We start from the raw sequence: 71,450 nt of genomic DNA on the forward strand, positions 1-71,450 counted from the left end.
TATGCTCTAATAAATTTGTTAGTCTCTAAGGTGCCACAAGTACTCCTGTTCTTCTTTTTGCTTATTATACATGTATCTTTCCAGTTTTTTTGGCTTGCAGGGGTCATTTAGTTTCAGAAAAATCTTAGCTAACTGTGAAACTTGTCTTCCAAGAACCTGCATAAGTGAGAACACAAAACAAATCTGTGTGGCTTTCTGAGCAAAGCTCCTCTAAGTCATTAGTCAAAGAAAACGAGTAACAAGAAGCCATTCCAGGGCTATGGACCACCGCAAAGAGGCTTGCAGTGAGAGTCTCTGTTCCCCTTTCATAGGTCTGCTCCCATAGAGCTATGCTAATATGAGAAGGGGACACCTTGTGTATGGGGGGAAAAATAAAAAAACATGTAAGTGAGATGTCAACAGACAAAAACACCTTTGTTCAGACTACCCTGTGAAATGCCGTGTGTAGTTTGGACTGATTGTTGCAATGAATACATTTTCCACTAGATGGCTCTCAACATTAAAGATTGTTTTCAGTGTCACCTTTAAATATAAAAATCATGTCATGGATTTGAATATCACTTAGTGGCTTAGCTTTTATCTCTACTCTGAAAATGCGCCCCTAAAAGTTCTGTTTTGCTGTTAATTATTGTACTAAGAGCTGTTGGCAGGCTTATAGATATAAGTGACTTACAGATGCTCTTGATAAAACCGGTACACATAATAAAAGCTAGTTCTGGAACATGTACTAAATAAAGTGCTTCTGAACTTATTGCAATGTTGGCTCTTCTTGCTAGCCAACAAGATGGCTTCTGATCTATTGGAGAGCTGTTTTAACAGGTCTTTTTAAGTCTAAACTAGAATGATCAGGTTGCCTATTGCTAGGTTAACATATTCTCTGAGAACAAATGTAATGAATTGGTTAATAGTCCAGAGCTGTGTTTGCTGTATGTGCTGCTAGGAAATAGGCCTTGAGCATGCAGGCATTATCAAAGAAGTTCTGGCAAAGCAATTATATGAAGTTAACACCTGAAGTGCTAAAAAAGCAGAAAGCAAAGAAAGCCCCTAAGGGTTCCACTGTGATAGAGAAAGGACCCCACAACACTTTCTCTTTATTTGCAAGAATGTTTGCAATTGTTCTCATTTCTGTTGGATTGGCACAGGGAACATGAGCTCCAGCACTTTCTCATCAGAGTAAGAAACTGCTGGATTGTTGATGGAAAAGGCTGCTCTAGTACATGAATTTTGAAATCAGCAAGATTGTTTGGAGAAGTAGATACCAAAAATTGTAAAATTAGCCCCCAGTGCTAGAGGGTACTGACAATTCTTATGGTATTGCCTCTAGAATCCTGAGCCAGATCATGTGACGGGGGCCAGGAAATAGATTATTTCTAACAAGTCCTTCTATGCATGTCACACCCTTATTACAAGTATCAAGTTGTAAAGAGACTGAAATGGAAATAAGGATGGTTTTGTGGTTAAAGCCCTGGCTTGGGACTCAGAGGTGGGTTCAATTCCCAGCTCTGACGCCGACTTTCTCTGTGACTATAGACAAGTCACTTAATCTTTCTCTGCCTCAGTTCCCTAGCTGCAAAATGGGGATGACATTTCCTGTCTGTCTTGTCCCTGATACAGGTTATTTAGATTATAACCTGTATGTTGTGGGCACATCAGGGTCCCGCTTGTTGTGGGGCCACTAGGCATAAATGTGATACAAACAATAAGTAGCAAAGGAAGAGGGAAGCGAAGAGATGGGAGGTGTTTGTGTATCCAGATCCAAACAAGCCAATGGTGCCTTTTTTTAATCAGAATAAATCACCAAGTAAAGTAAAAATAAAAATGAATCCAGTTAGCACGTGCCCATGTCTGTGAGCTGCTTTCAGCAACACTGTACTTGGGCTCAGTCTCCATCTGTCACCAGCTACAATTTCACCAACTGACAAGAAACACAGTAAATGACTGACATAAGCTGCACTGGTGTAGGCAGGCCCTGGTTTATGGCAGAGCAGATCATCAAAGTAGTTACACCTGGGCGGACTTATTTTGCCAAGAAATTTTCTGTATTTCCTTGGCTACTATGGGAACATTTGCATTTGAATAAGTTTCTTCCCTCACAAACCTAGCCTCCACTTCTGCTGTTTCTGCAGTGAAATCAAAATCTCCTGGTTGACAGTACCTATGGGGCAGTGGCACAGATGCTACGTTCAGAGGCCAATGGGACGAGGGGTTTTGTGATTGGAAAAATCCCATTTCTAAACACACAAGCAGTGGATAACTCGCCAGGAAAATATTGGGAAGAAATAGCAGTTACTGTATGTTTGTGGGCAAATATGGGATATTCTAAAGATTCCTACAGTGTGGAATCTTTCTTGATGTTAATGTAGGTTGTGATTCTTAGCACACTCTGTCCATTAATCTTTTGCACCATCTGTGCTGCCGTACCTAGCACCTGCTTCAGCAGCATGAGGTCAGGTCATTGTCAGCCCATGGGTGTAGATCATTTGGAGCATCAACAGGGCTTCAGATTGTTGTGCAGGGACCATGGCAATCCTCAGGCACAGTGCTGTGAGCTAGAAATTAGCATGTTGGCTGTAGCAGTGAAATGCATTCCGTAACTTGATGGCACTCTGCCTGTATCTCACCCATATTGTGAAGTTCAGAGCACATGTTCAGAGCACACTGAACTGATTTGATAACAATCCATCATGAAAGGGCTTGACAAGAAGAGTCTGCACAGTCGGAATCATTCTTGTGCTTTCAGTGATGCATCCCCTGGTTTTGTTTCCTCCTTGTTGCCGCTGAGCCTTAAAGAGACACTACTATATAACCGTAATGGTGTCTCAGAGCGATGGGACTGTTCCCTCCCAGTCGTAGTGCCTGGATATTGGATATAAGACTGGGGCTAAGCATTGATGGTACTCCGTCGGCAAGTGTGAAGTGGTACTTCCCCATTCCCTAGTCACCATGCCCACAGCTCCCAAGGGAGCCAGTCTTGCTCACACAGGGGGCCTTCTGCATCCTGTTAACCTTCAAGGGTCTGCATGTAAAAACCCCCACTCCACACTACAAACCATTGAAGAGGATCAGCAAGATGCTATCTGAAGCCAGCACCACTCCTTCACTGGATGGAGGTATCACTGTGGAGTTCTTCCCTTATCTCTGGGCAATCACTCAGGTGCTGCCTTCGCAGAACACTATGACCCCGTTATCTTAGAGAGTGAGAAACTGGGTCTGGAAGTGGAACCTCATAACCAGCCTTCCCTCCCCTTTGAAAAAGGAAAACTCACATCATTTGTCTCTTTAATCAGTCTCTATTTTCCTGCCCTTAGGTCAGCCTCCCCCTGACAACTCTGAGCCACTGCATTGCCTCTTCTGGTGGCAGCACTTTCTGTCTCTGACAGACCTGGTGCTGGGTTGGATTCTTCTCTCCTATTCTACAGTATTTTTTTCCCTCCATTTCCTCCGCTCACTTTCTCTCTCCTCTCCCCATTTTTCTCTGCTCCCCAGACCCGATCTACCGTAGTAGCTGAGCATCTCACAATCAATGGATTTTATCCTCTCAACACCCCTGCAAGGAAGGCATGGAGACACAGGGTAGATTAAGTGAGTTGCCCAAGGTCAGCCAAGAAGTCTGTGTCTGAGTCAGGAGCCTCAGTCAGGTGTCCTGGCCATTAAACCACCACTACTACTCAACCTTTCCTTCTACACATTAATCCTACCCTTTCTCGCCCAGGCTATTTCATCCATCTTCCAGTCACCCATCCTGCTCATCAAGCCTTCATCCTGCTGGGAAATCCCATCCCTGACAACCCCAACCTTTGCAGCACATCTTGTCTTGCATTACATGAGAGACAAATGCTAGGACAGGATCCTCCTTCTGCCTGGAGCCTTTCTGTAACAATCCTATGCTTCCCTTCCAGCAGATGCTGGAGATTACCCCCACCGTGTGTAAGGCAGGGCTGAGATGGAATAGCTCAGGTGCTAGCCATCTACATAATGAAAGGGCCTGTGAGGAAAAGGGCTATAATGGCATAGCTGTATGCATACACCAGCCTAGCTTGAGTTCTCGCTGGGAGGAAAGAGCATTATCAACTAGTGATTAGAGCAGTAGACAGGAACCTCCTGTTCCCATCGCTGTCACTGACTCACTGTGTGATCTTGGAAAAGCATTCAACCATATAAAATGGGTGATAATCTTACAGTATGGACAAATTGGTGTTATCATCTCTACAAAGCATGTTGTCAGGGCCAGGCCGCAGGCAGCCTGTGTGCACTGGTTAGCTACTAAGTTGCAGTCAGGAGACGAGTAGCAGGGACTGAGTTGGGCAGGGTCAGGATACCAGGAAATCAGGGTCATGCACCAGCTTGCAGGTGGCAAGCAAATAGCAGAGTCAGAGTCGTGCCAGCTCAGGATACCAGGAATTCAGGTTCAGGCATCAAGTTGCAAGCAGCAGGCAAACAGCAGAGTTGGAGCCAAGTCAGGTCAGGATACCAGGAAGTCAGTCAGGCACCAGGTTATAGACACCAAGCAAACAGCAAAACTGGGGACAAACCAGGATCAGAAACCAGAGTCTAGAGTCTACAGTGAAGCAAGGTCTGGAGCAGATGCAAGGAGGCAATCTGCACTGTGGCTCAGACCACTCCCGATGATGGCTTCCTGGTTTATATGCCAGAATAAGCCAATCAGTGCGCTGTAGGGGGCTTCCACTCAGATCCCATGGGGCAGTACTTCCTGCAGTGCCTACCTTCACAGGCTCCCCCGGCAGAAACTCAACTTAAACTTCTAGTGGCAAGGCAGAAGCATCATAATCCCAGGTTCTAGTCCCACAGTTCTAGTGTATGTAGGATTTATACAGGTGCCTCCTATTAGCACTAACATGGGATTGATTGATTTTTGCAGTGCCATTAGAAACCTAAAAACATAAATATTTCTTTATACAAATTAAGCTGCTTTAGAAAAGAGAGCTAATATTTTAAAAGTTGGCATTATTTACCCAAGCCATTCCCGGCTGTTGCATAAATACCTCATTATAGGAGGCAAGAGGGAAGGAAAGATTATTAAACCCAAGGGGAAAAAAATCCAGAATGACTTCTCATAAGGCACTGTAACTGCTTGTGTAAAAAAAAAAATGACCACATAAATCTGGTTGTTTTCGTATACCCCCAGAAGTATCTAAAGCCTGACTCATAAAAAAACATTGCTGGTTGAATCATGTAGGTCATTTCACCCTGAAGGAAGCACAAAGATAGGAGAGGAAACCAGGTTTGCTTTTCATTGTGTGGCACAGGAAATGAAGTTGTTTACATGGCTGCAGCTCCGAGCAGTGACCCTGCAGTAGGAGAGTAAGCTCTGTTTGGAACCAAATGTGTTCCTTTTTCCCCCTCAAGTTATGATTATTTCACTGACCCTATTGTTTCTTCCTTTATATAAATCTTTTTGAAAGGCTTCAAAATATTCTGCTTCGTTCTACTACCCTGATATCCCATTTAACCTTGAATATTGCACCTGCAGAGTCAAATCTTCCATGAGACCTACCTTCACTTTCTGACTCACAATAACATGTTCTATTATGGCCCCGTGGCATTTGGAATTGAAAAATTATTCAGAGGCTTAGCTCTCAATCATCCCCTCTTCCTTATCCTGTCTCCTATTTCATTTTGGAGCCTCATCAAAACATCTTCAAGCCAGTCCTCCCCACCTTTTCTCTTTCTTTGTTCCAATTGACCTTTTAAAATCATTGCAACCTGGACCCACTTTTCACGCCTCTTTCTTTGCTACCTTGTTTTTAGCAACAACTGTACGTGGTTTCTGGACTTTGTACAGCTGCAGGAACAACTTGTGGGCCACCGTAGATTTAAGATCTTCTCACCACAGAATGACCAATGAGATACTGAACAACTTTCAGTACCTCTGGGTGCAACAGGAGACAGAGCTAGCTAAAAGGTGGAGATCATTGGCAATACTCCAATTCTTATTGTTCTTGGTAGTACAGTAACACCTAGAGACCTCAACTGAGATTGGGACCCTATTAAACATAGCAAGAGACAGTCCAGCCCCCAAAGAGCATACAGCCCTGCTGCCCTCAACCTTGTCACAAGCAAAATCCTCTCTCAAGCTACCAGGAACTTTGCCTCAGTGAGTACTGAGTTAAACCTAGAGGGCAGGTCCCAAAGTTCTTCCATGGGAAATCTCATACAGTTGAAAACAAATTTGGAACCTAGCAGAAGTGTAGTTCTGTTCAGGTTAATTCTTTGTCTCAGCATTCTAATGGAACTGGCATTTAATTGCTGTTTGAGTCCTCCATTTTCCTCTCTCAACCTTGCAAGGGGCTGAGAGCCTTCAGTTGGACCAGATTCTGCAACTCCAGTGACTTCACAGGGACTGGTCACCATAGAAAGACTCTGCCCCTTGATTTCAATGGGAATGGACACTGCTGCGCATGTTTTACCCAGTACCTCAAAGGACTGGGCCCAGACTAAGCACAAAAGCTCAAGGCATTGCTTTGTGTTTAATGTTCCATTCAATCCTACAGTCAGCTTCCCTTTCCCCAGACTCTTGGAACCAAGGACTCTCTGGCAGCCCTGACATAGTTCTGATTGACTTCCCTTCCTCAGGGGAAAGGTAGCCAGTCAGAGGAAGATTTACCCCTAAATTCCCCCACTGACCTATTTGAAGCTCTGGAAACTTTAGTGGGGGGAGGGGGGTCAGCATTGGTAGGTTTCCTGCAAGGTGGCAACATAACCACCCTTGACATACATCTTGCTCAAAGAGGCAACCACCCCAACACTCCTGTACAATAGTCATCTCACAATGTCCCCCCAAAACTAACCTGCCTCTCTGGCCCTTATAACATTGTTACTTGTACAGCAGTAGTTCCTAGAGGCCATGGCACCATTGCACTAGGCATTGTACAAACACATTAAAGAGAAGGGCCCCGCCCCCAAAAGCTTGCAATCTAAGCATGTAACCACTGAGCACGTGACTTCCCTGATTCACACCACTGGATTATGATGTTAGTCCAGTTTGTTCCTTCATTCTGCACGTAGAATATGTTTTGATACATGGCAGTGTGGATGTTTTGAATCAGAAGCTGTCATGATAATTCTCAGGGTACCCAGGTCTGTGAGTCACTTTGTTAGCCTCCAGCCTCTGCCTTGAGGGAGACTTGCTTGTGCTTAACTGCGTGTCAGGTCCCTGATGCCACCAGCCTATTAGCCACTCACGCATTCTCCTTTGCTTTCTGCCAGCCCTTACTGTGCCTTACAGGTTAACAGTTGGTGCATCCCAGCTCCCAAGCCCTTTTGAAGCATTCCCCTGTAGTGTCCAGCATCTTCTCCACTGAACACTCATGGAAATACCAGGTATGCTGTCCCCAGGGGAACAGTATACCCACCAGCTTGTAGGATTCAACTCAGGATCAGTGCTTGGCTTAATACCCCAGCACTGAGATATATTTATAGTGAAAACAACCATCAGTTTGTAATCAAAGATTCAAGGGATAGCGAGTGAGGAAAATGGAAACAGGTTACATATAAAAACAAAATTGTAGTATGCTTTCTAGAGACTAAACTTAACAGGTTAGCCTCCTGTAAAGAAGTTTTATCTCACCCCAGGTGTCCTCTGGAGCATTTCAACCAAGGTCAGTTGAGATCACATTTTCATGAACATAAACATACTGTCCACTTACTTCCTAAATGCAGGATAACGGGTATCTTTGTTGCCATCCACTATATCCCCAAAATTCATCGTATTCAGATAGTAAAACCCCCCATGTGATGGGCTGTACCCCCGGGGTGAAGCCTAGAAGCAGTTGGAACCACTGTGCCCCTTAACTATTTAGCTGGGTTGGGCTACTAAGCAAGTCGTTTTTAAATGAGGTGAAACTTGGAGTTACGCAAGACAAATCAGACTGCTGAAAGGGGTACAGTAGACTGAAAAGGTTGGGAGCCACTGCCTTACATGACACATTTTGCACAAGATGCATCATAATTATATCATAATTATATCATAATCATACCACTATGATGAATATGGGGCAGCGTGTCAGACCCCCATCCCCCTGGCCACTTGTTTTTCCTGTGTCGTCCTCCTTCCCTGTTGATTTCACATCCTTCTGCTAACATTGTATGTAAATGTTCCTCTATTGTGTTGCTTAACTGCTTAATGCACAAGTGAATAAACATCTTTTGTCTGACAGAAAACCTGTTTCTCCACCTCTGCTGTGACACAGAACCTAAGAATATATTTTCAATATACATATATAACTCCTACATAGTATCTATATGCATACATTTCACAATGATATTAACAACCAGTGTGATACTGGCTTTCATTTTAAGACCTCATATAACATTCTTTGGTGAACTAGAATCTGCATACCAGAATCAGGACATTCTTGCAACCCCCTTGCCAGTTGGCATTGAGGGGTTCTTGAGTCACAGAAGCCTTGAATTCAAACTAGTGTAGTGCAGTGTTAATTTGTAGGCCATGAACCAAAATACACTGGAACTGTGATGCATTCATTGCATCACAGTTGAGAAACTGGTTGAACAGGTGTGAAAGAGAGTGCTTATTTGTCTTGTTCACTCGAATTAGTTAGTCCCCTGCCCCAGGAACAGCTTAATCTATCTTGTGTTTGAAGCCCTATTGTGCTAGGCACTGTACGATCTCAAATGGGACCTGTAAGCACTACTGTATTATAAAGAATAATAATGGATAGCTCTTTGCAATCTATGTAGCAGTATCTTGCTATATGGAAACAGCATATAAATATACTGCACTGTCTCCAGTACTTGATTTATAGTATTAGTTATTGCTCATCATACACTTTGTTTTGCACAGGCCTCCTGAATTCAACCCTATTGATTAGCTCCTGACTTGAAAGTGCAAGCATGGAGATGCAAAACCACAGTTCGCCTTGGCTTTCTACTGGAGATTCACCAATAAATAAAGTAATTAATGGTGCATGCAATTCAATACAGATTGTAAAATAGGAGCCAGAAGGGGAAGAATCTTTAATACTGGTTGTTCTGAACAAGGTAGAGACATAAGAAGTGCTTCTGCATAACATAAATTTACCAGAAAGTAACACAAATGAATCAATAACTAGAACATTGAGGCCAGGATTGCAGGAAATGGAGAGAATCATTCAGGTTGCACCACAAAATATTGAGCATTCAATCACAAGTAGTACCTATGGTATTTTGGGACACCATGTCAGACACAATGGCAAGGCAGCCTCCCAAATTCATTATCTTCTATAGGAACAGTCTTCAGTGCCACTGTGTCCTTGATCTGTCAGTCCAAATACTGTAATAACATCTAAGCTTAAGGAAATCCACTGATGATCAATGAGGCTCAGGTGCCACCTAAGGTATCTGCAGACCTGTATGTCAAGGCACACAAGGTTTTAAAAACCCAGCAGTCACACACTGGGCAATTGCAGGACTCCTGTTAAAACTTGAGTTATGTGACTTGGGCTAAGACCTGAGTCTGATAGTGCTGAATCCATCTGCACTGTTCAAGTTATTTGCCGTTTCCCGATTTTTCAAAATTTAGGCCTTGTCTAAACACACAAGTTGTGCCCTTTTAGCTATATTGGTTTAGTTAAAGCAGTACAGCCTGTCACAGATGAGGCAACTGTACTTGTATTCCCCCTCTATGGTCCACCGAGGGCACCCACTGTCAGGCTTCCAGTTCCCCAGCCATTACCTATCTTGGGTGGAGACCTGTGTCTCTCCCCTTCCTGACCAGGATTTTTCCAGGTTGCTCCGTTCCATGCTTCTACTGTGAGTTCCCCAGCAGGTCAAAGTGCCTACGTAGGCCTGCTTTGCTTTTTCTCCTCAGAGCCTATAAACCGTGTAATTGCCCACAGTTAAATTACCACACAGCTCTTTCTAAGCAAGCACATTTATTTTTAAGGTAAAAGCATGCTAGAGAACACAGATCAAGAACAAGGACCTACTCAAAGGCTAATAAGTTTACAGGAGATCATCCCAACCCCAACAAGGGCTCTGGCAAGTGAACAGTCCTTCAGACCCCACACAGGGATTTTCTGTGGTTCAAAGTTCGTAAAGATGAGCCTGGGAGCTTAAATTCATAACTTTGCTAGACATTAAAAATCTTGCTCTTAAAGACACTGGATTCATGGCTTATTGCAACCATCTGAAACCCACTAACCCTCCTTTTTTTGTCCTATGACTTCAGAGTTGCTAAGGGGCCACTTCACCTGAAATGGTCCCTTAGAATACATGTTAACTACTTATGCTAAACAATCTGTTCCACCTTGCGTTTAGCTGTAACACTCTAAGTACTTTTCCCAGATCTGAAGAAGAGCTCTGTTTAGCTCAAAAGCTTGTTTCTCTCAACAACAGAAGTTGGTCCAACAAAGAATATTCCCTCACCCACTTTGTCTTCCCTGCTCTGACAGTATATGCTGAGGCAGTGGGGGGGCTTCCACCAGATTTAGGCCAATAGAGCTCACTTCCACAAGAGGAACTCTGTTTGCTCTTTACAGCTGGACTCTAGCCACTTTGCATCACCTGATGGGTGCATCTAGCCCATAACATATACAGCTTTTTACCCTGGGGAGAGGAACAGGTCCTCCACACGGATGCCCGTCTTCAAGGGTCAGGTGAAAAAACAGCTAGGCTCAGAAGGCCAGAACTGTGCATTTACAAAGGGAATGGGTCTTAGATTCCTGGATGCCAAGTAATAAGATTAGAGAGAGAAGTTAGTACAAGGGAATATCTTTTACTGGACCAACTTCTGTTGGTAAAATGGACAAGCTTTCGAGCTTACACAGAGCTCTTCAGGTCTCTGTATAAGCTCAAAAGCTTGTCTCTCTCACCAACAGAAGTTGGTAGAATAAAAGATATTACTTCCCCCGCCTTGTCTCTCTAATATCCTGGGATCAACACAGTACAACACTGCATGCAAGTCATAATATTATGATGTTATTCCCTAAGATATAACGTTTTTAATGTGATATGTACCATCACCCTGTGACATACTCGGCTGATAAAGTCAGCCCTGTAAATGCCCACATAGGGCTGTGTGCATGTGCAACAGCTCAACTATTTTCAAAATTGTGTGTTTTTTCCATCAGCTAAAAATGTGCAGCTGAGATGACAATGAGCTACTTTGTTTGGTCGCATTTAATCCAAACCAGCTGGTGGAAAATGCTCTTGTGATTTAACATTCCTGGGATTTCAGATTAATGGATAGTCTCTTGTTGCTGTGTAAAGAGCTGTGAGACAGAATTTGCTGCCATAATGAACGAGATTTTAGTTGGTTGTGATTCCAGTTGGTCTGAATTACAACCCTTCTTCTGCTCTATTCTCAATGATGGTATAAATCCTACAAGTCTGGGTGTTCTGAATACTAAATTTGCTTATGTCTTTTATGAGGTTAATTATATTACTCATTAACAGATGGAGAGTCTGAACTTGAATTCATTTAAGTAACTGCAACACTGATCACACATTCTTCGGTGCATGCAGGATTGAGCCAGTAAAGAATGATGACGACCTGCTTTCATTACCATCAACCACAGCAACAAAGATCCCCTTTATAACTAATGATTACTTACTCTTTTCCCCACACCCTTTGTCCTGTAAGGTGCAGCACGTGAGGATACCCTGACACATTGCCCAATGCATGCCATCTATCAATGTGCTAGGAAAAGCAAAACTTGTATAGGTTTGGATAAGTCACAGTGGGATTCAGACATTGTTTGCCATGTAAATTATTTTGCCTTGTGTCACCTGACATGCCCTAACAGAACGTGTATATTGCACAGCAAGAGTTTTTTCAGTTAAGATTCTGCATCATCTTCCAAGGGTGATACAATTACATGTAACTGTTCATGCTGTCTGCAAAGCGTCTAGCAAACTGCTGGTGCTATATGAATAATGAATATTATAATGCTTTGCTAAATGTGCATTTGCCTTCTTCCTGCTTTTGTTGAGCCACTTCACTGAATCTTTAACAAGCGGGGGGAAATCATCATTTGAAACTGTAGTTCTAAAATCAATAAACAGTTTGCTGTATAAGATGGCAAATGAGGTTCTGGTATATCTGCCAAGATTTCCAAAAATAATTGCCCAAATTTAAGCTAAGTTTATTAGACACCTAAACAAGTAACCAGATTTCCAAAAATGCTGAGCAACTAGCAATTTTCACTGGCTACTTATCTCGGTACCTAAATGTGGATTAAAAACCCTACATTTGGGTACCCATTTTTCTAAATATTGCCCAGGGTCATTTCATATTCACAATTAATTATGTCTTGTCTTTACCCTTTAATCTTCTCACACACAGGGCACTGAGTCCAATGCGTCTGGTTGCCCCTGCCCACCACTGACACAGTGGGGTATAATGAATCACCAGGAAATTGGAGATTTTAAGAGAAGCCAGGCACTGTGCTTCTCCCGTCTTGTACCTTGTGCAGTCACTTATGCCAGTGCAAAGCAGGTGTATTATATCGTTCTGATTTAGTATCATTTGCTCCTACTTTTGCATAGGTGTAAATAACTGCATGGCAGTGGTGAGTCAGGCCACTAGTCCAAATAAAGCATACCAACAGCCCTAATAAATAGCGCATATCAGCCAGTAACATGTACCCACTAATATACATAATACTGGGGAGGCTTTTTTTTCTCTCCCCACCTATTTTAATCCCTCTTCCCCCCCTTAACTTTCCTTCCCAGAGTTGTCTCATCCAGCCACCTGTATCCTCTCTGTTCTTCCCAGTTCTCCTCCCAAAATGGAAAGTTGAGACTGTGTATTTAAGGCCACCAGACTCCACCTCTTTTCCTGCATGCTCTGCGGTTTGCTCAAGCTGAGAGACAACCAGACCTTCACTTCCTACACCCTGTCAAAGTGGCAAGACACCCTGAAGTCCCTCTCATACTGGTCTGAACTGGGAAGCCATTCTGCTCTATGGTGCAGGAACTGTCTCTTTGTTCTGTGTTTGTACAGAGCCTAGCACAATGGGATCCTGCCCCATGCCTGGGGCTCCTAGGCACTGCCACAATTCATTGTCAGGGAACAAGGCAAGCTGCCATATTGAGACCCATTGTTCAGTCTCCTCCTAAAGTTGGGAGCCCTCCAAACACTGGTGTGAAAAGGAGACTGACTCGCCTTTCTCTGAGCCTGGGTCCTAGTGAGATAAGATTTTTAACAAGTACACTCTTTTCTTTCTGACATTTTCCTTCCCCAGTGACATCTTGCTCTGTCATAACAATACATGGTTTTTTTTATGACAGCTTAATGCCACTCAAGGCATCTAAATATAAAATACAGTGCGTACATGCACGCGCGCACACACACACACACACACACACAATTTTCCCTTAGGAGATGAAGAACTTCTATGCCCAAAGGACAACCTTCCCCCTTCCCCCCCACCGCCATGGCATGTCCCCACTTTACACTACACAACCTGAAACACCACCTATCAACTACAGTCTCTCTGACAGAGGAGAGATGACTGGACAATACTTCACTTAGACCTCATGGAGGCAATTGCTCTTTCAGCCAGGTGGGGCACTCTTGGAAAAACATGAGGGGTTCCCGGCTCACAAACCAGGGGCTATATGCTCTGCTTTCATTGCACTCCAAGACCATATTAATGAGATCGAGATCAGTAATAGTAATTCAGACCTACAAATGGCAGTGCAGTGCTCTGTGGGGCAACAACAAACAGGAATTAGCATCCGAATGGACTTTGGGATTGCATGCTGCAAGGATGCCCATATATTGTATGGCATGTGATACTGCTTATTTATAAAACTACACATCTAATCAACCATACACACTGGTTGAAAGTTTGTGATAACTGAAAAGTCTTTGTATCATGTTTAACAAAAACATGTCCAAAGAGCTGCCAGTCAAAAATGTGTACCATCTATAAATAAGATGATTTCATTAAACAGACCCATCTTGATGGTATTTTACAACAGGAGCTCAGAGACATTTTTATTGATCCCCCTCAAATCAGTCAATTGTGCTATTGCCTGTGAATTGATACAAAATATCATCTGATCATTTTTATGACTTTACTACATCAGTACACTTGGAATGTCACTATCACATCTGTTTAATCAAGCTCTATTCCATCTGCCTCTTTTGGTGTGGTAATACAATGAGAACAAACTCCAGTTGCTAATAACAAGCAACCCATATATTTCCTGATCAAAGAGCTCACAGAGGGTTTGAAGTTTAAAGCACAGGAAGGTTTGTTTTGTTTCCTTATGCACCATTACTTTTTGCAGAAAGAAAAGAAAATATTCCACGTTGTGGAAGCACCTTTGGGGACTACAGAATTTCAGCAATCTGTCCTTGGGTCTTACCAGGGGACACTGGTATAGAGTTGTCTACAAAAGGTGTTGTGCTTTCCCTGGCTTCTTAAATCCACTGCATCAGCTTTTGCAAGGCTAGATTCAACACAGAGCTTGTTTTGTCCAAGTCAATCAGTCCTCCAAAAATCCTAAAGAAATGAACTTCTTAGCCTGTGCCTCTACAATGATTCTGAATGCAACCCTGAGGGAGATGGATTCCAACAGGACCTTGGAGTTGGATGAGCCTTCCACGTACATGTTGCAAGAATGGATCATCTCCCCTCCATATACAGACATGAAAATGTTCCTGATCCCACCAATTGTCTGCCTTGTGGCAGCCATCCTGGTAATTCCCTCCATCTTGTTTGTGATTTTCTCCAGCTTCAGCATCCGCCAGGAAACAAGGTACCTGCTTCTGGGGAACGCTTTACTTTGTGATCTGATGTACCTAATCTTCTACACCCTCTCCGCCATTCTCAATGGCGCGAACCTCACGCTCCCCAAGTATGCCTGTGTGCTCCTGTTGTTTTTGCTGGCTGTGACTTACTGCGGGGGATTGCTCACAGCTACTGCCATGGTACTGGATATATTCTTGGCCATTTTGTTTCCTTTGCGCTACGTTGCCATTTTGCCTTCTTCACGAACAAAAAAACTGATTGTGCTCATATGGCTCTCTTCCGGTGTTTTCCCAGGGATCATCTACTTGGTGCTGATGGTGACTCAAAAACCCGCACTGTGTCCCATGAACACATGCTCTGTGCCAATAATACTGGTCATGACTCTGCATGGAGATGATGCTGTGAAGCTCTGTTATATGCTTTCAGTTGCTGCCCTCTTTCTCTGCTTGGCTTTAATACATGGTTGTTATATTATCCTGTATCTTAAAACAAGACAGTCGGGCATATGGGAAAGCGTTTTCTCTAGAGCTAGCGTGACATTCTTGATGCACCACACTATATTATTCTTTTACTTTTCTCCACTTCTGGCCCTTGTGGTGGAAACATTACTTTACATCAATGCTGTCATTGGACTACGGACAGGAATATGGATATCTCTAACAATCTGCAATGTCCTGATGGTTCTGCCAAAAGCTTTGTTGCCTTATCTGTATGGGCTTCGATATAGGGAGATATCATCCTCTCTCAAATTCATTTTCAGAATGAAGCGCCTTAGTCTTGTGTCACCTGTTGTATCACCATAAAGTGAGGCAGAATGTACCTACAGTAGAGTAAGCTCAAAGGGGCTGTATTTACCCAGTTGCAATAGGTAAGCATGTCACCAGCTACCTAGATCTTTATTTGCAGGTGTCAAAGGCATTGCTATGGCTGGGTAGTTCTACTGTCACCTCACTACCAGAAGGTTGCACATCTTGACTCCTACATCACAACATGGGACCATACTCAGTGCACTGCATGTAGAACTAGAGCTTGCTCCATTGCTGGAAGTGGCGTTCTTTGGAGGAGACATTAAACCAAAGTCATTTCTGCCCATCTGTAGTGGGGGAGGTCAAAGTTAAAAATAAAGAGCCAATGACACAAAGACCAATGGCTAACCTTGGCTGCCTTGGTCAACATTGCCCCTCAATAAAGTGAGTGCCCAAGTGTGTGACTGAGGGAACATCTACACTGCAACATAAGCCCATGCTTGAGCTGGGGGTCAAGCCTAACCTCCCTTGCATGTAAACTGCAATTGTTCTAACCCAGAGCTCAGGAGGTTCCAAGCTCGAGTCAAGCTGGGATCCAAGGTCTGAGCCCTATTGCTTTTCAGTGTAGACACAGCCCCATTTGACTTGGGTCCTGGGAATCGCCCAGAAGTATCCCACGTATCCATGGGACAACTTCTTTAGTCCTCTCTATCCCAACAATCTGCACTCCACTGTATTGAAAATGGAAGTTACCCCTGCTAGGCAAACGGCAGCAGCTCAGGTCAATGTTAACCCATTCTCTTCTGATCACCGATCTGCAAACACACTATCCTACGGAGCCTCCTGGGTTTGGCAGGCTGTTCAAACTTTCTGCAACATGCAGGGCAGGCATAAAGTTTTCCCACAGTGCACCATGGTCTCAGGGCTAGAGCAGCCACATTTTGGGCAATGGGGTGCAGGCGCTAGGGTCTCTGGGATATGGTTACTTTGACTCAGGTCTGCACACTCCAGCATGGACACCAGAGCCCTAAGTTCGAGCATGGGTTAGGAAAATCTTAACAGGATTTAAATGTTATGTAGACACTCAAGCATAGGGTTCCCTAACACAGGTCAGCTGACTCAAGTCCCACTAAACATGGGCTTCCACTGCAGTGTAGACATACCCTGTGCTGTTGCTGTGTGCATAATGACTATTGCATTCACCCCTGGAGGAGTTACTGCAAGACTGGTATCCATTTGATTGGTTTGTAAAGCACATTATAACACCTTGGGTATGACAAGTGCTCTATTCAGTGACATCCTGTGCTACTTCTCGTATGTCAATGCATTATCAGTCAAATGGACTAAGTCTGACAATGTAAAAAACAATGGCTTTTCATCAAACATTGGTTAGAAGTGGAATGGTCTTGGATCAGCATCTAGCAGAGAAGAAATCAATGTGCAATGATGTTCTACAGTAGCCAGTCTGTCTTTAATTCTTTTCTCATCCGAAAAGTGCACAGGTGGCTAACTACTGGATAAAATAAATGGATGGTATTTCAGATCTCAAGGGAAGCCAGTTCCTCTTAAGCAGACGAGCATTGGAGGGCAGTGTGGGGAAGCTCTGTTTATTGAACTCTGTGAAAAGCTTCCAGTATTTTAAAAGATTATATTGTTTGAGCTTTTAAAACTTTATGTACACCACAATTTTTTGATTGGCTTTTAAAACACTGTGCCTTGATTACACTCTCTGTGTTACTTTGTCTCTCTATCAGTATACAGATTCTCCACTTTCTGTAGTTCTGTAGCCCTAATGCAGTGGCGCTCAAATTATTGTACTGGTGACCCTTTTTACATAGCAAGCCTCTGAGTGCGACCCCCCCCCTTATAAATTAAAAACACTTGCTTATATATTTAACACCATTATAAATGCTGGAGGCAAAGCGGGGTTTGGGGTGGAGACTGACAGCTCATGACCCTCCATATAATAACCTTGTGACCCCCGGAGGGGTCCCGACCCCCAGTTTGAGAACCTCTGCCCTAATGCAAAGAGAGTGCAGAGTGGTAGCATATTACAGCCAGAGACTCCAGCTGCTAGGAGCAGCAGCAGCCCAAGCAGGGACCTCTGGACCTTCAGAAAACTTTCTATAGTTTTGACTGGACTTCCTTTGCCCTGTGCAGATTGCCTATTTGCTCCAACCTTCTCCCTTCCCCTGCCCCCTCCTTGACAGTCTCTTCACTTCAGACCTGTCCCTCCTACCCTATCCTCCCATTCCCTTTTCTTTCCATTTAGTTGAGTCTCTTCTAACTAAACTCACACCAAACAAACAATGTTTGCCATCACATTGTTCGCTCTACTTGTGTGTTTTAACCCTTCCCTCACCTTGTGTCTGGCATCTGTTTGATTGTAAGTTCTTTGGACAGGAGCCATCTACTACTCTGTGTTTGTAGGGTACCTAGCACCATGCAGTCCCATTCTTAGTACCTAAGGGCTAACCGTTGGAATAAACATAACTGATAAAAATATGTACTTTGCACTCACTTGACATGGCTGTAAAGGACTACACCAAGCGTGAGGCAGTGGAAAATCAGGTCCAAAGTATTTTGAAGTGAATAAATGATAGGATATAGCAGAGTTTCTTTTATCGGTGGCTGCATGCTTCTCTGGGTATCTTGTCCAAAACTGAACTTTAAAATCGCAAGTACTGTTCCACTGCATATATTTGTTTTCATAAGTTCTTCAATAAAAAAGTGCCTATCATATGCTCTCTGCTGTCTGCTTTTATTTTTCCTTAGTTACAGATCTCATAGACCAGAGGTAGGCAACCTATGGCACACATGCCGAAGGAGGCACACAAGCTGATTTTCAGTGGCACTCACACTGCCCGGGTCCTGGCCACCGGTCCGGGGGGCTCTGCATTTTAATTTAATTTTAAATGAAGCTTCTTAAACATTTTAAAAACCTTATTTACTTTACATACAACAATAGTTTAGTTATATATTATAGACTTATAGAAAGAGACTTTCTAAAATCATTAAAATGTATTACCGGCACGCGAAACCTTAAATCAGAGTGAATAAATGAAGACTCGGCACCCCACTTCTGAAAGGTTGCCAACCCCTGCCATAGACATTTATTGTACTAGCCAAATTTGTAGAAAGACTGTCATTTAAATACAGAATCAAGTTCTTCAGTAATGTGAGCAGTAAGGGTGGAACAAATAATTTAAATCAGAATTTCCTGAACACTAAATATTAACAGAATCCGGGAGAGTCCCTAGTAAGAGGGTGGTATTGTACAGGTTTTACTATGTATCCGTGGAAAAGTGTTTTTCTCTCTAGCTAGATATTGTTTTGCTCCAAGGTTGTCTGGCTTTTTATAGGGGATTTTTATAGTGGTCTATTAGTGTCCCATGGGAGAAATTTAACTTTTTCATTGGGTTCCCTTAGGTTTTGCTGTACATTATAGAGAGGCTTGCCGGGCTTTGATTCTTGTGATTCTGACAGATAACATCAGTGTTTATTTTTGAGCATTTTTAATGGGTTTCAATATACAGAGTTGTGGGCAATTGGGGGGGGGAATGTAAGACAATTATGTATTGACAGTAGATATTGAGATTCAAAAATTTAAAGCTTGATAGCAATTAAAACACAAATTGTCAACATCCCATGTCAAAATATACTAAGTTCTCAGGCAGCATTTTTCTTACTTTGCCTATCTGTAAATTGTGATTATCGATGGAAATATTCTTTCACCTATTAATGTGTGTGTGTGTACAGTGAAATCAACATTCACGGACATCTACCAGTAAAAATCTAATCCTTCCATGCCTAATGATAAATAAAGAACAGGCCTTTTAAATAAAAACCTCACCAACCAACCCCAAAAAACAACTTGGAAATAGGTTTTGCATGGTTGGTCCATGTTCCAGACTGGTATGGGCAGGATCAGTTTTACTTGGTTTTATTCCTAGCTTTGCCAGAGATGTAAGATGTGATTCTGCACTGCTCTGCACCATGTGCACTCATTTGCACCAGTGCAAAGTGGGTGTAAAATGCTACCAAATCACTGTGAGCTCGTGTAAATGATTACATGAGGTTGGAGAAAAGAATCAGGCCCTTCATAGGCATGTAATTTTGAGCAAATAATTGCATTTCTCTGATCAGTCTCCTGTCTGGGAAATAAGGCAATCCCTATCTACCATACAAATGCTAGGAGACCTAATTCATGCCATGACTGTAAAGAGCTTTGAGCTCTTCAGATTGAAAATATGAGCTCTGCCTTCTGAGATTCCCAAACAACCTATCCCTTCTGTGATGAGCTAGGCTCTCCCCTGGTAAACAAGCCACACCAGGCTGGTGAGGATGAGTGTGCCAGGGGCTAGGTTCCTAGAGGACCAGCTGGCAGAAGATGCCAGTGGTGATGGGACCAAGTTAAAAGCAGATGAAGACCCTTCACACTAGGTATTGAAATCTGTGTGTTAGCCCCTTTGTTTTACTGTGCAAGTGTTGGTGGAGGTGACTTTGCAATGGGGCGACTTCTAATCCAATTGAAGTCAAAGGAGCTAGGACTGGGCCGAATTTATATTAGCTGAAGAGTGCTTTATGTGATGTTTTTGTCTACCACAGAGATGGCTCTACCACTGAGTGTCCCTACTGTCATAGGATTATAAAAGGAAGCCAGTCATCCAACCGTTTCACACTAGTCAATTAATTCAAATAATTTGTTATATCTGGATGCAATTCACATAACATTACTGTGCTTTTCAGTAATAAAGCCAAAGTTTCTAGGACGCCTAAAACAATACATTTGAATATTTTTAATTAAGAGATTTTTCTTCCTAAATTTATAATGCAGTTGACTATTGTCTATTGTGACAGGGTCAGGCCAGCTGGCTACTGGAGAGTGATAGAAGGCACATATATTAGCCTCAAATTAAGCAGGTCCCTTTTCCCTGGGTAAGGTAACAGGGGTGTTTCCAGAACAATCAGGAAGTTGCTGGAACCAATTAAGGCAGGCAGGCTAATTAGAACACCTGGAGTCAATTAAGAAGCTGCTAGAATCCATTAAGATAGGCAGACTAATCATGGCACCTGGTTTAAAAAGGACCTCACTGCAGTCAGTAAGGGGCATGCAAGGAGCTGGGAGTAAGAGGCGCACAAGAAGCTGAGAGTGAGTAGGTGTACTGCTGGAGGACTGAGAAGTACAAGCATTACCAGACATCAGGAGGAAGGTCTGGTGTTGAGGACAAAGAAGGTGTTGGGAGGAGGCCATGGGGAAGTAGCCCAGGGAGTTGCAGCTGTCACACAGCTGTTACAGGCAGGGCCGGCTCCAGGCACCAGCCCACCAAGCATCTGTTAGGGCGGCGCCTGGAGGGGGGCGGCACGGCGGGGCGCTCTGGCGCGAGATCGGGGCTGCGACTGGGCTCGCCGCCCTCCCCACGGCGTTCCCGCCGCCGGGGAGAGCGGAGCCGCAGCGGGCTCCCGCTCTGGCTGCCGGGGGCTCGCCGCCCTCCCCCCGGTGCTCCGGCTGCTGGGGGCTCTCCACTCTCCCCCTGGCGCTCTGGCCGCCGGGGAGAGCGGAGAGCCCCGGCCGGGCTCTCCGCCTTGCTCCCGGCGCTCTGGCCGCCGGGGAGAGTGGAGAGCCCGGCCGGGGGCTCTCTGCCCTTCCCCCGGCGCTCTCCCCGCTGGAGAGAGCAGGGAGCCGTGGCGGGCTCGCCGCCCTCCCCCCGGCGCTCCGGCCGGTCGGGGATTGCGGGCCCGTGGCTGGGCTCGGCGCCCTCCCCTACCGCGCTTGGGGGGGGCAGCGGGGGGCTTTTTTGCCTAGGGCGGCAAAAAAGCCAGAGCCGGCCCTGGTTACAGGAGACACTAAAGACAGCTGCAATCCACAGAGCCCTGGCCTGGAGTAGAGGGCAGTGCCGGGTTCCCCCATCCCTCCAACTCTCTATTTGATATAAGAGGAGTTGATCTGGACTGTGGGTCCCACCAGAAGGGAAGGTCTCTGGCCTGTCCCCCGACCCATTAGGTGGGCCAGCAGAGACTGTGGGGGATTGTTCTCCTCCTTTTCCCCATGCTGGCCAGTGATGAGGTTAGCCGAATGAACGACAAGTTTGTGCCACTAACAAAAGGAGCCAAACTTAGGACTGCTGAAAACCTCTGAGGCGAACAAATCTGCCAGAAAGTGCAGAACCCACCAAGACAGAGGAGGAACTTTGTCACACTATATATAATGTAGAGATTCTAAATGAGGTCAGATTTGAATTCCTAGAGTTCATCTTGTGTCATCCATTACTTGAGAAAAATCCAATTAGTATTTAGAGTAGTATCTTAAATTTTAGATCAGTTTCAATGTCACGCAGTGTTAATAGTAGCAATATAGGTAAACAAGCACACAGTATTTTAAAAAATACACTTGTTAAAATTTTGCTAATTGCTCCGTTAACCTAATTAAACTCCTGTAGGTTGAATAATTTATATTAAATGTGTCTGTTCCTTGAATGGCTAACTCCATCTGTTGTCTAATTTCTGAAGAGAGGTTTAATATAACACACCTCAAGTTGACTCTGTCCGTATTAACATAGTGTATGTAAACTGTTCCTATCTAACTCCATAGTTGCTGCTCACAAAATAAAACTCTCTAGGTTTTTAAATTAGAAAGAAGTTAGATTTTCAGCTAAGGTTACTACCTGTGTTCATCAGTGTAACATACAAATGGACAAATATTACTTTAAGGGCCTGCTTCTACTAAGATTGCAAGCTCCTTGGGGCATTTATACAGTTTCTGGCACAAAAGGGTCCTGCTCCAGGACTAGCGTTCCTAGGTGCTGTGATACTACTACTACTACTACTATCAAAACAAAAATCTCAATGACTTCAGTGGGAGCAGAACTGAACCCTAAAATTGCACCATTGTTGAAAGAAAATGTGCATCCGAATGAAAGGGTTACTAACTGTATCGCTTCAAAGCATCCTTTCAAGGCAATAACAAAAATATGGTCCATTAGTGGGAGGGAGAAAAGTAAATAGCCAGTTCATCCTCTAATCCTTTGTAAATAGTTTAGTTTCCCCAGTGACATTAAGAATCAAACTGCAGCACATGGAGGGTAAATCGATCCATTTCAGTAAGCCTTGCATATGTGCATTCATAATGTTCTGTTGACACACAGAGAGCTAAGCTAATAGCAAAGTCATAAACCAAATTGTGGCAGGGGCTACATTAATACAAGGATGTTTCCCCATGGCAAACTGTCATTATACCAGTGAAGAATTAAAGAATCATTAACTAAACAGGCTAAATCTTGCTAAAAATAGTGTTTTGTGGGGTTTGTTTTGTTTTTGTCTGCTAAACAGAGTGAGAAATGAATTAGTGTTTTGGGATTTGTCTGGAAGCTTCTTTCTACACAACTGATTTATTCAACAACCAAATGTTGCTATTGCTAGCAGAATGGCACAGTGTGAGTTAAACAGAGACACATCACAGCTTCTGAACTGAGGGGTGCCATGGAAGGAGACCCAAAAAGAAGCACAGATTGGTGTCTGTTGTTGCAGGTCTCAGCCTCATGTGACGACATGTAGTTGCATCATGTTGTGGTGAAGGGATGCAACACACTGAAGAGAATGGGAACATCTAATCTGTCTTATCGATACTTTTATAGCAGGATGATTAGTGCAGAGTGTAAATGGACCAGAGAGTGTATCTGAAAGGAACTCAAGTTCCTAAGCAGCAGATCAGCTGCCAGTCAAGCAACGTGAGTGCGGGTGGGTGGCTGGGTGTGGCTGTACATCATTCCTTGATCAGGATGGGAGGATCTGTATTGAAGTCAAAAGAAATGAAAATGGGATCTGGGTAGGGTCGGGGCTACCTGGGAAAGTGTAATGCCCAGTGCGGTTTCCTGCACTGTAGCAGATTTTATGAGCTTTACTGTATGAACAGTTTTAATTTTTGGTCTTCCCCCTGGAGGGGAGGGTGAGCCAAGGGGCAGCTGGGGAGCTCCTAGCTGGGGTACCATGTCACTTGTCAGATGCTCATGCTGCTCCACCTACAGGAAGACTCCAGCTTATCCTGCCTCTTCCCAGGGCAGGTCCTCCTGCCTAGTGAGTCTTCCCTTAACCAGCTAAGATGTTTGGAGGAGTTGAGCCACCCCTAGCCCAGGCGGGATTGGCGGGAAGCTCTCTCTGCACTTAACAGAGGACTGGGAGCAGTAATGGAAAAGTCCCCACTAGAGGGGGACTTCCCACACGTTGAACCACTTACTCCTATAAAGATACCCTTTCCCTAGGAGAAGGGGCGATAGGCTGGGAGCCAGGAATCCTAATCACGCCTCGTTCAACAAGCAGCATTAAGAATCCTCTGTACTTCACAGCCTGTGTTATCGAGCAAGGTCTCATGTACCTGCCCTCAGAGTGAGGGAAGTATCCCTGCAGCAAGAGGCTGCGAACCATAAGTGAGGACTACAGAAGTCCTGCAAGGTCACTTCTGACATAGCTGGGAATGGAGCCCAGCTCTAATATGGGAGACCCATGTCTTAGCCACAAAGCCTACACTAAGGTAAGGCCAAGTCTGTGTGCTTGGCTATGGTGTTGCCAAGCTGGCTGAAGGACAGGCAGCTCCTCTCCCCCCCCACCCCACCCCCGCCAACTGGATCCTGGGCCATATGGGTGAGGGGTTGAGAGGGTTTACTATATGCAGCCTGGTGCTGCTGCCTCTTCCCTCGGAGAGCACAGTACCTGGCAGAGGAGATAGGAACAGTGGGAGGGAAGAGAGCTCCCATGGACACTGGAGAAAGAAGGGGACCAGAGGAAGTAGGGATGAGGGGGGAGAGATTGGAATAGAAAAGGAGGAAGAAAACATTAAGGGTGAAAATACTGGGGGAGAGTTGGGATTGCAGAGGGGGAGTCTTGAGGGGAGGAGGGGGATTTTAGGAAGAAAATAAATATTGCTAACGTACTTTGAGGGGGAATACTGTAGTGAACTGGCCTGTGTGTGCTTGTGCGTGCTGCTGCCTTCTCTGGGACAAAGCTAACTGCTCAGCTGGGGCCAGGCTGTGCTGCTCACACCAGAAGAGGCTGTGTCTCCTTTAGCTCCAGGGGTGAGGCCTGTGTCTTTGGAGCAAGAGGATTCCCCTGCTGTGACTGCGAGGTTCCAAGCAAGCTTTCAGCACCGTGATATCTCTGCATCCTAGGCAGCTACCGGCTTACCAGACAAACAGGGGCAGAAATAAACCAAAGGGCACAGCATGTTTGGGGGAGGAAAGGAGGAGTAGACAGGGAGAGAAGACGTTTAAATCCGGAGGATGGTGGCTACCAGTGTAGTTGCTAATATAGTATTTCACAAAATGTTTGCTTTGTTCCGTGTTTTGTATCTTTTGATTTAATTGTGATTTGGCTGTTTCCAGCAGGGGAAAAACAATCTGAAAATGTTCCCAGCCTTTGGCCAGGAGCCAACCCAGCCCTGACCCCTTCCACAGTTGTTTTTGTTTCTGAAGAACTGGCCAGTATGCTGTGATTGAGAGATTCTGGCCCACCTTCAGTGCTGCCTGTTGCCTTTTGTGTACATGATCTCTCAAGCTCCTGGAAATCGCATCCAGATCCCTAGAATTGTTTTCCTTCTCAACAGATTGTTCTGTTCCTTTGCATTCCAGGAAATAAAAACCCACAAGGAAGCAAAAGCCTGGTGTAATGCTGCCACCTACTGGGAAAAATGGAGATGGAAGCAGCTCAGAGACATAATCCAAATGTACGGGTGTGAGGGACTACAGTGGAGGGAACAATCCACTTTGGAGCAGCCAGGATCCCAATGTTAACATGTTGCAAATATTTGCCCATTCGTTTAGAAGTTAAAGTCCTAGCTATGAGCACAATCATAGGGGAAGACAGGAGTTGAGGAGATGGTTCCTATCCCCTAGCTTCCAGCCAGTTGGGAAGGGGAACAATGCCACTGTCCCTGCCAGCAGGGTCCTGCCCCTCTGAATGTCTCTCCAGCTAAGTCCCAGTGCCTACCCCTCCTACTAGCTCTGTTCTGCGACCTGCAAGGAGAGAGGAAGCATTGCACTCAGCCCAGCTGGTGCATTTCTTTCTCTTCCTGCTTAGGTGATGCTGTGAGCAAATCGCACTAGTGGAATTTGGGAGGCAGGGTGTGGGAAGACAAGGACATTTGGGCAAGGGGAAGAAACAGAGCACTCAGGAGAAAGTGGGGGAGTTTTTGCAAGAGAGGACAACAGAGCGGAAGGTAAACAAAGACAAGGGGGAATTGTTTTGTATTCAAGGATATTAACATAACTTTTTATCTGGGTATATAATCTTGCTTCCTCCCCATGCAGTGCTCCATCCCTAAAACAGACCGTCCTTTGGGGCCTGCAACTCTTGATGCTGTGCAGTAAATTTAAATAGAAAAACAGGGATAATGCCCCCAAACAGAATTAAACACAGACAGCCTGCGTGGCCAGTAACGTCTAGATCAAAAACAATAGCCTACGAAAAGCAACCAACCTCCCATTGAATGCCATCAGCGTTCAGTGCCCTTGGAGAAATGATGGGCCTAGAAAGGTAAGCCTTGAAGTTTAATAAATCTAGACTCTGTTGAGGGGGTGAGTGAATTACAGATATAATCCTTCTGCCAGGTGGTGTGGGGCAGCAACGGCCAGGTTCAATATCTAGGGGTTTCTCTTAACCTTACAAGATAGTACTGTCTTGAGCCCACAGCCAGAAATCTGGGAAAACTAAGCACCATCCCTGGGCACCTCGAAGAGGCAATATTTCCCTACTCGCCAGCAATGAGTCTGTGTATTAAAAAAAAAAGAGAACTTTTATTAAAAGGAGCGGGAACACAGCATCAATTTGGGGAAACATCCTGACAATGATTCAAAAGTATGCAAACAATAAGTAAACACCTGCCCCACAGTAGCTTGGGCAGTGGTTTTTTGTCTCAGTTTCCCACTTAGAGGTGTGAGAGTCTGATGGACGAACATCCCCTTACCATGCCACTCCCCATTCCCTTCACTGCACCACAATCCCAGTGGGTTGTCCGAGGTCAGCGAAGTCCCAGAATTCAGGAGTGCCATCATGGGGTTCACCACCCACCCCTGAAAGCAGGAGGTGAGCAATGCCTCTGCCAATGCCCACCGCTGTCACTGTCGTCTCTGCAGCTTCTGCCTCTCATGGCGATGCTACACTCTGGGGTTCTGCCGCTGAGCCCAGTTCTTAGTGATTTCAGCTCTTAGTGAAGAGTGGAGAAACTCACTGTTGCTTCATCTGCTACATCCTCTGCATTGTCTTTTATCACAACTCTCACCGCACCAGGTCTAAGGTTCAACCCCCTAGACCAGCTTATTAGTGACTTCAGATCTAGCAATCACTGAACAGAAACAAGGATTTAGATTGAATCTGATCAACATTAAACACTGGCAGGGGAGAATCAAATGATATCCTGCACTCTTTAAACACAGTCCATACCACCAGGTAGGAACACCTGTCCCGTCCTGTGTCCTCCTACCTGATGGGATCGTTGTTGTTACTGTTATCCTTGCTAGGTTTGTTTATTAGTTGTCATTCTGGGTTGTTTGTGGCCAGTTTTTTATGTACTTTCTAATTTTATAGGGATATTTTTATTTATTTATTTTAGCTAGAAGAGTAAACAAATCCAGAGGCAAAATACATTGTTGTGGCTTTTATTGGAAAATAGTTACAATAAACTTACAATGGAATCAAATTAGAATTTGTCCATATGTAGAGGTGAGAGAATTAGGCTCTGTTCATTCTGTCTTTGGTATCTCAGCTGGGCTTGTCAGCCAGGGATGTCAGCTGGGTTGGATTTTTTGGGTGATGTGAAATGGAAGGATGATACCTTTTTTAAAATGACATTCTTTGGCTGCATGTAACGTGCCATCTGTTGAAAAGAAGTGTAACGTGCGAGGAAGCCAATGAGTTTTGCTAGTGATGCAACTCTTCCATTCCCTACACAACTTCTCCTTTTCTTTGGGTGATGCTGCAAGTCCAGTAGTCTGAAGATAATAGTAATAAATAATATAGCAACATGAGGCCAGAGGTGGGCTGAAATTTGGCATGACTATCCTACCTGCAGTAGGATAAGAGGCAGACACACACCTACCGATCATGTTTCCTTGTATGACTGTAGGTTCTGTACATCAAGAGTAAACTCCAGATTATCCCATTATTTTTTGGGTGGGGAAGGAATTAAGATAATTTAAGACATGTCCTGTACAGAGGAAATGAGATTTCCTCCTGATTTCAAGGAGGCCGAGCACATGTACAGCTATTTCCTGAAAGGACCCTAGTAGCAGTGGTTCCACCCAACACTCTTTACATTTAAAATGATCTTTTCAACGCAGTCTACTTGGCCATTGTCTCCTTAGGGGAACTGAGGTATTTGGATATCATCTGTCGTTCTCTTTTCTCTCCCAAAGTCACACAGAAACCGCGCCAGGCACTATCCTGCGGATGTGTGTGTAGGACTTCCTGAGGGTGACGCTGCCATGATGGGACACCCCACGAGGTAGGACACACTCTTCTGTTAACCTCTGGATCTCGGGGTCCCAGCACAGCACCGTGGCGATGACCTCGTTCTTCTCATCCCGGCCCCCTGTGATGAACAACTTGTTGTTGCAAGGGGAAATCCCGCAACTTGCTCTCTCATGAGTGAACTGAGTCACTAGGCACCATGTGTCTTGAAGTGGGCTGTACGAGTACAGCGCTTTCATTGCTCCGCCTGCAACAGAAACAGAAATTGGTTTGCTCCTGCCATTCATTCCTCTAGTTCCTAGCCAAATAAGACATTTCAACAGGGTTCCATCACTGACACTTATCAGAACACTTTACCCCCAAGGTAAAGTCAAAACAAGACTACAGGGCAAAACAAGACTGCTCTGAAAGACCTACAAAGGGCCACTTATTTTTCATAACTCTGTCAATTTTAAGGGACCATTGTGATCATCTAGTCTGACCTTCTGCATAACACAGGCCAGTGAGAGAATCTACCATGTCCCTAGGAAAGTTGTACCAATGGTTAATTACCCTCACTGTTAAGACAATTTCATTTTTTTTTCTAGTCAGAATTTCTTTAACTTCAGCTTCCAACCACTGGATCTTGTTACACCTTTTTCTGCTAAATTAACGAGCTGTGTGCTATCAGAAATCTCTTCCTTCTTGTAGGTGTTTGATAGACCAGATCAATTCACGTCTTAACCTTCTCTGGAAGAAACTAAACCGATTGAGCTGCAGTAGACTGTCAATGTAGGGCAGCACATGGAGGGTACATCGAACCCGTTCTCATTTTTCAACCTCTTTTTGAAAGGATTCTGACATCTAATCTCCAAGTATCCAAGACAGGCCCATGAGCCATATTTCCTCTCAAGACAATGGTACCATTACATTTAAAAGGCACTGGGGTTCCTGCCTTGCTGTTTTCAGTAATGGGGTGCTTTCTCCAGAACTGCTGTATTTAGAAGTGGTAGGCAGATCTGATAGTCTTGGTTCTATTGTCCTGCAATGTCCTGAACCCTTCATGTAGGGAAAGGGGTGGGAGAGATTTATAAACAGTTCTATTGTACAAAAACATGATTTCGGTTGTGACAAAATCAGCCTAACACACAATGTGCCTCCTGAACCCTCAGTGTTGGGCTGATTTCTGTCCCAAATGAAAACTGTACTGGGTTTCTGATTTAATTGGTGCTGTGGAAGGTTAGCGGGGGAGGGAAACATTCTCACTTGCTGCTTTTCTTATTTAGCCAATCTTCCCCAAAAGCCAGGGAGGGCAGGGGAGTTGATCTGTCACATGGTTTTTTCACTTCAGAGCCTGTGGTACTTTGGGGACTTTCTGTGATGTAATTAGCATGCTATAACAGGTTGAAACAGTTGGTTTGTGGGCAAGATCCTACGCTACTTGTTGGTGTTGAATTTTAACTCAGAGGCACAAGGATGTTAACTCACCACATAGTGGTGAGATCCGCTGTCTCTCTCTTACCCATCCTATTCAGAGAGGGTGAATTGCATCCCAGTCCATAGGGGCAGCCCAAGGCTCTACATGCACCTCCGAAATCTTACTTAAGGCCACAAAATAGGGTTTCAGTGATGCCGCAGGCCTTGTGCTAGGCCTTTGCATGGAGCGAATTTCAGCCTGAATCAGTAGTACTCTGCCCTGTGTACCCATGCTAGGAGAGGTAGCTGGAGTCTGCGCAGAAAAGCAATCACATTACTGTATTTTTTTTAAGTATCCCCCTTTCCTACCCTCCTGCTTCTCTGTGTTCCCCTGATGGCTCCCCCATCCTCTACTGGCTTTGCTTGGAAGGGGGCATCTCTGCAATGAACTAGATGCAGCAGCACTTCCTCATCTCCTGAAGTAGCACTGCTGGCACAGGAGACTGGTTAGTGCTCTGCAGTAACCCATCTTCCTATAGATATGCCTAGATGTGTGCATACTGAAGTCTTTGGCTGCTAGTGAAGTTGCAATGAGAGTTTGGAGTGTTCCCACTGACATTTAAGGACCATATACAGGTTAGGTGATCCTCTTTCAATTTACATTAATGTAATCAATGTGATGGGAGCTGGAGCATTGGGTCCTCCTGGCTCTGATCCCACTGAAGTCCACAGCAAAATTCACAACCCGATATGCACCTCCTGTGCAATACATTTCCTATAACCAACTGTCTGCATCTATATTGAACTGAGTAGGCATGACAGTGTCTGAGTGTTCTAGATGAGGGATGGGAACCCAGAATCTTTCAAGAAGAGCACACGGTAATGATCGTTTGATTATGCTTCTCGGTAGGGTTCCAAGAATTAGTCAAAAATAAGCTGCACTCAGTCTAGAGAAGAAAGAACATCACTGCTTTACCTACCCACAACATAGATGTGGTCACGGAAACTCACAGCATTGATGCATTTTGCTTCAACTGGCATGGGTGATTTCAAGCTCCAGTTGTTCGTAGCTGGGTCATAACACTGCGTTTTATCTGTAGCCAGTTTTCCATTGGGTCCTCCCCCAATCACATACAGCTTCTTCTTGTAGCTGGCTGCAGCAAAGGAGCTCACATTGACCATGAGGGGAGCTGCCTGTGTCACCATTAAAAAACAAATCATTAACAACCCACTGAATAGTCATTTGGATTTCATGTCATATAGACTGATGATTTCTTTTCTTTTGAATGTAAATAGTCATGCATTGCTCTGTAGTCTCTTAGAAGAGCCCACCATTCATTGGTGTTCCTAGAAGCTACCATGCATTCACCCTGAAAGGAACTCTCACCACTGAACTGCGTGTCTGTACTGCTGTTAGAGAGAAGACAGGCAACAGGGAGCTCGAAGTGCCGCCGAAGACCCGGAGCGCCGCCCCATCAGTAAAAGCACTGCCAGGTGATTAAAAATTTAAAAAGCGCCAAGAAATTGAAAAGGCGCCACTTGTGCTCAGTGGGAGAGCGGCCGCTGCCCCGCTCCCCCCAGCTATGCTACTGGCTCCAACTAGGGCACTCCCTGGAAATCTGACTTTTGGGCCACTAGCTCTGGCTGGGGTCCTGATTGGGTCTGAAACAATCCATTCCTTCCCAGTGTATCAAGAAGCTACCAACTTTAAAACAATATCACCATGAGGAGCGGAACTGCAGTGCCAAGACCTTGTATGTTAGCAGGAATGGAGCGGGAGCAAACAGAATGGGAGGGGTGTCCTGATGAGCACATGCTTTGCCTAAAATCTAACGCAAAAGAGAGAGGTCTGATTTTAGGCCTGTCAGCCTTGATGGTGTCCCTTTTGCAAAGGGTAAACTTTGTTCAGATATGAAAAGTGAGGGTGCCAAAGTCCATAACGTGCAGCTTCAGCATTTGGGATTGCATTGCAGTGGTGCGTGGACATGTTGCCCCATTGTGGTGGGGAGGGAGCAGAGGAGCATGGCTAAGCAGCTGGAGATGCACTAATCTGGCACATCCCTACTGTAGCGGCTGGGCCCACCCTCAGTCCAATTTATTTCCTGGGATGTATCAGCATCCAGCTCCCGTTGTAGATGCAATCTCTGAAAGGGGAATCCCTGAGACTAGGCAATAGTGGATACATCATCTGTCCTCTCCCTGGGAGATGTGGCCCATGTTGACTCGGAGAGGTGCAGTTTGTAAAAGGAGCCCTATAGGTGCATCTCCAGTTACATAATGTACCACGTGCAATGGCAGGAGAATTTCCTCTGCTCTCTTGAATAGAAATACTGTAGCTGTCTGCGTGGATTATTGTGCTCTTGTTTTAAACTGACATCACTAAATGTTTTCCTTTTAAACCTGTTAGAAAATGGGTGAACTCCACAGGTACCCTAGCTAGAGGGACTATTAAGTTGGTGCAGAATGTGTAAGGTAGTTGTTTTCAGAGGTTGAAACTGTTACATCCTCCATCGTCCTCCTCAGTGCACTGTCATACTAGCCCCATGTGCTAGGAATGGAAAGTGGGTGGCTGGAGAAGAGCTTAGCTGCATAGGGAAGCAGCAGGGGAACATACTTCTGGAGAGCAGAGCTCCTCTGGAGCCATGTCAGACTGTGATGATGATGCAATGCAGGCATGGGCGGCACATGAACCGCCATCTGGGGAAGGCTAGCCCCAGCCCCACCCCTTCTGCCCCCAGCCCTGCCAGAGTCCAGAACTCCCCACCACGTCTGCCAGCCCCTGCCCCAGGCTAGCACCCTCCCAGCCCCGGAGCGCCAGAAGAGCGGGTGGCGTGGCCCTGGCCCTCCCGGCTGCACAGCCCCAGCCCGAGCCGAGGCCACCGCATAGGGAGAGCCGCAGAGGAGGGTCTGGGCGCAAGTGTGGGTGGGGCCATGCCTGGCTGTTTGGGGAGGCACAGCCTCCTCCAGCCTATGATACGCACTGCCCATGGATGCAGGCTACTGTGGTGCAAGGTAACTGCTTTGATTTCATCAAGCTTGAATTTATCATGCTGAGTTCAGTTTAGCCTGTGGGCTTCAAGCTATTAGCCCAGCCTTACCCTCAGCTCTCTTTGACCTACAGTGGAGCATCAGCAGGTTTCAGGAAGCCAGCTACCACATGAAATAACCTGATTGCCTGTGTTTTCGTTGTGCAAAAGAGCCAGATTACACAACTGGCCAGTTCCCAATTTGTGTGGGAAGTGGTTGGGTGTGATTTACTGGGCCTGTCAATTCATCTCCTCAAATATAGTAATGGTATGAACAGCAAAACCTGAGCATGCACAGCTTTCCTTAAATAGAAAACATTTTTCTTTCATCCCTCAAGGAGTAGCACGAAAGAAGAAAAGTAGAACAAGTGACCATTTCTGAGCATAAATGGACTTGACACTTACAGCAGTTTCTTTTTTCAAGGAAGTTTAACATCTGTTCTGGCCCTTTGAGATATAGACCTAAAATACAACCCCACCCTACAAACTATCCACAATCAGGTGCAACCACTACTTTCAGGGCAGTGTACATTTACATAAGTGAAGTGGTCACTCTATCTAAGGGGACCTCTTGAAAGCTCTCATCCCACAGCTCCTCTACTTCAGTGTGGGCTTGGTCAGAGCCTCTTGTGCTGCACAACATGTTCTGTGTTGAAAGGCCCAGCACAGATTTGCTTTTCCTTTTGTCTTCTGAGTGCTTTGGCTTTACTCTGGGTTATGTCCACCCTTGTCTTTATCATCCTGGAAATTTTAGTCCTATCCCATTATCCATCTTTGCTTTCCTAAGTAGCCACAGATCTGACTCCCTTTCTAGTCAGCTGAACCTGCTGGCCCTCCTTGTCTCTTTGGATTCTTACCACCATCTCAGTGTTTAACTAAACCTCCATGCTGTCTGTCCTGTGTGGGTGCAAAAATGGGGGGCAGGGAGTAGAGGAGCACCCAAGGAGCCTTCCGCCACCTTTGCATCTCTCTGCAAGGGTCAGGCACAAGCCTATAGATGAGCAAAGGCTCTGACCCTGACTCAAAAGAGGGCTCGGTGCCCACTCAGCAGATGTGGGCTGCTGTAGGGGATGCACATCCGGCATCTGTTGAAAGGGTGGCAGAGCTGCGACTACAATGTGTGCTCCTTAGGGAGCCCAAAAGGAATTCTAAATGAGTCGGCCAAAATTCCTCCGGGTGGCTCCCTCTACAATGCAATGTGCTCCTTTCCCCTCTCCAGTACAAGCCATGGCTTTAACACAATCAGGTCCTTTACATTTGTAAAGTACTTTGAGATTCTCAGATGAAAGCATAATAAAAATGCAAAGCAGTAGTAATTTTCCACGTAGTCAAATACTGAGGTCCTCTCAAACTTACACTGCACAGTGCAGCTGTAATGCACCTTCCTGCTATTGGTTTCCTGGGTCTGCATTTCACCACTGCCAGCAACTTCTCCTTGTTCCGATGTCTCCTTAGTTGACCCATATAATGTTTATCCTCTGAGATTATTTCTAATCCCCAACCCTGTTTTACACTTGTGTTGAAATGCATGAGATGCTGGTCTGCATATACCCTTCTAGAGTTAACCGATTTAGTAGTTTCCTTTACACCTGCTTGGTGTCTTCCACAGACTTAGAGCTAATTCTGCCACCTTGATGCCTGCTGAGTATATTCTGTGAGTAATCCCATTGACTTCAAGGAAATGGTTGTAGAATAAGAAACTGTTCAGCAGGAGTCAGGATGGCAGAACTGATTCTTACTTTGATCCTCCTTCCCTTGAAGTCCGCATTTTCAACTTGAATCCACAACTAATAGATTGTGTGTGTGTGTGTGTGTGTGTGTGTGTGTGTGTGTGTGTGTGTACTAGAATTTAGCTCATTTATTTTGAGGTACAATAAATACCTAACAAAATTCCCTGATTTCAATTTGTTTCATTGGTGTTGCATGAAACAGAAGAGTTTGGCTGTATTTTACCTCTGACCAGCAGTTATGGAAAGGATCGTATGTTTCTACGCTGTTGATTCTCTGTATGCCATCAAAACCTCCAACCACGTATACTTTGCCACCTAGCACAGCCATTTTGTGCCTCCATCGCCCGATGTTTAAATATTCAATTTGGATCCATTTGTTGATGGAGGAATTGTATTTCCAGACATCATGTTGTGTTTCTTTCCCACCTGCAAGGTACACAATACATGTAAGTGACATAATTGGCAGGACCTGAATTTGCTCAGAACCTCTAGTATGTTCTATTTGTCATACAAGAAACAAAAACCGTTCGTTCATGGCATTTGCTCTGGAATCACATCTCCAGCAGAATAGTACTTGCTTTAGAGGAAGACAACTTGCATGCTTAAAGCTCATCTAGTTAAATTTGCATTGCTATACTTTGGAGAGGGCAGAGAAATTCCTGGGGGTTATTTTACAAGCCATCTCTTTCCCAGATATAAATCACTATTCATGCTTCAGCTGTCCTACCACTTTTTTTTTTTTTTTTTTTTTTTGCATTTGTAACTTTAATATACAATCAGTGGCCTATTGCTTGTAATGATGTTCAGAAGAATCTCAGGAATGAGACCTGTTGCTGATTGTAGAATGTTAGACATAGAGTTTAAAACCAGAAGGGACCACCAGATTACTTAGTCTGACCTCCTGTATATTGCAGGCCACCAAGACCCCCCAGCACCCACACACTAAATGCAACTCAAATGAGACCCACAAGAGACTAGACTATTATGTGCCACAGGCATAGAATAGGAACCAATGTGCACCAGTGCTGAGGTCCCCTCAGTGGCAAGAAATTTATTAAGTGAGCCATAGCCAGATAATCCTGGCAAGTGGCCCACACCAACACGTTGCAGAGGAAGGCAAAAAACCCATAACATCACTGCCAATCTGATCTGGAGGAAAATCCCTTCCCCACCCTAAATATGACAATCCGTTAGACCCTGAGCATGTGAGCAAGAACCAGCCAGCCAAGCACCTGAGAGAGAGAATGGTCGGTACCAGCTCAGAAATCTGGCCCTCACCGTCCTATGTCCCATCTCCAGCCATGGTCATCATTGATGCTTCAGAGGAAAGAGATTGGGAGGAAAAAAAGCATAATAAATGGGAAGAGGGGGAGCCCTTCCTGACCACTTTCAAGGGGCAAGCTGAAACCCTGAAGCATGAGCTTTAGGAACATAAGACATAAACCAGAAGCAAGCCCCCGCCCCACCATCTCAAGCAACTCTGTCATACAATTGCATTCATAACTGTCTCCAGCTCTCTTAAAACTAATTAAGCTGTTTACCCCTACAACTCCCACTTGGAGGCTGCTCCAGAACCTCAACCCTCTAACGGTTAGAAAACTTCCTCTAATTTTTACCCTGAATTTGTTGATGTCAAGTTTATATCCATTTGCTCTTCTGCCAGCACTTTCCTTTGGCTTAAATAACTCTTCACTTTCCCTGCTATTTACCCCCTTATAGAGAACAATCATATCCCCTCGTTTTTGTTGAGAATTGGTGAATAAACAAACATGATATCAATTAAAAAATTAAGGCTCTGTATCACATAGTCCTCAGCCACTTGAGAATCCCCCTGGGCTGGGAAGGTCCTGCTGGGGAAAGGTAAACCAGCTTTGCACTGATGGAGCTGTTATTACATAGGGACGATCTAGCCAGCTGGTCCACTGACTTCCAAAGAACAAACACGGCGCCTGATCCTGTACTCCTGTCCCATGAAACTCTCCCACTGAAGTCTGCCCGGGAGTTTTTTCAGAGGGAAAAATTCAGCATTGGGTCCATTGTTTCTTGAATGTGAAAGGGGACTGGCTGTGATCTCACTTCTCTTAATCTGACTCTGGGGCCGGCTATGCTGCAAAAAAAATAAATAACCTGCAGCAGCGAGCCTCAGAGCTCAGGCCAAGTAACTCGGACTTGCACTTCAGGACTACAAATAGGAGTGTAGACATACCCGGGCTCTGAAACCTGGCAAGAGGGGAGGGTCTCAGAGCCCAGGCTTCAGCAGTATTAGGCGTAGATTGATTTCGGTGAAATTCCTCCTTATTTACACCAGGAGATCAGAATCAGGCCCAATAGTTTAATCCCCAGAATAGGTTTGCAAATGAGTCTCACTCATTCAAAAACTTTGCAGTGTTTTTGCCAGTACGTTAGTTTCTGTGTCATTTTTATTCATAACCGGAATATGAACGGAACTAGTTGAGTGTGAAACCCACTGCACAGTCTGAGAGGCTTCACTGCATAACCTACAGTCCAGCTACGCAATCACTTCACCAGTTACTACATTGCAAGGAGGATTCATATTCCATTACCAAACTGGCTGCACTCATTTGTATGCTGTACCACAGCCAGATCACTGCAAACTGATGGAGCTCATCGCTGGGCCAAATAACAGATTGAATAGGAGATAATTAGCATGCTAGAAAGATTCGTTGGTAATGCCTTTGTGTCTATGAATTTTTCATATATATGTGTTGTTTTATTTGCACTCAAACAGGTGAAGTGTCTGAATGCAGAATGCCAGTATTCTTATTTGCAGTAATGATTAGAGACAGCAGGTGTTCCAACCACATATTGTCGCAACCTTCCCATTTACATTACAGTTTGTTCTCTCCTGCATTAGAAAATAGCCCTGACAGGAATCTGAACTAAACCATGCTTTTGAATTCTGTCTACATCATGGGGGAGGGCGAGATTTTTGAGAGAACTAGAGGTATTTAAATGCCTTTTCCTAAGCTTTATGGGAAGTTGTGCATTGATATTCTCTCTTCATTAAAAGCAGTAACTGCAGTAAATGAGGAAACTGAGACCTCCAACAGTACCCTGAGGGAAACCAGCAGGTAGAGGGATGAGGATGCAGAGATACTGAAGGAGTGGATAGCAAGGTAGAAAAGAACCAAGTCATAGAGCCCAAGAGAAGGAAGAAAATAGAGAAGTAGAAAGTGATAAACAGTGTCAGAGACAGCAGGCTAATCAGGAAGAATAAGCATAGGTAAGTGCCCCCCTTTGATTTAGCTAAGAGAAAACAATTAATAACCTTGGCCAGTGCAGCTTTGTTGGAGTGGAAAGGGTGAAAAGCAGATTGGAGGGGACCAAGGAGGTGAAGAGGTCAAGGAAGTGAGTAGATGAAGGGGAAGAGGGATGCTAGTTTGAGTGTCAGTCTGATCAAAGTAAGCAGTTCTTACATAGCAGGGCATGTATAGGCATGTCTAGAGGCAGAGCAGCTAAAGGGGATAGAAAGAATGGGAGAAGAAGCCACAGATGACAGGAGGCAGAAGGCCTGGGGCCAGGGGTGGCTCCAGGCACCAGCACAGCAAGCGCGTGCCTGGGGCGGCAAGCCGCGGGGGGCGGCCTGCCGGTCGCTGTGAGAGTGGCAGTCTGGCAGCCTTCGGCGGCATGCCTGCGGGAGGTCCGCTGGTCCCACGGCTTCGGCAGCAGGTATGCCGAAGGCGCGGGACTGGCAGATCACCCACAGACACGCCGCCGAATCCGCGGGACCAGCAGACCTCCTGCAGGCATGCCGCCGAAGGCCGCCTGACTGCTGTGCTTGGGGCGGCAAAAAACATAGATCTGCCCCTGCCTGGGGCTAAGGAGACAGACTGTGAGATTAAAAGCAGGCAGTAATGAGCTCTCAGAGTGCGACAGGTGCAAAGGATTGGGGGGACGTGTTTGTTAAACATTCCCAGTTGGAATGTTGGCTTTGATGCCCCCGCTAAGGACTACTGAACAAAGGGAGAAGATCTGAAGAAAGAGCAGAATGTAATGATAGGATGAAAAGAGAACTTCCTTTCCTTAAACTAATGGGGAGTGAAGGAGAATAAATCCTGGCCCCAGAACAAGGAGATTAATAAAGACTAAGTTGGAGCGAGCTTGTTAAAATCCATGTAGTCCTAAACACAGACTGCAATGGGAGATATTTTAGACCAGCTTCATCTTCTAGGCAGAATGTTCCCATTTGACTCCCCCACCTTCCCCCTCCCCCTGTTCTACTTCACTCATTTTTGAAGTAAAGGTTGTGTTTGGGAAAGGTGCCTGATTGAGAACTCTGCAGAATGATGTCTCCTACCCAAGGCCGGTGCTTCCCCTAGGCGGTTGCCTAGGGTGGCAAGATTTGGGGGGTGGCATTTTGCCACCCTTGGCGGAAATTCGGTGGCGGGGGGTCCTTCCGCCTCGGGAATTCGTCGGCAGGTTCTTTACTTGCTCCGAGACCCGCCGCCGAAGTGCCCCGAAGACGCGGAGCAGAAGGACCCCCGCCGCCGAATGCTCAGAGGAGGAGCGCTGCCGCCTAGGGCGGCAAAAACCCTGGTGCCGCTCCTGCTCCTACCCACAGCACCAGGACATTGGCTGTGCAAGCTTCCCTGCACAGCCCCACCCTTCATCCCACATTGGGGAAACCTGTAGCCTCCATTCACTCTGTAACCTCTGCGCTTGGACTGGCAACTAGGACATGGCAGTTGTGAGGGTGGCTTTGAACCAGTGGGCACCTTTCCCCTAGGAAACAGAATGAGATCACCAAATTCATTTCCAATAGGTCATCAAAACAGCTGTCAGCTGGTAATGAGTCACTACCAATCTGACCTGCCTTTGAACTTGTGAGTTTGAAATAAAAGGTTCTGTATTCCATTGCCAATCCCCTAAGCAAGCCAGAGTCTTCCTTGTCTTCATATGGGTTTGTATGGAGACGGTATGTCTAGAAGTTACATTTCTCTTCTGAATCCATTCAAACTGTGATCCACAATCACACATTCACACTGCTGCCTTGTACAAGGACTCTCGGGCCTCACGGTGGTAATAGCGATTAACTTTGCTTTCAGTAAATGGTTGTTTTTTAGAGTCCCACCTTCTTCACTATTGAAGTGCTCCTGAAAATAGGATTTTCAATCCCAAGTAACACAATTACTATTACTGTTTGCAAATTATCGACTGTTGCTTATTTGTGCAGAACTCCTATTGGGGTCTTCCAGAAAAGCTTTGTGGTAGCTACTGTTGATTGTGTGCTGCATATGCAGCTGTAAGAGGCCTTTCTGTAACTATCATCACTGGGCATGCACATCAAAGATGAACTCAAACTGGAATGGGTACAGAGAAGGGCCACTAGGATGATCAGAGGAATGGAAAACCTGTCGTATGAAAGGAGACTAGAGGAGCTCGGGTTGTTTAGTCTGACAAAACGAAGGCTGAGGGGCGATATGATTGCTCTCTTTAAATATATCAGAGGGATAAATACAAGGGAGGGAGAGGAATTATTCCAGCTCAGTACTAATGTGGACACAAGAACGAATGGATATAAACTGGCTGTGGGGAAGTTTAGGCTTGAAATAAGACGAAGGTTTCTGACCGTCAGAGGGGTGAAATATTGGAACAGCCTTCCAAGGGAAACGGTGGGGGCGAAGGACCTGTCTGGTTTTAAGATTAAGCTAGATAAGTTTATGGAGGGAATGGTTTAATGGAAAAACATGATTTTAGCCAAAGGAATACCGTGCCATGGCAGGTAAATAGTATAATGGCTAACGAGGGTCAGGCTGGAGACTCTTGCCTACGTGCTCGGTGTTTTACTGATCGCCATATTTGGGGTCGGGAAGGAATTTTCCTCCAGGGTAGATTGGCTGAGGCCCTGAAGGTTTTTCGCCTTCCTCCGCAGCATGGGGCAGGGATCACTAGCAGGAGGGTTCTCTGCCAATTGAAGTCACTAAGCCACAGGATTTGGGGACTTCAACAGCAGAGTCAGGGGAAATGGTTGGGACGGCTTTGTGGCCTGCAACATGCAGGGGGTCAGACCAGATGATCATAATGGTCCCTTCTGACCTTAAAGTCTATGAGTCTATGAAAATATAGTTGTGCATTTGTTTGAAAACTGAACCCATGTTAATATTCTAAGAGGCTCAGCACTGCTACTACTCAACTTGGTGCTTCTCAGGAGCCTGTCCCTCAACTAGGGTGACCAGATTTCCCGATTTTTAGGTGTTTGTCTGGATATTTCGCTCCACCGGCAGTTTTTTTTTTTTGCTCCGCCGGCGGCCCTCCACCTAATCCCCCGCCCCAGCCCCCACCCCCGGTGTCCCGATATTTTCTTCCTCTCATCTGGTCGCCCTATCCTCAACCATAGCAAAGGCAATGGCTGAAATGCTCTAACACTAGCTGTTTATGTCAATTTACAAAGCATAGTATATGTTCTACATCAGTGGTTCTCAACCAGGGGCACATGTACCCCTGGGGGTCGCAGAGGTCTTCCAGGGGCTACATCAATTCATCTAGATATTTGCCTAATTTTACAACAGGCTACATAAAAAGCACTAGTGAAGTCAGTACAAACTAAAATTTCATACACACAATGACTTGTTTATACTGCTCTATATACTATACACTGAAATGTAAGTACAATGTTTATATACCAATATGGTAAAAATGAGAAAGTCAGCAATTTTTCAGTAACAGCGTGGCTGTGAGACTTTTGTATTTGTATATCTGATTTTGTAAGCAAGTAGTTTTTAAGTGAAGCGAAATTTGGGGTACCCAAGACAAATCAGCCTCCTGAAAGGGGCACTGTCGTCTGGATAGGTTGAGAGCTGCTGGTCTTCATAAAAGCTGTACCTATTTCCCCTGCCTTGTTTATGAGACTCCTGTGTTCTCTTCTCTTGCTCCTTACCTGATATGTAGACTTCATTTTTTAGCGTAATACATGCAAACTCCACCCATTTTTTATTCTCGCTCTCCGTTTCCTGTTCTGTGATTGGTAATTTTGCCACCTCCAAACGGCTCCGCCTCAAAGGATCCAGGCAAGTTACTTCTGCAACAAATTTTTCATCTTTTGTGCAACCACCTATGATCATAAACACCTCAGACTGGAACTCATGCATCCGGGGCTTGGTTCTTTCTGAAATAATCTAGACACAAGAAATATAGACTGAATACGCAGGATGTGTCACGTGTGGTTAAAAACAGCATTATACCCTATGGTGTGAGTAGCTCACTAATTTACCTCCCATTGGTTCAGTTATTTGGCCAAGTTTTGCCTATAGTACATTGAAAAGAGTCTCCTCTCACACGGTATTAACCAGCCCCAGGAGCACAGCTGTCTATCCGTAGGTGCTGACTCCGAGGGTGCTCTGGAACTGGAGCACCCGTGGAAAAAAATAGTGGGTGCTCAGCACCCACCAGCCACAGCTGTTCAGCAACCCGCCTATCAGCTGTTCAGGGACCGGCAGGATTTGCAGGGAGAGGGCAGGAAGAGACGGAGTGAGGGTGGGGCCTCAGGGGAGGGGACAGAGTGGGGGCAGGAAGTGGTGGAGAGAAGGTGGGGTCTGGGGAGTGGGAGCAGGGCATCAGGGCAGAGCAGGGGTGGAGCACCCACCTGAAAAAATGAGTCAGTGTCTGTCTTAGGTTGTTATATGGCCCCATCAGTGTGGTATTTGAGCACCTCCCAGTCTTTAATGTATCTATTCTCTCAACACTTCTGTGAGGTAGGGGTGTACTATTATCCTTAATTTACAGGTGGAGAACTGAGGCACAGAAAGACCAAATGACTTGCCCATGGTCACACAGGAAGTATGCTCCCAAGTCTAGGCTAGAGCTCTGACCACTCAGCCACTCTGCTTCTCTACAAACAGTGCACAAATCTAAAATGCTGCCTGTGTTGCAGTCGCAGAGTGAGACTGGTTCTAGTAAACTGTTTCTGTGTCAACGATAAAAGTGTCAAAGCGCTGTGCTGTTCCTAGGAGAATATTTACAAGGGGATTTAGGCACGATTCTAAGTTCAGAGGTGTTACCGATAAACTGCATCTCACTGAATTGCAGGTGGCATGACATCCTTTGCTCCTTGTAGATACGCCATTAGTCATATTGGAATGAATGCAGTGGAAATTTCAAGGAAAGCTTTTTATAGCATTCAGGAATTTATCATTTATTTGAAATTTCTGCCCTGTCAAACAGTATTAGATGTTTTTCTTGGACTTTTAAAACTAATTTATGGTGTGTTTCTATAAACTGGCATAAACGATCTAAATTAAAAAGCAGGGTCATGCAGATGTAAAATTCCTTTCTGTATTTGCTCAGTATAACTTACTAAACTGTCAGCAAGTCTCAGAGCTCTGCAGATGCCTCATAATCCCTATTTTAACCCCTCTGCCAGCCTCACAGTCCTTTGTCTCAGCCATCAGCATTGGACAGGACTTTCAAGAGCACACACATTTTGCCCCTTCAGCATCCAGGGAAATACCTGTTGCATGATGAGTGGCACTCTCTTTGCACAACTGCACTGGCCCAACTGCACTGCCATCGACTGCTGGCTCAGACAGCCAGACACTGGGACTGAAGACTGAACCCAGATCTCTAGCAAGACAGTACAAGGCACTGCCACTGGGTCACCTGCTGGCTGGCCTGAATTGCTAAGCACATTTGGAGTCGGGGCCTGCCTGTGTTTTGCGATGCCCTATGCAGGCTCCTAGCCAGGGAGCCTATCTAGCCCCTTCCCCTCCAAAGACCAGGGTTCCACCACTATCTATGCACCCATGACAGACCTCAGACAGCCTGCTGCTCTCTCCTGGCACTCCTCAGGCTGTGGGGAAGCACAAGCACATGGTCTCTCATTCTCAGCTGTGAAATTTTGACATCTGATGACCCTCTTTTGTGGGCCAAGAAATAGGACTGAAGCGTAACTTTCCATGTGGGGGAGGGATCAATTAGGGAATTCCATTTCCACCTTTGCCTGTTACACCTGGACTGAGATGGGCTGGAACAGGGTATGGGACTGTGGATTGCAGGTTAGGCACACGTGTATGTCACGGGGTCCTGTGCTAATGAATAGACTATACAGACTTCTGTTTAGGATTCTGTCCCTGAGATCAAACCTGTGTTTTTCACAGCAGGTTTTTCCTTTCCTAAAAGGTTCCCTGGTAACTAATAAAGGTAGACACTGCACCTTCTCACACCCACACTGAAATTCTTGAATGCCTCTGTCTAGCTGGCCCTATGCATGGAACCAGGATCATTTCAGAGCAAATTTGAATAGCAGCCCTGCATTTGAGCCTTTTTTGTATTATAAAGACAGCTAGCACTGCTTGAGCAGATGTGCTACACACTCTGATAAGCATAACGGTATACAGCACACACACGTACAGCAGCAGGTTTTTAAAAAGTTACCAGAATCATTACTTGATTCATATAGCCCCCATCCCAAGTATACAGGCAGAGTACAGCACGCTATGAATGGGAATCACGTCACCCAACACTAAGCAAAGCCATCTTTGAGGTGGAGCACATGAGTCAGCCTACATCCATAACATCACACAACCGTTATTTAGGAGGGGACGTGAAGAATAACATACTCAAGAGGTTCCATCTGGGTAGAGGATATGAGCGAAGGCCTGGGAAGATGGTCATACACATCTCAAGAACACAGGGGATGCTTTAACAAACCTAGCTCATACGTATCTCCAGTCAGGCTATACCTTCTCTCTTATATTTTAATAGCTCCTACATTCTAAGGCCAGAGGGGACCATTATTATCATCCAGTATGACCTGCTGCATAACCCAGACCAGATAATTTCACCCAGGAATTCCTGCATCAAACCCATAACAATTTTATTGACAATTGAACCTTTAGGCTCAACAGTACAACTACAAAATGAGTATATTTTAGTAGGGGAAGTAGACATAGATAACTGTTTATGCAGGTATGGTACTGCTTACCCTAAGTGATCCATTGGAATGCTTAGCAGTATTTGATGTTATAGATGATGATTTTAAATAAGAAAGTAATGTCCAAAGTAAGACCTTTGATTTGCCTTTTTACTAGGGAACACATCAAGGAATATTGATTAACCTTAGTTTGATATTAGACAGAATAGCGTGTGAGGGGTTCTCTCTCCTTTCAGAGATTCATGAACATTTTCTTAAATGCTTTTATGTTAAAATAAGCTGTCTGGAAACCTCTCGGATTCCACAGTTAAATCTCCAGGGTAACTGATCGTGATTATCTTATTTTTCAGAAGTACTAATTTGTGAACCTATTTTGTAAATATCTTTTTCCACCTCCAAAATCCATACTGAGTTCTGTGATTGTCAATCTGAAATATTCCTTAATTAGAACTGGTTCAGCTTCCTGCATCCCCTGTTTACTAAGTATTTTCATTTGTTACTTACCTCATTGCCTGACAGATGGTACATTCTTGCTTCTTGAAGCAGAGGGAAGACATCAGGACACTGTCTAATGAGTTGATCGGCTTCAACTGTCTCTACAAAATACCAAGGGTCCAGAAGGGGTAGTCGGACGTTCTCAAGAACGTAGGATAGGAGAGGAAACCGTTCAGACTCTTTGTATCTGACCCAGTTCATAACAGTCTCAAAAACCTGTGCCTCTTCGGTGACATAGAGGTCATCGCTCTTTAGCGTGTTGTAGAGAACGTCAACTGGGATCTCCAGAAATTCCTCACAGTGCAGCACTTGAGCAAAGTTCTGGATAATGTAGCTCTGGACTTGCTGCTTCAGCTTCTCCAGAGAATGAGTATCGGCCAGCCTCAGAATCCCAACACAGTTTTCCGGATGGAGGGCTTCAGTGAGGAAACTGGCACAAGCATCCACCATCCGCAGAAACTACAGACACAAGGAGCATGTAAGATAATGTGCAGTTATTATATATTTGTGTTGTGGTAGCATGGGGGAGCCCCAGTTAAGGGCCAGGCCCCACTTGTGATAGACATTGGACAAACACAAAACAAAGAGAGATTCTTGCCCTCAAAAGCTTACGACCTGAGTATAAAACACCTAAATAATATACAATTACAGACAGACTGATGAGCACAAGGAAAGAATGAGACAATACAGTATGACAAGCAGTGATCTCAGGCAACGCACCAGCAGCCTAACCAATGTCCAGTATTTTGTAGGCATCATAACAAAAGAGACTTTTAAGGAGGATAATCAAAGGTAGCATATATGGCCCTTAGTACCATAGAATTTGAGCACCTAATAGTCATGAGTGAGTTTATTCCCACAATACTTTTGTGATGTAGGAAAGTATTTATCCATATTGTGGATGGGGAACTGAGGCACAGAGTAGATTAAGTGACTTGCCCAAGGTCACACAGGGTGTCTGTGGCTCACCCAGGAATTAAACCTGAGTCTCATGAGTGCCAGTCCAGGGCCCTATCCATTAGACCATCCTTCCTGCCCTTATCATTGTTTATTTACTTAGTGAGTATGCTTGGTGAGCAGCTAATGATTTAAATCAGGTGCAGACAATACAGCTTGGACCTATGAGATACAAAAATTGGTATTTTAGGGACTAGTGTTCTGAAGTGCTGAGTGCGGACAACTCCAGTTAAAGCTGGTGGGAACTGCTGGTGCTCACCACCTCTGAAAATCCAGGCCCAAGTGAGTTTGGAGGGAGATTTGAATGGACAGAAGGTGGCCAATTGGCTCACAGGGAGAGGGAGAGAATTCCAGCCATTGGTAGTGGCATAGGAGAAGGATATAAATAGGGCCTCTAAGTCATGGGAGGGAGGGAGGGAGATGGAACTGTGAGTGTAACACATCCCGTGCTGATCCAGTTCTGTCACTTTTGTGGTGGTTTGGTGATGAGGCCATCAAATTAAACATCCCTTGGGACTACAGCCAGGATCTGGGTGGAGGAAGCCATACAGTCTTTGAACTTTATTTGACAGTGTTTCACGAGGCATTAAAAAAATGTCTGCAGTGGGACAGATTCTGATCTCAGTTATACCCACGGAGTACATAAAAACATAAGAATGGCCATACTGGGTCAGACCAAAGGTCCATCTAGCCAGTATCCTGTCTTCTGACAGTGGCAAATGACAGGTGCCCCAGAGAAATGAACAGAAAAGGTAATCATCAAGTGATCTATGTCCTGTCGCCCATTCCCAGCTTCTGGCAAAAAGAGGCTAGAGACACCATCGCTGCCCATCCTGGCTAATAGCCATTGATGGACCAATCCTCCATGAATGTCTCTAGTTCTTTTTTGAACCCTGTTATAGTCTTGGCCTTTACAACATCCTCTGGCAAAGAGTTCCATAGGTTGACTGTGCGTTGTGCGAAGAAATACTTCCTTTTATTTGTTTTAAACCTGCTGCCTATTAATTTCATTTGGTGACCCCTAGTTCTTTTGTTATGAGAAAGAGTAAATAACACTTCCTTATTTACCACCATCTGACCCATTATTCAGAAACTGCTGTTTGTTTTACAGCAGTGCTTTCATATGGGCTTCCTCTCCTACCTGGCTTCAGCTCTGTTTTAACCATGCAAGAATCCTTGTAATTTAAAGGGACACTGTCAAATTGAAGAGTTTTAAATTGATTAATTACAAATAAATCCCAGTTTCCAAGAGAGCGCCCTTTAAATAATATGCCCTGATTTATTTATTTTTAATTTTAAAAAATGTGTCAGGGTTTCTCTGCTTCCTTGCTGATGTTCTGAAGGGTCTTTTCAGGGAGGGAAAAATAGATGGGGCCAAAGAGCAACACTAGCAGATGTTCCTCAGGTCCCCACCTTCCCCAGCGCACTTGTGCCTGCCTGATCAACAGCAGCACCACCATCACTGAGGGCATGTCTATACCTAAAACGCTACAGCGGCACAGCTGCAGCACTTCAGTGTAGACACCACAGTGACGGGAGGGGTTCTCCCATTGCTGTAGTGAACCCATCTCCCTGAGAGGTGGTAACTAGGTTGACAGAAGAATTCTTCGGTCAACCTAGCACTGTCTACACCAGGGGTTAGGCTGCATCTCTCAGGGGTGTGGATTTTTCAGTGTACGTTTTCAGTGTAGACCAGCTCTGAGGTCTTTCTAGGATCTTCACAGTCTTAGGGCAAGTCTTCACTACGGGGGGGGGGGTCGATTTAAGATATGCAAATTCAGCTACACGACGTATCGCAGCCGACTTACCCCGCTGTAGGGACGGCAGCAAAATCGACCTCTGCGGCTTCCCGTCAACGGCGCTTACTCCCACCTCCGCTGGTGGAGTAAGAGTGTCGATTCGGGGATCAATTGTCGCGTCCCAATGGGACGTGATAAATCGATTCCTGAGAGGTCGATTTCTACCTAGCCTTAGGGAGTGGAAACATTTGTCTTGCGCTGCCCCACCCCCAGACTCCTGTTGCTCCCTTTGCAGGAGGCTTGGGAAAGAAGAGCGTGTCTCCTCAGCCCCCCACATCCCAAAAATTTTAATTGCGTCCTGGCCCCATCCAGGAATAAAGAGGGCTCCCTGCTCCACCCTGTCTCCATTGCTCTCCAGCCACAAGCAGAGGTCTGGGAAGTAAAGAAGGGGGTTCTCCCAGTCACCACCTTCCCTGGCTCCTGTTGCTTCTCGCAGGGGTCCCAAGAAAAGGAGTCACCTTCCTGATCCTAAGCTCAGAAATGGTAGCAGCTCTGCTGCTTTGTTACTGGTAAAAACCTCCACTTGGACTGTGTTTACACTGGACTTCTGTGAGAAATTCCCCACCATTACTGCCACCAATTCCTCTCCACCAGTTGGAGAGTTAGTGCAGTCGAGTCTCCCAGGGCTGCAGGCATTTCTTGCCCATTGGCTCAATGACATGGGGGTGGAAAGGCAGGTGGCCACCAACACCCTGCCTACGTTAGTGCTCCCTCCATTGCTGCCCTTGCAGGGAAACTTTTATTCAACAATCCTAGTCACGGGGAGGTCTTGCTAGGTCCATGGAAGAGCAAGCTTGTGAGCTCCCCCAGCACTGTGTAAGGGAGCTCCGTTCTCAGCCCAGAGTAAGCATGATGTCATCTTGCTGGTGGATGAGACAGGAAGCAAGACTAAACATCAGCAAAACAGTGACCTTGACTGACAAAATGGGCTGTCAAATGCACAGGGTAGATGTCCTGAGGAAAACACTAACCTCTAAGTGTTGTCATTGCAACAGATTTAAAAAACATCAGACAGAAATACAATTTTCTAGTTGACATTGTCCCTTTAAATCAAAAGGATGATTCTGGAAATAAAGCATCAGAACTGCTATGATGGATGCATGTTAACTTTTGCTAATTACCATTACATTAGGGCCCCAATCCTGTTAATCCCCATATCCACTGACTACAATGTGAGCAAGATTAGTCTCCGAGTGATTAGCTCAACAAATGGACAACCCTTTCTGAGCACAAGTGATTGCAAGTAACTCCTCGTGCTTTGCTTTTTCTTGCCTCACTGATTTAAAAGGGGAGTAGCACCCTGGTATTTAACATCATTCTGGTAAAGAATGAAGTGCAGAAAAGACAAATAAAAGGAGATATTATGAATAATTAAAAGTAGTGTCATTTTTTTTTCTATTTAATGGCAATGACTGGCCATTTTAACTTTATTGTTCTCCATTGTAGGGAGCGTTGTATAACTGTAATTGAAGGAGAAAGAGAAGTGAAACACAGTAAACCCACAATTAAATGCAATCGTATTTAGATTTGTTTAAGTAATCAGGGTAGAATTTTCTGGGCAGACCTGTATCCTGTTGATATATGTAGACTGTTTACTAAAGTTGAAAAATGACAGGCATTGGTCACAGATATCTGGTTCCTGTTTTGCATGTATATGTGGTAAAGAGATTAGAGAAACGCAACTGACTAATGAAAAGGGCTGCATTAAAAATCAAAATACTGTGGTTGTTGCTACAGCTTTTGTTCTAAAAATGTCAGCAGTCTGCCATGATGCCACTCTAGAGCTCTGTAGCTTCAATGTTACCTTGTCTGTCCCAGTGTTATTGAATTTCTTCATTGGGCTATCACTGTCTATTAATACTAATACTTTCCACTTATAGTAGTGCTTTCCTCCAAAGATCTCAAAGCACTTTGCAAATACTGATTAACCCTCACAGCCTCCTCTCCTTTCTGCCTCCCATAAGGGAGATAAATAAGTATTATCCCCATTTTATAGATGGGAGAAAACGAGGTACAAAGAGGATGAGTGACTTGCCCAAGATTACTCATCAAGTCACCCATACAGCTGGGAAAGAACCTAGAACTCCTGACTCCCCAGCCTGTGGGCTAACCACTGAACTATGCTCAGTCTATTTATACATAGCCTATTAAGTGTAGCATACATATGCACACAAGTGCACAGAAGTGATGTCAATAGGATGGTCTATATTTTGGTCCTAAAAGGCTTATGAGTGGGTGGAGAGCACTGTTAAGTATACTGTGTGGTTGCATCCATTGACAGAAGGTTGCAGAAGTGTGTGGTGCATATGCGGAAAGCAAATCACACACAAGGAATGAAGAAAACTATAAATCTTCAACAGGTCAAAATTATTTGAACCAGGATTGCCCCCTCCCCATTGCTCCAAACCCTGCCATCTGGATTTTGCACCTTCACTTAAGTCTTAATTTAAAAAAAATCCCACCTTCTTGGGGACACTGTAGTTCCCCAAGGCTGAGTGGACACCCAGGGTAGTGAGGATGAGGACCACCCTCAGCCACCTCTGCCCTCGGTGATAAGGTTGTTTTCTTTGCTTCTGCACAGCAGCAGCTTCTCTAGCAGCTCTCTGACTGCCTCTTAGCTGTTCTGTTGGGAGCAGAAAGGACACCTGCTCTCAGTCCTTCTAACAGAGAGGCGTGATGCATGCTGGGTACAGTGAGGGGTGGGGAGAGGCTGTCAGGGGCCCTAAGATCAATGCTGAATGAGATTGGGTGACAAGGAGCTTTCTATCACAGCACAGAGGGGCAGCCGAGGCTTGGACAGCAATACGCAGATAAAACCACCAGCTGCTCATAGTCCTATACGTTGCGGTAAGATAAGGGGTAGGGCCGGAGACAGACTTGGAGGGTGAAGAGGTTGTTGGGGGGGCTTGGACAACACCAAAAGAGAGACAAAAAAGTGTAATATTTTGTTAACCCTCATAAAGAACTGGAGTATTCTCCAGTAACGGTCCAGAACCCATCAGTGTGCAGTAGTGCTGCAGCAGGTTTGCAGGATATAGTAGAATTTCTTATAAAGGCCAGTGCCAGGACTGATACTGTCAGTTAAACATTCTAATTCGGAACTGAGGGTACTACAGTGTTATCAATTCTCAGGATTTTACCACGAGTCTCAGGATATTTCATGTTTTACTTAAAGCCCCAGCGGATGTAGTCAGGTGACTACATCCAAACCTTGATTTTCAACTTTCATTAAAAAAGAAAGTGTCTTGCCCTCGAGGTTTCAGAGTAAAGCCTGAAAACTGCCCCTGACCGATCAAGAAAAGAAGAAGAATAAAAATAGGCCAGCATTTTTTTTTAAATGTTCTGATTTTGTAATGCTAGGGGTTTGCAATACTGGAATGCTGCAAACATTCATGGGCCATTCCACTCAGGCCAAGGGGTTGGAGAGAAGAGAGAGAGGGACGAGAAGTAAAAATTGCCTTTTATTAAAATTAAATTACTTTTTGCTGTGTGGAGGTACTTTCCTAACAAGCACACCTCTCCAAAGTACTGTAAATATCAGCTCCTATTATTCTAAAGGCAATTGGTTAATCTCAGTGCACAGAGCTTTATATTTGTGAGATTCATAGATTTTAAGGACAGAAGGGACCATTATGATCATCTAGACTGACCTGCTGAATAATGCAGCCCATTTATAGATCCATCTGCATTATGATTAGAATGTAGTCCCACTAAGGGTATAATACCATGAGCTTTCAGGTAGCACATGTTTGAAGCTCTTTGAGGCAGGGTCTGTCTTTTTTTTCTGTATTCATACAGCGCCCAGCACAATGGGGTCCTGGTCCATAGCTGGGGCTCCTAGATGCGACCATGATACAAATAAATATGAAGCCAAAGATCTCTAATGGGTGTGACAAATTAAAGAAGCATGTAGCGCTTTGATCATGTGTGCTGAATTGTATCCTCCTGGCAGCAATGACTGAAACAATGTGTTTCCATTAGTCCATGTGCTGAAGGTGCTTTTTCACTAACCTGAAAAAGGCTGGCGGCTTCTAAGACTTTCTGTACGTTTTGCTTTGTGATCAGCACCTGGCTTGTGTAAGTGTAGTCCAACAGCATCTGCATGGTTTTTGCATCAACTCCTTGAATTATGATTTTTTCTTCATACTTCTCTTTTAAATCATTGCAGAACATGGCCCTGAAACAAGAGCTGTTCATTGGTTACCCAAGAAGGACTACGCATTCTGAAAAAATATAGCTACCAGGTTTGAACCTACCAGTATCAATATGTTCTATCAATGCAGGATCCTTCTGGTTGCTTTGTATTTACACAATTAATATTGTAGCAAAACTACAAAGAAAATTCTTTGTCAATTACTTTCATACCATTGTAGTGCTAGATTTTAAAATATATATTTGCATGGCTATTATACAATGAAGCCCAGTTCAGAGAATATCTGATGATAAAAGTATAGAGCTGCTAAAGGGTCACACTGTCTGTTCTGTAAAATGTAAAACATACAGTCTGCAGAAATAGACTGAAGCTTTTTTAAATAGACACTTGATTCAGGAGTAAATTTCTTAAAATAATGGCCTGCCAATGCATAAGAAGGTGAAATGAAATTGACAGAATAGATCTGTTAAATCATAATGGTAATAATGATGATAATACTTTATCTACGTTTACCAAAACACTTCACAAACATCAAGGGCTAAATTGTGCTTGGTCCAGGAGGAGAGGACACAAGGAACTTCATCATCTTCCATCCCTGGGAGAGGGACAGGCATCGAGTTAAAGGGCTGGGGGTTGGAGGTGGGCCTATGGAACTAAGGAGACAGGTTTGTCATTGGGCCAGTGAACTGGCCTCTGCACTAGAGGTGAGGACTCAGTGGGCAGCGGGTGTCAGGTGGGAGCCCCATTGATAGCTGCTGTAATCAGCCACTCTCCAGCACTAAACCCCAGTCTCATTCACAACCTCTGCCTCACTCTAACTTCTCATCATATAGTTCCAAGCACATATACTGTTACCCCTCAGGAGGCAAATCCCAATCATGGAGTTTGTTGTGGAGTTGAGAAGTCTGTGTGTTTGGATATAAGGGTATGAGGATGGTAATGACTCTGAATTGTGGTTGGCTTGGCTGTTGTTATTGCCTTAAATGGCAATTTCCTTAGGTCACTAATGTTGTGTTTCAAGGGAAAGACACTTGCACAATCTTAATCCTAACAGAGTATTTTGTGAGGGGCTATAAACCACAGAATTACCTAAGAGCCATCTAGATGCACTTTGCTTCCTCATTGCTGTTTGATGATCATGCACATTTATCTTCCTTTAATCTTTTAATCCATCTTTTATTTTTGAGCCTCTCTTCCAGCAGTTTTCTTCTGTAACGTGAATTTACTACTGGTGAATGGTTTCTCACTCCAATGTAATTCTGGTTTATGGACTTTAAATACTTGCTGATTATCCTGATCTTGGTCACTGAGTTCAGATATCACTTAGAGGCCATGTGCCAGATTCCAAAGAAGTTGCAATCACAACAGTAAGATTAGAAGTACCTGAGCCTGCTTTTGACTAGAGCCAGAGGAAAACATGTGTGAGTCTCAAATGTAATTCTATCTGCTGTTAACCCTGAATGCCAAATCTTTCTAGATTAGTGAGGACTACATATGATGCAATGTTAGGAGGACAGTGTGTCATGAGAAGTGAATAATTGTCTTGAGGGCCGAAGTCTTCACGGCCTGAAAAGGTGTGTGTTTCTGGGGGCATAATGAACATCGATTAGCTATCGCTCTGTAAAACCCTAGTGGACACAAGGTGCTGTAGTTTTTACCTCAAAATACCTAGGTGAGGTAAGCCACAGGCAGGGCCTATGCTATTGACCTCTTCTAGCTACACTGCAGTAAAAGTGACCTGCACCTTGTCTCCACTGGGATTTTACAGCAAGGTAGCCAACCCACGTTAGTTATCCTGCTGTGTATGGTAGGGAAGACACAGACTTTGAGCAAAAGGCTTGGGCAGATATGATATTTTAAGGAATGGCCACATTCTCATTTTCACTGCACTGACATCACAGCTATTTAGCATTTTTCTGTTCACTGATTTCTACTATGGTCCAATCTTTCTCCCATTAAAGTCAATGGCAAAACAGCAATTAAAGTCAACAGGAGCAGGAATTAGGCCCTCATTACATCTGTATTTTTCACTCTGTCTTGCTATAGTGGGGTGTTGTACTCTGATGAGACTAAATCTGGGGTGTTGCAAGCAGGCAGGCATTTGGGAACAAAAGCACCCGGCACACACTACAGAGAGAGGAGTTCTGTACAAAAAGGTAAAGAATTAAGGGGCACATACTGCAAGTGTGGGTGGTGGAAATGCTTCTCATGTGAGTGAGAAACTGTCTGTTGTCCTAGGATGCAGCTGTTCTGTGCCCTCACTCCTGTATCTCATAGATCTGTGACTGCGGTCTTGTGGTAAGTGGGCACTGGCAGTCAGGGGAGGCACAGCTCTGATCTCACGTACATCATCATCATGAAACTGGAGTAACTCAGTGGAGTTACAGTGGCTTTCCACTCCCATAGGTGAGTTCAGGACCTTGCTTTTGGATTCTTGCTCCAGCTGTGACACTGACTCACTGATCTTGGACAAGTTGCTGAACCTTTCTGTACCTGTCCTCTAATCTTTTAAAATGGAGGTGGTAATACTTCCCTCATCTGCCTCATGAGGGAGGTGGGCAGGAGACTTGTTCACTGTGTGTGATGTGTGCTGACACTCTGAGCTGAAAGGCACTGGGCAACACCGCATCACTGTTCCCTGAAAGTTATGGGGGGAGTGGGGGGGAAGTGATGTAACAAAAAGGAGTGCTGGCCTTTCCTACAGCACCCCTACTGTGGCCAGTCTCTCCCCACTTGACTGACAGATGGAGAGATATATCCCCAGTCAACTCTGCCTCACCCACACTTGCAGGGTCCATTGTACCCCCAGGGCAGTAACTTCCACTGGGCCTGGGTAGGCATGAGGAGAAGAAGTTCAGGATCAGTAGATAGTTTGAGCTTCCTGTCTGCTTTGGAGGTTCCAACTGCAGAGCTCCTGCTCCTCACCCCCTTCCATGTCATTGTCTTCAGGCTCTTTGGGATGGGTCAGGCTGGTGCAGAACTCCCCTTTGCGGGATTGAAGGGCTAACATATACCTCCGGATTTTCCTCATAATTACGTGGGGGGATGGTTGTAGGTATTTATATATCTGTGTGCATGTATAGATACTGCAGATCTACACATGCAGGAGAAGCAGTGCTTTCATTGCTTGAGCACATGGTTTAAAGTCAGAATGCCTGGATTCTAATCCCCACCATGGCCCTGATTTTCTGGTGTCCTTGGCCAAGTCACTTAGCCCAAAATTTTCAGAAGTGGCCACTAAGGAGGGATGCTTCTCTTTTCTGGTGCCCAACCCAGTGAGCCGCCAGAGGCCTGACTTTCAGAGATGCTGAGCCCCTCTCGGAAATAAATGGAGCCTTAGGACTACGGACATGCAGTGACAGCTACAGTAAGGCGTGCAGCAACTGACTTGCACACCTGAGGCTGTCCAAAATGGCATCTTCCATGCGGCGTGACCTCACACGAATACAGTGCACGCTAGGTCATGTGATGCAGAGGATGCCATTTTGTTCTACAAAATGGTGTTCTCTATGGGGGCCAGACAGAAGCATCCTGTAGGCCACCCGCGGGACAGTGCACTCCTGGTTGGGAATGCAGGGCATACTTGGCAGACATGGACGGCACACCACTGCTTTGGACTCAGATTTTCAAAAATGGGTGTCTAAAGTAAGGCTTTCAAGTCCAAATTTAGATACCCAGGAAATGGGAGCTGCAGTGTGCCCAGCAATTTTGAATATCAAGCCACTTAGGTGCCTAAATTTGGACTTGCAAGTGTAAGATTAAGACCCATGTTTGAAAACCTTGGCAAATTTTGGGCTCCCCCAACTACAGGGTGCTTCTGAAAATGTTGACCTTAACCTCTGTGGACCTGTTTCTTCACTGCCATGTGCAAATCAGGTGTAAAATGCTACTATTCTGATTTGGTGCCCTCTTTGCATCATTAACTTTGTGCAGCAGAAGTGAAGAATTAAGGCATGTTTCAGGATACAGAACTCCATCAGAAGCATTATGTTATGCATGCTCTTCAATAATAACTGAGGAAGGACTAAAGGTTGATACCTCTGCCTGGCCTCCGCTCAACCCCTGTTTAAAGTGTGAATTTACTATTAATTATTTATATTATGTTAGCACCCAAAATGTGCTAGGCCCTATACAGACCTAAAGACCCCAATTCAGCATGACAAATCAGTGAAATCCCAGCACAGGAATAATTCTGGAATCTATTTGCTCCTTGCAGACATGCAACATCCAATGAACCCTTGTGAGATACATCACCAAAGGCCTCATAGGCTTTTAGTTTCTTGGGGTATTTGTCATTGCTATTAACATCACAGCACCCCGCCAGTATCCACCCTCTTTTTATTGGGTCATCTTTGTGACATGTCCCAAAGGGCTGAAGGTGCATCATAGACCCAAGGGGCATTTCATCCTCCCAAAGTCCTCGGCCAACAGCAGGTGACTGGCTGACAGCAATCAGCTGTTTGCTATGCTGACAGCCGCTCGTGTTGCACTGGGGCTCACTCTGGCTGGAGGGATCTGTAATCCCCTGATAACACACAATACTTTTTTAACAGTTAACCATTTTTTCAGTTACATTATTTTAATTCATATTTTAATTGTTTGTTTCTTTTCCCTTTTCCATATGGCACTACTTTGAGAAACACTGGGGCACTGCTTTTAGCTGCATGAGTTTCACATGTAAATATTATTTTGTATTATCTTTAGTATCAGATGCCTAAAATAGCACTTCTCTTGTGATCTCTGTGAGTAAAATTTACTAAGCCTCCATGAAACTGGCACTTCCTACTCATATTACAAATGATCGCAGATTTGTTTCCCTCCAGTTTCCATTGTAGTCAGTCAAGAGGCAATCTCAACAGTTAAAAAAAAAAAAGTTCCCAGCCATGCAAATGTGAAGGTCTAAATGATGATGGAAAATGTGTGATAACCAATACTGTGTTTCTCCACAGGTCTCAAATTTGTTCCTTCCCGTGAGTAGCAGAAAGTGGGCAGTTCACTGTGGTTTTAAAAGAACTAAAGATGTAGTCTTGGGTCTTTTAAAAATTCTTTCACATAGGGGGTTCCCATCTCTCAACTGATTTTACAGTAATCCTGGGAAAGACAGGAAATAGGACACACATCCTCTTTCTTTCTCAACGGGTTTATAGAATGTGTGCTCTACCTCATAGTAGTACTGGGGGGGGACAACTTCCAGAAATGAAGTCACACTAAAATAAAACTACTCCATGATCGCAATGAATCTTCCTCTTTGCCTTATACACAGATGCATTCAATGAGGGGTAAGCACCAACAATGCTCAGAATATTTGGCTAAGATTTTATTCTTCCATCGCTTCACCCGCCAACTGTTTTCCTTCCGTTTGTCTGTCTCAAGTAGACGTGACAAATGTTGATACATAAAAATCCAGTGTTTGACACTGTTGCTTTCCTAATTTAAGGCTCCGACTATCAAAGAAGGTAAAGGAGCTAGGGGTCCAAAACCCACTGAAAGTCAGTAGGAGCTGGGCACCCAATGTTAGGCTCCTTAGAAATTCCCAGACTAAATGTACTGAGTGAAAAAGGCTTTTGTTTTTAAAACTGCCTTACCTGAAATAATTGCTTGCTGCAGCAAGGACCACACGGTGGCAAGAGAATTCCATGCTGTCCACACACAGGATGACATCCGTGAGAGAGTTTTCCAGCCTAAGGTTCTCCAGGCCATTCTGAAGCACCATAGAGAGCCCAGTGTCATCAAACTTAACCTTGTCACTGCTTGAGACTTCCACAAGTTCCCCCATCTTCCTGGAGCACTCATTGTCCAAAGAGACCAGAGGTTCTTCAGAACTTTTCTCCACCATGTCCCCCATGTTTAAACCAGCACTGTGTCATTCCGTTGGGGCTTCTCTCTAAAAGAGTTCCTAAGCTTCAGATGAGTTACACTGCCGAAGTTAAGCGGATTTCCTGTCCAGGGCTCTCCGCTTATCTACAGCTGTCACACACACATAACAGGAAGCCTTGCACTTTCTCATCCTGTTAACACAAACAAAGGCTGGTGGCGGGGGGGGGGGGTGTCTGTGAATTTCAGGCAATATCAGCATGCTTAGAAAAGACTTAAGATGCTTCTGAATGTGAGAAGATTACAGGTGATGGGGAAGACCTCTCTCCCATCCTGAAACTGGCCCTTTATTATTATTATCCGGATCTACTTATCCAAAATGAAAGGTGCACTTTATGGATACCAGGTCCCATCCACTGGCAGTGAAACTTCTGTTGTCAGACATAAATTCTCACTTTTACAATTACACAATTTATCATTTTAAATGCTAATACCTGAGCTGACATCTATAACGTGTTTACTTTATACTCACATATTCAAAAATACCAACTGATGGGTACTGCTGCCCCTCGTTAGGTAAGAGATGCTGTACATCAGCAATATTTCATTTTTAGTTTCTATGTGAAGAAGCATTTGAATAAACAAGAGATATATGGGGCTAGATCCTCAGTTGATGTAAATTGGCATAGCTCTCTCAAAGTCAGTGGACAGTGTCAAAGAGCCCATATTTGATGATCTTTAAGGTAAATTATGTCTTATCTTTTTTTCTCCCTTCAGCTATCTGAAAATGGGGGCTGAGGGGGAGAATGGCAGTTGTAGGGGTAAGGAACTCTCTGAGGGAGAGCTATGGTAGATTATCTAAATGGCTGCACTTAGGGTGGATTTTTAAACTATATCTAGAGTGTCTAAAGCAGTGGTCCCCACACTTTTCAGGGTCATGCCCCCTCTTACCCCTGTCCACCCCCCCCCCCGAACCAGGACTGTTCCGTGGGAGTGATGGGGGGGGCATGGACAGGGGTAAGGAGGCTGAGGTTGGGGCCTCAGCTGGGAGTGGGTCTGGGCCTGGGAACAGAGCTGCGGCCAAGGCTGGGGTCGGGGCCAGGTGCGGGGCCGGGTGCAGGGCCATGGCCTGACCAGTCGGGGGCTGTGGCTGGGGGCAGGCTGGGCACAGGGCTGGGAGCCAGGGCCACAGCTGGGGGCAGAGCCGGAGCAGAGCTGGGAGCAGAGTGGAGCTATGTGGTGCTCCTTCCCCTACCCCTGGATAGGTGCTTTTTTAAGCATTTTTATAAATCTAAATAAATCAATGGAACTGGGCTGACTGAAGAGCTGGCCCATAAAGCACAAGAAAATCTCAATAAAGGGTTACCCAGTGTTTTTTCACTTTGTAAATTCCTCAGTTTATATTTTGCTATTATGAAGCTGTGGGGCTGGACCATGGAATAGCTGATTAGTTTCTTTGTGATACAACCTTTAAATTGTTATTCAGCTGTCCTCCTTCACTGTAGACCCTTGGATAAAAGACACTTAACTCAAATCTCTGAATAATAATGATAAATCTACAAAAGGAAGTAAAGAAAAGAATTGGAACTTGAGATTTGTAGATTCTATTCCCAACCCTACCACTAATATGCCAATAGATCTTGAGCAAGTTAGTTAACCTGTCTGTGCCTCAGTTTCTCCACCTGTAACATGGGTATAATACCTAACTTTCATGGCTATTAAGGTTTAATATTTTGTAAAGTACTTGGAAAGCTTACGCATACACATTGTTGTTTCACTATGTTCCCTCATCTGCCTATACGCACCTATTGTCTCCTGGCTTATACCCAGATTGCAAGCTCCTTGGGGCAGGGACCATCTTTTGGTTCTGTGTTTGTACAGCAGCTAGCACAAGGGGGTCTTGGTCCATGACTGGGGCTCACACGTGCTACGGTAATACCAATAACTGTATATATAGATACATACACAGAGTGTTGTTATTTCACTATAAATAGTGCTATTGGTTTCAAATCATCATTCATTAAAGGACTGCCCAAAGAACTGCCCCTCAATCCCTCCAAAAGGAAGTATTCACACTACACTATCTTCTAGGTATGTAGACACCCAAAGTATTTTTTCCTTTTCAGATTCACACAGGAGATAATACAGTGGCAGCTTTACTGGGGGTCCATAGGTACAATTGCACCCACAGAAATCAGTCCCGGTTTAACCAATGTGCAGAGGGTGCACTTCCATGGGGCTCCCATCCCAGACTTGGCCCAGCTGCCCCTCCATCATGACGGAGGGCTGGCCGGGCCAAATTTGAGTGAGTGGTGTTTTGGCCCTGTGCACCAGACACAACACCTGGAGTGAGGAGCTGGGTCCAACCCCACAGGACAGAAGGCACAGCTGTGGAGTGAGTGCAGGGCAGGTTCAGTCTCCAGCATCTCTCCTTCCCCAGGGCCTCCCCTCCCCACTGGGCTGGGATTAGGGATGCTGTGTCACAGCGTAGGCTAGTGCTGCAGGTGGTTGGTTCCCCTTCGGCAAGGCAAGAAAGTGGAGACGTGCACCCACTGAATTGGGAGGCTAAATCTGCCCCTAGGATAATGCAGGAATAATAGATACCTGGAATCATTTTGAGCATGGAACTAGTTGAGCATTAAATCACTACATCCTAGAGTCCCAGTCTTAGTCAAGCTGTCAGGCAACTGATGGAACAGATTAATACATTCAGTGTGTCATCTTGCTTTAGCATATCAGGGACACCAGACGAGCCCAGAAGTCCAGCCAAGAGGGAACAAGAACCAAATAAGTAAAGTTGGCTGAATTTTTTCATTTACAGTATTTTTTGATGAAAAAAGATTTTTTCCAAAACTGAAAACTTTTCTGAAAAGCTTTGTTGTTGGGGGGGGGGTGTTATTTTTTTAATTCTTTTGTCAAAACCAAAATATTTTAGAATTTGAAATTTTGAATTTTGAAATTTCTAATTTTTGAAATTGTAGTGTTTTGTTTTTTTCACCTTCCTCCCCCTTGTTTCCTTTTTTTCCCCTTTATTCCTTTCTGTCACTGAATGCAATAGGATGAATGATGTCTAGGGGGTTTTCTACTTCCTTTTCTCTTTTGCCACAGTAGCTTTTCCAAAGTAGAGGAAGGTTTGAAAAGTTACCCAGTACCAGAGTTAGTTTCCTTTTTCCAGATCCTCTTTTGAAGAGTCATCATCATTTAATACATTCTCTGATTCAGTAAATACACCAGAAGTTCACTAATTTCCCCTAGCAACAGGAGAGTCTCATTGAGAATTATTTTATTTTGAATATATATATATAATGTGTATATAATGCCTGCATCTGTAACTTTCACTCTATGCATCTGGAGAAGTGAGGTTTTTACCCACGAAAGCTTATGCCCAAATAAATCTGTTAGTCTTTAAGGTGCCACCAGACTCCTTGTTGATTTTATTTTGAGTTACCAAGTAAGAGACAAATTCTCTTCCTGCCTCTGTAGTACCTGACAGCAACATGGGTGTGGCTTCCCCTCAGGAGAGGAGAGGATTATGGAGTGCACACCAGGAGCTAAACTGTATGCAACTTTGTGCCCCACAGGGGCAGGATAGGAGCAAGCTGAGGAAGAAAGGAGTCAGAAGACTCACTGCTACACAGATCCCCTCTGAGCTCTTCACTTGTCCTTCTATCCAAAGCCTGTGCTAAGGTCAAAGATAGAGTTGGTTGGGAAAGGGAAAACTTTCCCTTTTTGACACTGAATACAATAAAGGGAGTGATATCCAGGGTTTTTTTGGTTGTTGTTTTTCTTCTTCCATTTTTCCTTCTGCTACTTAAGCTTTTCCATAGTTGAGGAAGTGTCACAAACAGTAGCAAACTTAAAAATGAAAAACCCAACCCTCTACATAATTCATTGTATTGGTGCCAGGAAGGGAGAGAATTAAAATGGGAAACTTTTTTGAAAATTTTCAGGGGAAAAATGTGTGGTTTTGAACCCTGCAAAATGGAAACTATTTCAAAAATGTTTGGCTTTCCCCTCCCCTCCTTTTTTTTTTTTGTCCAGCTCTAAAGAGAAGGCCTGAAGATGCTTAGACATTAGAATCCCTAATCGGAAGAACTTTAAGAATGGCATTTCTCTTTGGAGGCTTCATGAACAAGAAGATGAAGACTGGTAAGGGTGATACATTGAGAAACCTATTTTGTTTGTAAGACTTCTGCTATTAAAAATCTGCTTTTTAAACATTCTGTGCTTTTAATTGAAACTGAACTGCATTGCTTTGATTGCCTGACCTGCACTCTGTCCACCAATCCATCTCTGCCAGAGTTACCACTAAAATTCCAAACCTCTGAGCCTCTTTAAACAGACTCCAAGGAGATGTTTCATTCTTTCCTCTCCAATGTGGAATAGATTCCCCCCAAAATTACTGCTTTGAGGTGCAGGACAGGCAATATTAGGCCTTAGACTTTAGCAGGTTTAAGATCCAAGGACTAGGAACAGAGCGAAAGATTTTGAAAGCTAGCTGGAGGATTTAGCCACAAAATCCAATTGAAAGTAATGGGAGCTGGGTGGCTAAATCCTGTCATTGGCTTTGAAAAATCTCAAATAGGAACTTTATAGCTATGGGGAACTGGGAAATCCTCCATTTCAATGGGATATGACACTTGTTTCTAACCTTGATAAGCACACTTTGAATCTGTGACAATGTTATTTACAGAAATGGTGTTTTAGAGCATTTTTAGGTTTCCAAAATGCATTAGTTGTTTTTCTCTCTCCTTCCAACAAGGTCTGTAGAATTGGACCCAGGGTATTAAAGGAGCCTGACTTTACAAATAGAAGGAAATGAACAATAGTGCTGAGACAGGGCTAAACTTTGGGTGGCCCTTGTGCAGGCTGCAAGGGTGGAGAGAAAGGAAGCCAGAAATCTCCCTCCTCTTCTCCCCTATCTGCTGCATTCATTGTCTGTCATTTCTGCATAATCCTACTCATTCTTTATTTGCTCCTTCATGATCTCAGAGCAGAAATGCAGCTGTTGGGGTTGCTGTTGCTACTTCTTGTGGCTGTGAATTCCTCTCCTCTTAGGCCCCATCCGTGTCACTAATACGCAGTATTGCCAGCTCCACGTGTTCAAAAATCATGAGTCAGTCCCATAAAAATCATGTTTAAAAATCATGATATTTGAACCATAATAAAGGTGAGATTATTTGTATTTCTCTTTAGGATTCCCATTGTCATGCTTTTCTCTATGCCATGAGGGCTAGAAACTTCATTTTCTTTTAAAATGAAAGCTGAGATTCTCATGTAAGCACCTGAGCCCAGGGGCTGGAGCTTTAAGAAAAACACCAAACATTGCAAGACTTGTAGTTAAATTGCCAGGAGGAGCAACAGTGGGCCTTTGGGTTCGGGTCCCATTAACATTACAAAATGAAACCATGCCACAGCTATGTCAGTGGAGAACAGTGATGTTACTAGTTCACCAACCATTATGGGGGACACAGGGAAGGCCCTAGCAGCTTCGGCCATGTTGAATTGCACTAACATTGAATGGTAGCTCCATACCATTCTTATCTCTGTCTGTGCCATTGCCAATACATGGGCTGTATCATTAACTGTTACAAATCTTATCTTTTCTACCATGCAGCTCTCCTCTATTTCCTCATCACAGTAAGAGTCTGCCTTTATAGAAGTGCTTCATCGTGCCAGAATCCCTTGGTCCATGAGGAAAGACTCATACCAAATTAAGTGATTGGCTGTTCATGCTTTGTCATTACTTGCATGGGCACTAGTACCATCAGGCAGTAACACAGAGCTGAGAGGCAAATGCTGTGTTTTCAGATGACTGTAGATTATCGGAACAAAATAATCAAAGAGCCATTTTTAAGATATCTGAAGCCATCCAGATACTTGGTTTTGCTTTGATCTCTTTAAAGCAAGCTGGTTATTAATGGTTTAACAGATCACCAGTAATTTCAATGAACGAGACCCTGTTATGAGATCCTAGACCACTACAGTGAAATATTCCTTAATCCTGCCCCATTCTTTCTGTGCTTACTTTCTAGTAATGGCTTCCAAAAAGAGCTGTCTCTTTTTGGCCTTCATAACTTGCTCTGGCTGCAGTCCTTCTTTTCTCATGAATTAACTAATTGCCATTTAAATGAATCTGTTAATTTGGTGGAAACTGAGATGATCCAGATTTTTTTTTTCACTTACTTAATTGGCCTCTCAGAGTTGGTAAGACAACTCCCACCTGTTCATGCTCTCTGTATGTGTGTATATATATCTCCTCAATATAGGGAGGAGATATATATACTATATAGTTCCATTCTATATGCATCCGAAGAAGTGGGCTGTAGTCCACGAAAGCTTATGCTCTAATAAATTTGTTAGTCTCTAAGGTGCCACAAGTACTCCTGTTCTTTTTGCGGATACAGACTAACACGGCTGCTACTCTGAAACTGGAGATGATCCAGTCAGTACTGGAGAGCTGCTGAGTTCCTTGCCTGTTTTTCGATAGGTTTGACCCAACATTCACTAACTGAAAATAGGAAGTCTCCATTTTAACCAGGGGGAAACTGATGGGATTTTTGTAGGGGAATTGTTTTTAAAATTACACCTGAAACTTGTGGACCCAGTTTTATACAAACTACTAGTAAATTGGCTTGTCTGAGTTATCTTGGTATCCATTCATAGTTTACTCTTTCTAACCTGGAGTCACTGTCCATTTTATGACCCGATTCTTGAGCCTTGTATTGAGATAGTATCTGCACCATTCGTCTGGTCATTGTCTGAAGTGGTCAGGCAATTGTGCTTTTGTTGGTGTGGGCACTAACTCACTCTGCCCCAAATTGTACCTCATTTTGGTCCCTCCTCCTCACTTTTGAAAAGCGCACAACTTTTTTTTTAAAGTATAAGTTAGCACTGCCAGCCCTACCTATATTCCCTTTCCTTCCCATCTGTTTGTTTATGCTTGTATTTTAAGAGGTTCTTATTGCACAGTGTTTGTTTTATTCAGTTGTATGGCACTCAGAGCACTTTGGGTGGGGAGAAGTGCTGCTATAGAAATAAAATATATTGTTTTCACATTTAAAGAAGCAGAATAGTATTATTAATTGCTTTACTTGTAGCATGGTAGCTCCCAGAAGCCACATTTAGAACCAGGACAATTGTGCTGATTTCTGTACAGTCAAAGTCTTTTACTCTGTGTTTGAAGAGTTTACCATCTAAGAGAAGATGCAACAGTGGGTGGAAAGAACAGGGGTATGCAGAGGTAGATCAGGGAAACAGTAATAAGAAAAGTGGGCCAAATATATGATAGCAGATGTCCCTACCTACCAGCCTTCCCCACAGAGTGGTCTGTCCCTTCTCCTGGGAGGAGGAGGTTCTTTTCTCTATTCCTTTGACTTGCTACAGATTCTTGAGGAGGAGACATAGATTCTCCCCTTCCCTAGGACTTTTAGGGCACTGGGTCTTTAAAAGAGAAGGAGCAGCAGTGCAGTCCCCATCCCCTGTGATATGAGAGGCTAATTGTGTGGGCCTTCTACTTGCAAACAGGAAGAGAAATGAGATCCTTAAAGTGAGGCCCACTTTTTAAAAAAGAGTGCAGCCATCTTTTGTTTTAAACTAGTCCTCAACATAAAGGTGGCTCTTCAAACAATTTCTGCATTATGTGAGTCACAAACAGGCTCTCTCTTTAACATCAGGCTCCCTCCTGCTTTAATTTATTTAAAGACATTAATAACAAGCTGTCCTGGACACTTGTAGGGTTGCCAGCTCTCCAGGATTGTCTTTAAATTTAAGAGTCCAGGAATTAAAGATTAATCTTTAATTAAAGATTATGTTATGTGATGAAACCTCCAGGAATACATCCAACTAAAACTGGCAACCCTAGATGCTGGTCTAGTGCTAGCTGCCATGGCATCTATTTGGATTTGAAAGCAGCTGTTTCTCTCCCAGTTGCTGGAGCATGGCCACTTATGTGTGAATAGTTCTTCCTCCAAATAAATGACACCTCTGATCTCTATAAGTGGACAGGAAGAGTTCATAGAATCATAGACTATCAGGGTTGGAAGGGACCTCAGGAAGTCATCTAGTCCAACCCCCTGCTCAAAGCAGGACCAATCCCCAACTAAATCATCCCAGCCAGGGCTTTGTCAAGCCTGACCTTAAAAACCTCGAGGCCACACTCGGAAAAAAGAGGACTGTTGTCCTCAAGAATGGTTTGATTTTGTATTCCTTGTGCACCTCAAACTTTCATTGAAGTCTGGTTCTGGCCCCAAGAGTGAAATGTTAGAAAGACAGCTCCAATAAGGAAAGTAAGTACTGCTTTGTCACCTGTTTAGTGACTGAGTTGACCACGTTCACCAGAACAGGGATTGCAGCTCTTGGATATAGGGTGACCATATTTCCCTATGCTGAATACAGGACACCTGGTAAAATTACTCGTATTCATGCAAGTTCAACGGCAATCAATCAGAACTATGTAGTGCAAACGTTCAAATTAACATCAAGTTGGCTGAGCCCCCGTTAAAAATAAATACGGCGTAGTTGGATTTTTTAAATTTACCTTCTTATCTTTAAGGCTTTAGATTTTATACAGGGAGGGGTAACACACACAACCCCCACCCCCACCCAGCGCTCTCCGCCCTCCGTGCCTGGCTGGGCCCTTGGGACAGACCCGCTCTCCTGGTACCTGGCACCGCGTCTTCCTTAGACAACACGTTGAGGGGAGCATGTAGGATCACATGCCCCCCTCCCCAGATTTCTGCCAGGGTTCACACCAGAATGTGGCCAGCAGCAGCCTTTCATCACTGTGCAGGAGGGAAGGGATGGGAGCTGCTTCCAGCAGCAGGGGAGGAGGAGGGGGAAGGGATGACCTGGCCCATGTCTTTGCAGAGCTCATCTCTTCCCCCACTCCTCCCCGTCCCCTGTGGCTGGAAGCAGCTTGTCCCTTCCTGCCCACACATGTCAAAAGGCAGCTAACACCTCCAGGCAGCTGCTGACCACCGACATAACCCAGTCGCCTCTTGTCCCCCGGCTACATCGCGGGCAGGAAGGGGTGAAGCCCTATGGATGCATTGTGCACCAGGGCCCAGGGAACCTGACTGCAGGGGCTTCAGCAAACTTGGCCAGAGACGTGGCTCAGCTTCTCCTCTCCCCCCCCCCGCCCCTGCTGCCCCCTGCTGCCACTCCAGAGCTTAGCTGAGGGGCAGAGAGGCTGCCCTGTCCTGTGCCCATGCTGTGCGGGGCTTTGGTACATGCGGCTTCTCTTGGCCGGCACCCCAGCCCGCAATGTCTTGGGCTTTCCCAGGGTGCCTGCCCAGCCAGAGGCAGTGGGGGAAGGAAGGAGGCTGCCAGCCAGGTTGTTGGTGAGCTGAGAACTCCGACCAGGGGCTGGTTCTCTGCACAGTGCTGGGAGCGAGGCACGCCCTGCCGGGGGGGGATATGTAGGAGCAGTGGGGTTGCGGGGGCGAAGGATCAAAGCAGGGAGAGGACAGTGAGAGGGGGAACACATAAAGGGCTGATGGGTGGGCAGCAGAGGTGAAATGTAACTGGCTGCTGCCTGGCGCCTGCCTGCACTCACCAGTCACAGCAGCTCACAGCGCGCAGCCAGTATCATCCAGAAACGGGATGGGGGGCAGGGCCCTGCTGGCTGAGCGCTGGCACGCAGCAGGGGCTGAGCTGATGGACCAGCACGGGGAGCAGCTGGCCATGTGCGCTGCATCTTCACCCCACCACCAGCCTTCTCCACCCACCCCCTTCATCGGCCACTGGACACCCTCACTCACTGCTGGTAGGGCGGCTGGCAAGCAGGGATCCAGCCAGCAGCAGTACCCACCAGTACTGATGGCAGGGGGAGACAGAAAGTACGGGACAATTGGCCTGTTTTTAAGAAAAAGTCAGGATACCTGCAGGAGGGTTTAAATACAGGACTCAAGTATCAGGGGGTAGCCGTGTTAGTCTGTATCTACAAAAACAACTTACCTTTTATTTTCTTTGGTAACTACCTCTAACCTTTTGTGCCTACCACTTAAAATCACTTAAAATCTATCTTTCTGTAGTTAATAAATCTGTTTTATATTTTACCTAAAACCGTGTGTTTTGCTTGATGTGCAGGGAAATCTCAGCTAAGTTTACAAAGGCTAGTGTGCCTCCTTTCCACATTGAGGGAGGGCAGACGGGGTAATAAATTTACACTCCTCAGGTTTCTGAGTGGAGCAAGATGGTATATTTCAGGCGTGCAAGGCTTGGGGCTTCGGAGATTTGCTGGTGCCTTTCTCTGTGGATGTTAGTGGCTCAGGGAGCATTTGTACAATCTAGCTAGGTGTGGGGCTTCACATGCAGTTGTGCTGAGTGATACCAGCGCCTGGAGGGGTTTGCTGTTTGTCACTAGCAAAGCATTGTGAGAGAGCCCAGGCTGGAGAGTTAAAAGGGCACAGCAGCGGCCCAGAGGCAGCAAACAGGGCGGCTAACAGGGGAGTTTGAGAGGGAGTTCTCATTGGAGGAGAAGGTATCTGTGTTTGTGTCTGTCTTTGTTGTCCTTGTGTGTTTGTAGAGGCCTGCAGGGGCAGGGTGCTGGGAGAGACGCCGAGCCCTGATTAGGGGGTGGGGCTTAGCTGAGTAGGGGGCCCATAAAAGCCCAGCCAGGCAGCGGCACAGCTGCGAGCAGCGGCCCAGAGGCAGCACACAGGGCGGCTAACAGGGGAGTTTGAGAGGGAGTTTGCAGGAGGAGGTAAAGGGGGAGGCAGGAGGGTGGGGCGTGGTGTGTGCTCTGTTTCCCCAGGTGCTGTGGGCAGAGAGAGCAGCAGCCATGAGCCAAGCAACAGCAGCAGACAGAATGCAGATGGCTGCATGTGGAAGCTGTGGTATGTATATAGTCCTAGCAGGAGACCTGGAACAGAGGTATGTGTGTATGAAGTGTCGCCTTATAGCGTTACTGGAGGAAAAGGTTAAGGGGCTGGAGATGCAGGTAGAGACCCTGGTGGAGTTTAGGCGGGGGTTTGAGCAGCTGATGGAGGATAGGCAAGGCGGGGCTGAAGGGGAAGGCTCTAGGGTGCAGAAGGAGGCAGTAGTAGATGACAGCGAGAGGGGAATGGAAGGGGGAGATCAAGGTAAGTGGAAGCATGTGACTGTGAGAAGCAGGCCAAGGAAAAGGAGGGCCAGTGAGGGGGGAATAGAACTCAGGAATAGGTTTGAGTGTTTGGATAACGAGGTAGAGGGGCAGCAGGTGGTGACTGAAGCTGGGAGGGTGAGGAAGAAGAGAAGAGCGGCTAGTCCAAGAGAGAGGGGGGAGGAGTTGATGGAGACAGCACCAATTATGGGCCACCAGAGGATAGAGGAAGGAATAAGGGGGAGCATAAGAGAAGATAGGAGCAGACACAGGTCAGGACTAGAGGGATCGGAGACTAGATTACTAGATCGCACTGTTGCCAGGCAACGGCAGGTGTATGTAATTGGAGACTCTTTACTGAGGAGATTGGACAGGCCTGTGACCAGGGCAGACCCGGAGAACAGAAGGGTGTGCTGTCTACCGGGCGCAAAGATACGCGATGTGGACCTGCGGTTGAAAAGGATCCTAAAAGGAGCAGGTAAGAACCCCTTGATAATCCTTCATGTAGGAACAAATGACACGGCTAGGTTCTCGTTAGAGAGAATCAAGGGAGATTATGCCAGGCTGGGGAAGACGCTCAAGGAGATAGAGGCTCAGGTTATCTTTAGTGGGATTCTGCCTGTTCCGAGGGAAGGGCAGCAAAGGGCTGATAGGATTGTGAGGATAAATAGTTGGCTAAGGGAGTGGTGCTATAAGGAGGGCTTTGGGATGTATGGCCACTGGGAGGCTTTCGGGGACAGGCACCTGTTCTCGCGGGATGGGCTTCACCTGAGTAGGGAAGGAAATAGACTTCTGGGAGGGAGGCTGGCTCATCTTATCAAAAGAGCTTTAAACTAGGAAGTTTGGGGAGATGGTTGGGAGATGCACAGTTAATCTCCACGCCAGTTTCCAGTATTGAAAAGATGAGTGTAATAGGAGGAGACATAGCCGTGGAGATGAGATTGGACATAGGAAGGACAGGGGGGACAAACACAAAGAGGCCCGCAACATACAGTGATACTAATGGGAGGCAGGCTAAACAACATACATTAGGTTGTTTGTACACCAATGCGAGAAGCCTAGGTAATAAAATGGGGGAATTGGAGCTCTTGGTCCGAGAACTGAAACCGGACATCGTAGGAATAACTGAAACGTGGTGGAATGGCAGTCACGACTGGAACGCAGGTATGGAGGGGTATGCGCTGTTTAGGAAAGACCGGGATAAAGGTAAAGGTGGGGGGGTGGCATTGTATGTCAATAGTGAATTAAGCTGTAAAGAAATAATAGTGGATGGAATAGATAACACGGAGTCCGTCTGGGCGATACTCAAGCTGGGTAGAAGGACTACTAGAGCCTCTCCGGGGATAGTGCTTGGGGTGTGCTATAGACCGCCGGGATCGACCCAGGATATGGATAAGGAACTGTTTAATGTGTTAAGGGAAGTAAATACTAATAGAAACTGTGTAATTATGGGGGACTTTAACTTCCCGGATATAGATTGGGGAACAAACGCTAGTAGCAATAATAGGGCTCAGAGGTTCCTAGATGTGCTTGCAGATCAATTCCTTTATCAAGTGGTAGCTGAGCCGACGAGGGGGGAGGCCATTTTAGATTTGATTCTGGTAAGTAGTGAGGACCTTGTTGAGGAAGTGGTAGTGGGGGACAACTTGGGCTCCAGTGATCATGAGCTAATTCGGTTTAAACTAAATGGAAGGACTACCAGAATTAAGTCAAAGACTAGGGTTTATAATTTTAAAAAGGCCGATTTTAACAAATTAAGGGGACTGGTAAGGGAAGTGGATTGGGCAAACGTATTAAGGGATCTAAAGGCAGAAGAAGCCTGGGATTACTTTAAGTTAAAGATGCATGAGCTGTCGGAGGCCTGTATCCCCAAAAAGGGAAAAAGATTACTAAGCAAGAGATTTAGACCGAGCTGGATGAGCGACCGACTGAAAGGGGCGATTAGGAAAAAACAGAAAGCGTACAAAGAGTGGAAGAGGGGAGGGATCAGTAAGGAAACTTACCTTAGTGAAGTCAGAGAATGTAGAGATAGAGTGAGAAAGGCCAAAGGACGGGAAGAGTTGGACTTAGCGAGGGGAATTAAAAGCAATAGTAAGAAGTTTTACAGCCATATAAATAGGAAGAAAGCAAAGAAAGAAGAAGTGGGACCGCTGAAGACTATAGCCGGAGAGGAGATTAAAGATAATCTAGGCATGGCGCAATATCTCAATGAATATTTTGCATCGGTGTTTAATGAGGCCAATGAAGGTATTAGGGATACTAGCACCGTTACAGAGGGGCATACAGGATGGGGGATTACCGCATCCGAGGTAGAAACAAAACTAGTACGCCTTAATGGGACTAAGTCGGGTGGACCGGACGATCTTCATCCGAGAATATTGAAGGAATTGGCGCGGGAAATAGCAGGCCCATTAGCGACTATATTTAATGAATCTGTAAACTCGGGGGTGGTCCCGTTAGACTGGAGAATAGCCAATGTGGTTCCTATTTTCAAGAAAGGGAAAAAAAGTGACCCGGGTAACTATAGGCCTGTTAGTTTAACATCAGTAGTGTGCAAGGTGCTGGAGAACATTCTGAAAGAGAAACTAGTTGAGGACCTTGAGGCTAATGGCAAATGCGATAAATTACAGCATGGTTTTACAAAGGGCAGATCGTGCCAAACGAATCTGATCTCCTTCTTTGAGAAAGTAACTGACTTATTAGATAAAGGAAATGCGGTGGACCTAATATACCTGGATTTCAGTAAAGCGTTTGATACAGTACCCCATGAGGAATTATTGGTTAAAATGAAAAACATGGGGATCGATATGAAAATCCAGAGGTGGATAAGGAATTGGTTAATGGGGAGAATGCAGCGGGTCGTATTAAAGGGTGAATTGTCGGGTTGGAGGGAGGTTACTAGTGGAGTGCCTCAGGGTTCGGTTTTGGGACCCATTTTATTTAATCTATTTATAACTGACCTCGGGACCGATTGCAAGAGTGGGCTGATAAAGTTTGCGGATGATACGAAGGTGGGAGGAGTTGCAAACTCGGAGGAGGATAGGGATATTCTGCAGGGAGACTTGAACGAGCTTGTGAATTGGAGTGTCAGAAATAAGATGAAATTTAATAGTGAAAAGTGTAAGGTGATGCACTTGGGGATGACTAATAAAAATTTTAGTTACAAGATGGGGACGCATTGGTTAGA

At 45.0% G+C, this 71,450-nt stretch overlaps 2 protein-coding genes and 1 long non-coding RNA gene across 6 annotated transcripts; 2 read left to right on the forward strand and 1 right to left on the reverse strand.

Moving 5' to 3' along the window:
• The first annotated feature begins 14,479 nt into the window (after positions 1–14,479).
• GPR148 (G protein-coupled receptor 148) lies at positions 14,480–15,523 on the forward strand. The gene has a single exon (XM_034780520.1). The coding sequence runs from the start codon at positions 14,480–14,482 to the stop codon at positions 15,521–15,523; it is 1,044 nt and encodes a 347-aa protein (XP_034636411.1).
• Positions 15,524–22,802: 7,279 nt separating this feature from the next.
• LOC117883069 lies at positions 22,803–26,876 on the forward strand. Of its 2 annotated transcripts, XR_004647179.1 has the most exons (4): positions 22,803–23,193; positions 23,809–23,993; positions 25,087–25,673; positions 25,765–26,876. It is a non-coding gene; the product is annotated as an uncharacterized LOC117883069 (long non-coding RNA). The 2 variants fall into 2 exon arrangements; XR_004647178.1 differs by having other exon boundaries at positions 25,087–26,876.
• Positions 26,877–27,095: 219 nt separating this feature from the next.
• Positions 27,096–57,301, reverse strand: KLHL6 (kelch like family member 6). Of its 3 annotated transcripts, none has more exons than XM_034782030.1 (7): positions 56,952–57,300; positions 51,225–51,402; positions 44,467–44,916; positions 40,972–41,209; positions 34,297–34,499; positions 30,298–30,511; positions 27,096–28,169 (listed from the first exon to the last, which is right to left on the reverse strand). In XM_034782030.1, the coding sequence occupies exons 1-7, from the start codon at positions 57,209–57,211 to the stop codon at positions 27,868–27,870; spliced, it is 1,845 nt and encodes a 614-aa protein (XP_034637921.1). In that variant the 5' UTR covers positions 57,212–57,300; the 3' UTR covers positions 27,096–27,867. The 3 variants fall into 3 exon arrangements, with proteins under 3 accessions (XP_034637921.1, XP_034637922.1, XP_034637923.1); XM_034782031.1 differs by having other exon boundaries at positions 51,225–51,390; positions 56,952–57,299; XM_034782032.1 differs by having other exon boundaries at positions 28,006–28,169; positions 30,329–30,511; positions 56,952–57,301.
• Between the last annotated feature and the right edge of the window lie 14,149 nt (positions 57,302–71,450).

This window comes from Trachemys scripta, chromosome 9, assembly GCF_013100865.1.
Source record: "Trachemys scripta elegans isolate TJP31775 chromosome 9, CAS_Tse_1.0, whole genome shotgun sequence".
Classification (NCBI taxonomy): domain Eukaryota; kingdom Metazoa; phylum Chordata; order Testudines; family Emydidae; genus Trachemys; species Trachemys scripta.

What these genes read in the sequence shown, in the direction of transcription:
- GPR148 (XM_034780520.1), top strand. Translation starts at nt 14,480, where the DNA reads ATGAACTTCTTAGCCTGTGCCTCTACAATGATTCTGAATGCAACCCTG.
- KLHL6 (XM_034782030.1), bottom strand. Translation starts at nt 57,211, where the DNA reads ATGGGGGACATGGTGGAGAAAAGTTCTGAAGAACCTCTGGTCTCTTTG. An exon ending in AAGCCGCCAGCCTTTTTCAG is followed by an intron (nt 44,917 to 51,224) that starts GTTAGTGAAAAA and finishes TTGTGTCTGTAG; the next exon opens with TTTCTGCGGATGGTGGATGC. An exon ending in ACCATCTGTCAGGCAATGAG is followed by an intron (nt 41,210 to 44,466) that starts GTAAGTAACAAA and finishes TCTTGTGTCTAG; the next exon opens with ATTATTTCAGAAAGAACCAA.